Source organism: Cyclopterus lumpus, chromosome 16 (genome assembly GCF_009769545.1).
Source record: "Cyclopterus lumpus isolate fCycLum1 chromosome 16, fCycLum1.pri, whole genome shotgun sequence".
NCBI lineage: Eukaryota > Metazoa > Chordata > Actinopteri > Perciformes > Cyclopteridae > Cyclopterus > Cyclopterus lumpus.
Genome location: NC_046981.1, coordinates 10,707,897 through 10,779,985, shown reverse-complemented (window position 1 = coordinate 10,779,985; position 72,089 = coordinate 10,707,897). Strand labels below are relative to the sequence as shown.

Below are 72,089 nucleotides of genomic sequence, written 5' to 3'. Positions count from 1 at the left end.
TGGATGCTAATGAATATACTAAAACAGAATGAATAGATAGTAGCATGAAGGTGAATAATCACTGGCTTCATGCTCAAGTAACATGACTTATGTGCTTCTGCCATGCTGAATCGCACGTGTACGTGTACGTGTAAGTGTAAGTGTACGTGAGTTAGGTCATGGAAAGCTGCGCATTTGTAAGAACTATTAGCCGGGTGTGTGCGCACCTTGTTCAAGGACAGATAAGAAAGCCGAAAAGAAAGAGATATAAAACAAGAGAGCCTGTATGGTTGTACTCGTTATCATAACTCAATAAAACTTTTATCGGACAAGTGTACGTGCAAAGTTCACCCTGTTTCTCAAGAATAGACTTTGAAAGTTGGGTTGTTTTGGCCGAACAGACGATGTAAATTGTAAACTCAGCTCTGAAACCTTTCTTTCTGCGAGTCTGGCTGGAATCCATTTAACTCCCACAGAGACAGGCACAGCAATACTCACACAGGCACTATTGTCCCTTACTCAGACCGCCATTGTCTCTGTGTGAGCATGCATGTGCACAGTTATTGCCTTGTGCACCAGTGTGTGGAAGGTATCTGTTAGTGTATGTGGGTTTATGTATGCATGCCAGAATGTCTGAGGATAGGACGCTCATGGACTCATGGGTCGAGTAAGAGTGAAAGAGTTCAAAACAGATGCATTAATGTGAAAATGTGAGACAGAGAGAGTGTAAAGCCAAATAAATACAGAGAAGCAGAATGAAAACATTTCACGTTGACTTGATGTTGATATGGCCGACAAAGAAATGTCAAAATCCATGTAAAAACAGTACAATCAGAATGTAATCAGTTCAGTCCGGCTATACAGTATTCCCATAATACCAAAGGAAGAAAGTTGAGAAAGAAAAGAAAAAAAGGCCAAGCTAGCCAAGTATCCCTGTGGAGTCGTATCACTCATTAAACAAGGTGAGATCATGCGTGCTGGCGAGGCGGGTCACTGATACTACACTGTTTACATCATCCAGGAACACTACTCCTGTTTACCTCTCTCTGCTCTGTTTCCCTTCATCTGACTCAACCACCAACACGAGTGTCCACTCCTGTGTGATGCCATGCTGCTGTCAGCATTATTCCAGGCACTGAAACTTGAAACCTTCCACCCAGCGCTAAAATCTATGATATCAGTTTTGGTACTACGCTAGTATTCCTAGCATTATTGGAGGTTTGATTCGGTTTCAGGAGACAAGCCGACAGAGCTGAATAAACACAGGAATGCAATAAATCTGTGAAGCAATAGGTGCTAAGAATCTTACTGAGGAGTGAGAATTTCACTTGTATTGTACTAGATCTTCAGCCCTATTACCCAAGGCCAGAGTAAATGACTTAATGCATTTGTGGCATAGAAATACACTCAAGATCAAACCATTACTATTATGAATAACACAAAAAAAGGCTTTGCCTCTTGTGAAGCACTATACACACTGCCAATCCAGTGTTTGTTGTCTTTCTTGCCGAAAGTGAAATGTGAGGTGTGAAACCACGCTCATGTCTTGATATGAAGTTATCAGCATCCATAGCTTAGCTTTACTTGAACTGAAGAGAAACAGCTGGCCGGGCTCCAAAAGTCTTAAAATCTGGCAACCAGTAGCTCTAAGAAAGCTGATTAGCATATTTTGGAAAATGATGCCGTCGGACAACCAAGCTCAAAGTACAAACTTTTGGGGTAGTAATACGAGTTGTTCTAAATCTATGTACTATAAACCTAACACTACAGGAACCAGAGTGGCCCGCTGTTGATTCTAGGTCAGAGGAGATCAAAGGCTCTGGTCGTCATCCTCTTCTGCACAGAGCTCTCTGTGTCTGTCAAAACGCTGTTTGTTCCTGCTCAGTGACGGACATGAACTTAATTCTGTTTGTGTCCAAAGGGAAACAATTAGTTCAGTGTGTGTGTGTGTGTGTGTGTGTGTGTGCGTGTGTGTGTGTGTGCAAGCGTGTGCGTGTGCCAACGTGAGAAGAGGAGTTCAAGGCCGTCACTGAACAAACTCATTTACCGTTCATTGGTTAGAATTGAGACAGAACCAACAATGTAGCCAAAACGGAGAATAGAGAGAGATTTGAGAATAATGTGGGAGAAAGAAAACGAGACAGGAATTCAAACCCAAAAGAGGGTGAAAGTTTGTTTGGGTTTAATGATTACAGAACCACACACACACACACACACACACACACACACACACACAATCACACTTGAACACCCACACACACTTGAACACACACACACACACATGACAGAATATCGCCTATTATTGCAAAGGATATGCATGTGATGTTATAAGTGATGGAACTGATGATACTAATCAGATCCTTTCACACCATGTTGTTGTCAAATGAACTGTGACGACAGCCGGGCAGCTGGGCAGATGAAGGGTAGAGATCTTCTCCAGTCATTGAATAACATAGTCAAATTATTTATAAACACATTATATAAATTGCCAAAAACTATATGCTAGGTTTATCATTTTAAGCTCAGTATGATATAATATCTACAATATCTGCAAGTAATTTACAAAGAACTGAAAATACTGCACTTCAATTTCACGTTTAAATATTCACGTAGAAACAATTATAATTTTGCACTCCTGTGTTTACATATCCTTCATCTAATGCGTACCCAATTACCTCAGTAGTAATTAATCATATCATAACACGATAAGAGCTTTTATGGCTGCTCACCAGTGATGTTTCTGATATTCCTCTCGTCCGTACAGAGTCTCTCCACATAACGGGTCAGCCATTTGTCTTCCAGTCACAGAGAAGGGAGAATAATCACAACACACCCACAGCAGGTTAGCTCAGAGTGCAGTTAGCTATTAGCTGAGAGTCATGGGTCTTGGATTTTATGTTTCAGGGTTATGGTTATTGGAAGGTGGACGATCCTCGTTGCTAATCCTGCTAATGTCCCCGGGACCAATACAGGATTATTGTATCTTATTTTAAGACAGCTCACGCGGTTCATGTGTGTTATGGCTGTTTAATTGGGTGAACATTTGCCTTGATGACATTTTTTTTTGTTTTGAATGATGTGTCTAGTGTACAACATGTACTTATTGTGAACAATTGTGTTTTATAATTTAAATCTCTGTGTAAAGCAGACGGTGGGCCAATGGTTCATCACATAGCTGGTTGATTAAAGGCAACATGAGTTGGTGGTTTCAGTAATTGTGCCACAAGTTCCTGTTACTTGTAAATTGCAAAAAAACTGTAACGCTACCTTTACTTGTGTTTGTGACAATATCACAATGTACAGTACTGAAAGGAGGAGAACTAGAACCAGATACATGTGTTGGGTCATGAAATAAGACACCATCACTGTGCCTGCATATCCAGATGTTGCCCGATTGTTATTGTTCTCTCTCTCCCCTCCAGTATCATCATCCCTCATCCTTCGCCCTTCTGTCCTGCCCCACTGACTTACTGCTGTTGATTTGTGTAATCCCCCCCTTTTATCTCTTCTCTCTCGCTCCCCTCAGCCATGTCTTCATCATGTATTTGTCCGTCCATCACTCTAACCCTTTAATCTCATCTCCGATTCAAGTGGTATTTTTGGACTTGTCATATATAACTCATCTGTGAAGGGCGAAAGCGTATTTATAGCTTGTAAACTAGAATAATATAACCCCCCCCCCCCCCCCCCCCCCAATTGACACGTGTGTTAATATGGTGTTGATGCCAAAATTAATCGAGGACAGCCTGCAGGATGTGTGTTAATGATGCGTTTGAATTCCTTGTGTGTGTGTGTGTGTGTGTGAGTGTGTGGTTTTATCTGGGTCTTTCTATGGGGAGTATGTTACACAAACCATTATGTCTGTCCTTAGAGAAGACCTAAAGAAGAACATGTGATCAAATCTCCATTGTGCATTAAATCACATTAAGAAGTTATGTATAATTAATCCATTCTGCACAACACACAATAGATGTTTTCTAATCACTCTAATGTGTTGCCAGATGAAACTAAGTTTAAACATTTTGACAAACATTTTTATAAACCAATGGCCTGCAACCCAAGGAGAAGGCACACATTTTTTGTGCAATTTAATTAACAGACTTCTGGCACTGGTTTATTTGTAAAATAGGTTGGCGTGGAGGAAATCATTATTAGTCCATGTTGGATTGGATTTTACTATGTGGGTGTACCTAATAAATTAAGGACAAGTGTGCCGCATTCCAATTCATTTTTTTATATATATTGAGCTGCCTCATATACCTACAAATAGACCCTCTTGAATCCAGTAATCTGGTTTCTAGGATGCATGTTGTGTTTTTTGATTGTTTTAAAGCATCTACTGTGAAAATTAGGGAGGCCTGAAAAGGTGAACTGACCATTGAATTATCTGATGTTGCACGAGACTCACCCTTTTGTCTCACTTCCGTGAAACAAGTAATAGTAGAGGGCACTTTGTCTCACACTTTCTGGCTCTGCCTTTCACTTACTGTATTCTGACCTCAAATATTTAACTGGTACCCAAAGGCCTATAAAAGAACCATCCAATTGGAAACTGGACTCACATCGTTGACTGCTCACCAACCACTCTAATGATCTGACTGCACAACAGATTCATTTTGAAGGAATGGGAAATCTCCCTCTCACCTTCCTCTCAGAGACGGATGGCTGACATGATTTCAGTCATACAGGCGGAAATAATTATTTCTTGAGAACTCATTATAAAATTCTTAGCTCTCGGGGACCAACATTTTGATCTAGACAAAGCCGGAGGAGTGTGAGTAAACCACAGCTAATTTATCATGACCTTTACTTCTGGTGCACAGCAGTGCACTGAACTACTGGCCATTTACTATGTTTGTTTATTTTTCTTTTCATTTTTAACATGTCAGAGTTTATTTTACTGTTTTTGTTCATTCATCTCATTGTTTAAAGTGAATATACACAGATCCCAAAGCATAAATACATGTTCTCAGACTACATCCCAGGGGAGCAATTATACCCTTCTGTATGCTGAAATCACATTTCTGGAAACACAATGATGCATACCATTTGGTAACAAGATGTGCAACACCATAACATATGATTTCATTATTTCGCAGGCTGTCTGTACTGACTAACAAGGCTACACATGCTTAATGGCTTCTACATGTATGTGCACAATAACATGACAATACAAAAGGTAATGAGATCATTGTAAAGGGCAGGTTTGGCACCGGAAAACTTTAAAAAAGGATGTTGAAGATGATAAGCAGGAGTTACCAAAACATTTACTGAAAGAAAGGACATTTCAATAAAACACAATTTAACTGCAGGGGAACGAAACGCCCAACAAAAAGAAAGCTGCAGCCTCACTGAGAGCTTCCAACTCCTTGTCCCACTCCTCCAATAAATGGCATTTCACCTTTTCCAGCCATAACTCATCTGCTTGCCGCCTACCAGCACAATGTGAGAGAAACAGAGCCGGCATCCAAATCATACAAAATAAGGATATTACCATTGATACAAGATTTCCGAGTTTACTGCGTCACAATGGGCACTCATTACATACCAAAGAGCACAGCAACCGAATGTAATGTACTGCAGATCGTACTTCTCTTCCCACACCTTCACGGTGCCCGGCCCCTCGCTGCTAACAGGACACAACTGAGCAAACCTATTGAGCAGCTGATCTACCCCGACATGTTAGCCAGAGAAAGACAACATCAATATCATATAATAATCAGATAATAACAAACCAAGTAAACAAGCCTGTGGAATGTATACACCTTCATTGATGATGTATCAAATGAACTGAACGATTGGAGTGAAATGAACAATTAGGCAGAGAATTACACCTGATGTTGCTTTCAAAATGTACTTTTACAGTGATGCATCTGGAGAACATTTCACTTTGATTTAAAGAGCAACCATTAGTTTAGATTGTACAGCAGTTTGAGCATTGAGGGACTTGAGGCCTTGTGAAGGGGAAAACCATTACAAACCACATCCATAGATTAGATATTAAAGTTAATCACTAACACAATTTGGCAGAAAATGAAATGTCTCTAATAATGTCACATTGTGCACTGTGAGAATGAACTGACAAGATAAGGATGTGTGTGATCTATAAGAGTGCTGCGACCCGAATAGCCCTCTGTAGTGCATACATGTGTGCAGACACAGATATATCATAATAAGGATGATAAATGTGTTACACGATGGTTGTAATACCCCACTTCTCATTGTCATTATCAAAGCGGTTGATGTGTTTCTGACATTTGTTTCATGTGAGGTTCAAAGGTCAGGGCAGAACAGGGCAAAGCCTTCGCTATGAAACTACTTGAATGTGATGAGCCATACACTTCAGTGGAATCCCATTATAAAGAAGCAGCTCGCATTAAAACGGCAGAGGATTTATGCAGATCTTTTGGTGAATTTAAATGTCTGTAACTTGTGGAAATTACTCAATCCTAGAAAAACATGAAATCTCCATGTTGTAAATTGTAGCTTTCTAACATCTAGTATTATATCCTCACATTCCAAAAGGTTGACCCCGATTTTGATTCCAAATGTACAAAGGGACCAGATTATGTGTGATGCAGCTCAAGATAAACCACAAATCCTCAGGAGATTTTAAAATGTAGTACTTGAGGGTTGATTAAAGGTAACTTACCCCTGTCAAAAGAAAGGGCGGTCTGGAACACAAGAAAACATGGAGCTCCTGCAACATTAAGCCATTGCTGATTTGTAATTACACGAGATAAGAAGACGAGTCGGGGTTTAGTGCATGTCTTGACTAAATGAGAGAGCCTATTTGTGTTCCAGGGGCACCGGATGATACACTCATTGTAAAGGCTTAGGCCACCGCGCGGTCTGTTCAGAGCTTCGGGGACAAGGGAGAACGTTCCCCGTCGTCTCTGTGCTTCCATGGTGTCACAGATACACGCTAATTAAGCATCAAATCAAACACACACAGCATCACATTTGTAGTGCACGTGTAATGCCACGATGACAGAATGCTATTTTTTGTTCATCGGTTCCTTTTTGTCACCTAAATGCACAACAATCAGTGTGTGAGCGAGTGTCGCGGTGTGAGGCGGCAGTTCAGCCTCTACTGGGTCAACCAGAAGGCTTTGAGACCTGATTATCCAGCTGAGGCTTTTAGAACAAGACATCATGCAGTAAATGTATAGATTTGAAGAGACGCCGATGGACAAATAAAGAACCGCACACTGTCGTGGTCAGTAAGTGAGGACCCAAATGCAGACTCCTCGAGATGATGGAGGAGGAGCGGCGGTGCCCGGAGGGACCGGAGCAAGGCAGAGGGAAGGAGGGTTGTTGGTGGGCGGGCAGGTGTAGCAGGTGGATAGTTTGGGTCTGGGGGGGGGAACTGGCGGATGATCTGATGAGAATCAGGTGAGCAGACTGGAAGGTGGGATGAGCGGTACATTGCAGGTGTGTGGCATGGAGCAGGTGAAACAATCAGGGAGCCAAATGAATGGAGAAGCCCCGCCCACACCAGCGACAGAGAGACAAGCAAACAAACAAACAAACAAACCGGGGGTAAGTGGAAACACAACAGACACAAAGATGGAGGAGCACTGAAGGGAAATTGACGGGCATGCTGTGTGTGTTTGACTGAATTAGTCCTGAATGAGAGTGCGACAGGGAAACCACTTTAAAGGAAGCCGAGCTTATGCGCTCACATCACTCTTTGCTGCACAAACTGATATGGTATTTTAATTAACTCAAGAACTGGGGTTCATTTAAAAACATATTACACTTTGACAGCATAACATTATCTCAGGAAAATTAAAAATATGAAATGATTCTCCGTTTGTTCTCATATTTTGCACGAGTCTATTTAATCGACAGATCTGTAAAAATGAGTTTTTTCCTCAAAGAATAAAAAAAAGAAATGCATTTACCAATTAGACATACAGTAGGATGTAGTGTCACATCCACCAAGCGCCCAACCAGACTATGAATTCAAAGGTCAAAGTTCCAGGTAATCACCTATAAGACCAATGTGAAAAAAAGAGCAGAAGCTTCAAGACCTTGAACAGATGCTGAAATCAAAAACAATAATTAACAGTAATGAAACATCAGGTAAAAAGTAAAATGCAGGAGAAAATACTCTGGGGTCTTATGTATTATATTATGTCAGGCCACACGATACACATTGTCACAGTACTAGGACAGCCTGTTATTCTTTTCCTCATTAATTCCATTTTTTACAAGTACAACGCAGTATTTAGCGAGTTGCAACATGCTCACAGTTTCAGTCGTGCTCATCAGCTCGTGTCTCTGTGTGTGTGTGTGTGTGTGTGTGTGTGTGTGTGTGTGTGTGTGTGTGTGTGTGTGTGTGTGTGTGTTGGCCAGACGGCTCAGCTGTTTGTTTCAAAATTGTTTGGCATTTGAGGGACTTCGTTGGATGAAAGTGGAATTGGGACTAGAGAGAAAAAAAAAGATCTATAAAAAGGGCAGAAAAGTAGACGGAGTCAAAATGAGACACACGAGAGATTAAGAGGAAATCTAGGGACATAGCAGCAGCTAGACGACGCCATATGCCCCGTGGCCCATTATCCACCGCTTCAGTCGAGCTTGCACTTATGTGCACCCCGTGGGTTTTCAAAGCCCAACTTTGCCAAACAAGTAAAGTAGAGCATTAATCCTTTTATTTTGTTCCTCATTTGTAGATGAATTATTAGCACGTAAAGTAGTTCATTCATTCAGAAGCACACGTGGATTCACAGAAATTAGTCGAGGTAAAGAATTGACCTTTAACTGCCCTAAAGTGATAAAAACACAACGTTTGAGTATTATCACTGACCTCAAGGCGTGAAAGTTGGATGCTTTTAAAAAGGGTACAGTTGAACCATTTGGGAACTTATGCTATTAGCTTAGCTTAGCATAAAGACTGAAAGCAGGGGGAAATAGCTAAATAGCTCTCTCCAAAGTTAAACAATACACCTACCAGCTAAAAAAGAAAAAGTGTTTTGTTTGTTAAAGTTGTACACAAACTGATATGTAATCATGACACGTCTGGGATTAAACAAGACATAACATGTAAGTGAGTGAGAGGTACTGGTACCGGTATCTTGTGTATCTTTGGACTGCAAGGCGGTTTCCCATTGCTGCAGTTAGCTCCATCAATGCACAGACATTTATTGATTTTGGCATCCATCTCTCTGAAGTGAGTAAGCGTGACTGTTCTTTTAAGTTTATTCCATTTTTATAGCAGTATAAAGGATGAAAATGTCATTAGAACTTAACAAAGGCATCAATACATATCAGCATGTCATGCTGGAAACAATAGAAGCAACATACTTTGCCAAATGTTGACTATATAATGCAGCAGATCTGGTTATTGAAGAAGGGTTTAAAAAAATGTTGGATATCTTTTCCTACGTGATCACTTTTTAAATTGGAATCTGGGAACAGACTGCACACAAGTACATGAAAGATTTGTTAAAGCCTAATTTCAATTTTAAAAGGACGGAGTATTTGGGGTTTGAATCATTTTATCTGTTCATCTGTGACATTGCAGTGGAGCAGAAAGTATATGTGAGTTACATTTTAATTTAACGCAATCACAAAAAGTCTGATCTATACTGTATATATATTTATATATATATATATATATATATATATATATATATATATATATATATATATATATAAGCAGACATATTTCTTTTCACGTGTGGCACTAATATATGCATGAATGCAACAGCAGTCATAATGGGTGCCATGCATGGACACAACTAACACAATATGTTCAGCCTGATAGCAGCCCTGCGTGTCTATGCATCTGTGAATTTACACAGAGGTGTCTGAGGTGTAGATGAGCATGCGTGTCATGTTTTTGACGTAAGAGATGATTCAGACGACCTCGTCACATGTGTCCCACTCAGCACATGTGACCTCACAGTGTCATCTGTGGGTTATCGGCAGAACTTTTAAAGGTTCACTGTACACCTCAGGAATTGGTATTTCCTTTGGTGGCTGTGTATTGTTTAATTTGTAGTTTTGATACTTAATTGTAGGTATTTTGCATATATAATTGAAGATTTAAAATGTATATTTTGTTAGTAAACTGATCCTACTTAAAATGTAAGTTACTGTTGTGTTCACAAACAATACTGAGCAACCCAGCAGCAGAAAAAGTAGGCTTAAAGTTAACCCTGAACATGATCCACTGATGGAGACCATGTGATACATCTTCCGTCGCTAAAAACACATCGTTTTCGACTATACCTTGAATAGGGAAGGTAGCGCCGTAGTAGCACTTTAGCAGCACTTAAATGTCTCTTACTGATAGCACTTTGTAGTTTAATTTATTGAAGAAATTGTATTTTCTCGATTCTTGTTGTTCTGAGTTTGCACTCATGGCTTAATGCACTTATTGTAAGTCGCTTTGGATAAAAGCGTCAGCTAAATTACATGTAATCTAACGTAATGATAAGGCTGGAAGTTTTAGAAAGAGGAAAAAAAATATGGTAAGAGGACCTTGAGCTGGGATTTCTTTTTGGTTAAGAATACAAATTTTGATGGCTTCAGATTTCGTTTATCGTTGTCGTAAAAGTGGATTCCTTTTGGTCCTAGGTTCACTTTTGCTTGTGATCACTTGAATCACATAACTATGAAACAGATGAGTACTTGTTTTGTCTCAAGAAAAACATGCAAACAAGATACAAACGTCATACATTGGCAGAGAGGGCAGTATGATGTGGACTCCAAACGACATGTGTCACCGAAGAACAAGTCGTCGTCGTCGTCATCAGAAATACAAAGAATCCAGAACAAAGACCGTCACTCCGGAAATCTGAGGGCGGATAATCTGGTGATTAGAGGATAAGAAAAGAAGACATGACAGGTTAGAGGTAGAGTTAAACCACATAGCTCCACCGCTCTGATTAATCAATTAAATCTAAAGCCATTAAGTCTATCCGATACCTCGTCCGACCTTAAGACCAGTTTAAAGATATGATGATAGCGCTCACATAATGTTTAATAAGCATGTGGAAACACTGTCATATGGGTGATATATAAACTGGGTTTTTTCTAATGTCTTAACCTCACAAAGTACACAGGATGAGTTGAATGATCATGATTTACTCTCCAGTCAAAAGAGTTTTATTAATGAGTCCTTCATCCCCAGTGTGTATTTAAGTGCATGTGTATTGTATGGGTGTGTGTGTCAGACAGTAAATATAACCCTCCCATCTGTTTCGGCCTGTACAGATGCTGTCTCTGAAGTAGAGGATTAAGGCTAAACTTAGTGGCGAGGTGGAACATGTGATGAGAGGACGAGGGGAAAGCCAAGCAGTGACAAACACCAAGAGCATGAATCTGAGGGTGACTGACAGAGTCAGAGCAGCCGTTCAGAGGGAGGATGAGAAAAAGGAGAGACGGAGAAGCAGGCAGTGCCAGGATGTGATGGGGCCAAGCACGTTGCATCCATGTGAGGGATAAGGAGTCGGGGAGAAGGAAAATGTAGAAATAAGGAAGAGGGAGAAAAATGGACAGATGATTAAATAAAGACATTTGTAACATTCAATACTGTCATAATATCTCATCAAAGTCTTGGTTAAAGAGTTGGTTAAAAATGTCATCTGTGTAATAAAGTCAGGGTGATGTGGTTGCTGGTCTGTAGGGTGTAAATAGATTCACCTCTGTCTAAGTGCATTCAAACAAAATACTTTTACTTTACGAGTTTTCATCTACAGAGACACGATCGGTCATAACTTTTATGATTCAGACCAACAGCGGCCAATTTCAGAGAATAAAATCTATTTTGCGTTATGAGGAATAGTGTAATGTTAGCAAATATTTGAATCTACAAGACAATCATTATTACTAAATCTCCTCGGGCCTTCCAACTAAAAGATGTAGAGAACTGGGAGGCTTTGAGCTGCAGACAAAATATATCATCTGATTTGCACCTGTCAGACGGGGACCCGACATTTCATTGGTAGGAGTCTGATGGCATTTTAATGTCTGATGGCAATGGTCACGAACTGGGCTGCACATTCATTACAAAAGAGGCAGATACGCGACACCCCCCAGTATCAGTCAGAGTTGACAGCATCTATATCTCTCAAAATCCTAACGGGCACCTTAGTTTCACTATCGGCCTGTGATACAAACCCCTCCATGACAAAAGCTTCATTGCCACACTCACATATTTACAGGAAGCAGTCTGACTTCCAGTGGCCTGCCTCACGACAGTAATTGCACACACTCTCTTCTCTTTCAGGTGCTCCCCAGGACCCCTAACCTCAAGCAAACCGGCCATTTACCACCACCATCTTTGCAAACTCCATATGTGACTGGTTAAACAGTGTTCTTCATATCCTAAACCGCTGGCGAAAGGCCTCTTGGACCAACACATACGCCTTCAGGAGATCAGCCTTGACTGATTTATAAGTTATGTTATCATTAAATATTTACAGGCCTCCTGTGCTTTTCCCAAATTGGTCCAACCCTGAGCAGATTTCCCAGGCAAGACATTGGTGGACAAACAAAGAAAGAAACCCACACATTTAGGCAAGAGACATAAAGGAGATCCCGGCAGCAATAAACATTCTTCCCTTTGCAAAACCGAAAGCTTACCATCTCTAACTTACCCAACAGTCTGGTGCCGCACAATGTATTCCTTCTATCTCTAATGTCGCAACCGCTTAATTGCCTCTTGTTTAAAAAAGGAACAAAACACCAACGAGCCCAAATGGACCACATCGTTACACAGGGAAACTCCACGAAAGCCAGAACTCAACACAATGGACCACAGTGTCACTGCTAATGGCTCCCACCTGCCCATTCATGTCAAGGACCAACCTAACCTGACCGAAACATAACAAAACCAAATCAACTTTCCTATCCAAAATGCATCCCCCAAACAACAGGTGTTCATTACTATTACCAAACAATGGTCTCTAACAAATCAAATTGGGCCACTGAACCCTGCACCAACTCAAAACCCACCTGGACTCCAAACAACTATATGAACCATTTAAATCCTGATTCATTTAAATCCTGATTCACCAATGACCTCGTCCTCTCCTCTGATGACCACTCCCTTAACATCCTCATCCTACTTGACCTCAGCGCAGCCTTTGACACCATCAACCACTCCATCCTCCCTCCACATTACTGGCACAGTCCTCTCCTGGTTCAAGTCATACCTCTCCAACCGCCAACAGTTCATCGTCATGAATAAATCCAAGTCTGACACAACCCCAGACCCTCAAGGTGTCCCCCAAGATTCAGTACTCGGCCCCCTCTTCCTCATTCTCTACTTGCTCCCCCTTGGCAACATCATAAGCCACCACGGTCTTCACTTTCACTGCTACGCCGACGACACACAGCTTTACACCGCTGACGCTGCCACACCTTCCTATCTGCGTTCACCTCTGGCTCTGCCAGACCACCAGTGATATCTGAATGAAATCCATTCCTTCACCTACCTTACCGTCTCCGTGTCCTAAAACCAACCCTAACAATAACCTTCATAACAAAAGAGGGAGATGCACACAGCCACGCCAATTAAGACACTTTTTCTATTAATTTACACCAGGAGAGGAAAATTAACAGTGGCATGTGGAAGAAGTACAATCAACAGAGTAGGAGAACAAGGTTTTTGAATATGAATCCAAATAAAAACACAGAAAAGCTCTAACTCAACCTTCCTTTCGAAGGCTCCTTGAAAACTGTTGAAGCAATTCCTGATGTCCCCTAGTCTCTGAGGTAAGGTGACGCTCTTACTTGAGTTCACTCACCTGTCAGACTTGATGCTGAAGCCAGTAGGTCAGAGGGCGTTCCAATTTGGGCTACAGGGCCCACCATCTGACATCAGTGACTCAGCTTGCTTGCTCTGAAAAGATGCCAACCACCCACCCAACACACACACCCACACACACACATAAACACACACACACACACACACACACTAATACACTCGTGTTTCATGCACACTACATACATGTGCGCCAAATGAAGTGTGCATACACGTTGATGGAGTCACCCCTTCTGCCCAGTGCAATGCCTGGGACTGAATAGCATACTTTATTCAAGGCTTATTGATTGAATTAATTTGCAGGCTGAGAGGCGTGCTCACATGGCGAGGAGCAGGTTTTTGAAGCAGGAGCTATTTGTAGTTCAGGCTCTATTGGTGGTGATAACACATTACTGAAATTAATTGTTGAGGTCTTAGAATGTGGCAACACATGAAAACATGACCAATGTTTTCAGCCAAACTTTGTGGTTCAGCTTTGACAATATATAGTTTCCCTCATGAGGCCATTCCATTATCCAACCCGCTTATCCTGTTTTAGGGTCGCGGGGCGCTGGAGCCGATCCCTGCTGACATTGGGGCGAAGGCCGGGTTCACCCTGGACAGGTCGCCAGTCTATCGCAGGGCTCATGTAGAGACAACCATTCACACTCGTGCTTATTAGACATTATTAGCATTATTGTAGGTGTGCTCTCTTTGATTTTACATTTGAATAAAGTGCTAGCTAACCTGTCTGTGTGTTTACAGCCTGTTTGAACACACATTTTTTGCCCCACTAGACCTATTTTTGGGATCTGAGATTAAATACATTGTACAACATAATCAATAGGACAGATGGCCTGAGTTACACAAAGGAAACCCACGTTTTAATTAATCACAGTATTTCTTTTAATACAAAAGACCTTTGAGGAGGCCCACATTGGCCATAACCCTTTAACACAGAGCGAAATGAAGCTTAACATGTTCCTCACTTCTTTGGGACCTCCGGTTAGACATGCAGTGGAGACAGTTAATTGTAGAGATGTCAGAGTTCCTCACAAAAGAGTTACATTTGGTGCATGCATGTGTGTTTCAGATACTGCTAGAACAAGCCCAGTGCAAACAGCTACATATTTACATGCCTGCCCATGCATAACATTGGTTTCTCTGTTAAACAAACACAATCAGAGAAGGCAGAACATTTTCTCTTCAGCTTGACTCATTGTGATGAATGAATGCAGACGGAAACACTGCCTTGACATTCGTGACTGGAAGAATTTGCAGAAGCCTCGGATGCATAGCTATGCATACTTTTTTAATGGTTGGTATGCGACAGTTCACACCCTTGGACTCCACCGCCACCTTCCATTGGGGAGCCACAGAAAACCCTCTATGAATTCACTTGCCTTCAACATGATGCAAATACTCTGTTATATCATAACCCCAGTAAAATAGATATGCATGTTTAATCCTAATGCCACCAGTTATACAATGGCCATTGTGGCTTTAATGGATCTATGTATTCAGATAAAGGATTACAAGGCAGGGAGCAGCACCTCATGGCACCACAGCTGTGACTGAACAGCGGCTACCAGTGGTTAACTGCAGTTACTGCATGCATGTGTAAAATAGAGGTAAGAATCAACTGAATTCACAATTGTTCATGCTGCAAACTTTGTCTCTTTAATACACCCAATCAGTTCAGGTCAATTACCTTTGTGTGTGACTCCACATGCACAATACAGCACACAGCATGTACCACCTAAATGCAACATGGACATAATTAATGTTATTGATTGCACCCCTGTGTTTAACCTGCAATGACGTGGAAAGAAAGGGCTGCTGTGAAAATGGCCTATAGCAATCTTTGTGAAGAATAAAGGCCCGAGATTCATGAGAGAGGGAGTGCTTTGACTATTTTGACTAAAAAAAAATGTCTGGAAGCTCAAAGTAACCCAGAAGTGAGTCAGAGGGATTCTTGGAAAAGCAGACATATTGTTACCAGAATAGGATGTGTTGGTGAGTGCCAGTCCGACCACTCCTCCATCAAGTTCACTTCTCTATGATGTCTGACTCACTGGATCCTCTTCCGCTGGGGGGGATGACGTGTCCGTTTCCAAATGGAAAAGATAATGATGCGTTTTCCCATCAAATCAGCAAGACACCTCATCACCGTGTTAATAAAGCTAAACACTGGACCACGTACCTATACCTGATGAAGGGTACAACACAGTTGTTACCTGTGAAAGACAAATGTGCATGTGTTTTCCACACCAATTGGGAGTTAAGAAAGCAAACAACCGGAGCCCATTTTCTAACTTACTGGTATCAGTTGGAGCCAGAACTATAGGACTTTGGGATTATATTATTAAAGTGACACTCCAGCCAAAACACTACCTGTGGACCATTTGGTTTCTGAAATATGAACAAAAGAAAAAATACATTCTTTTTCTCAGTCACGATTTCCTAGATCTCAAGGTCAAATCTTAACTTTGCTTGTTTGGTTCGACCCACGGTCAAAAACTCAAGATACTGAGTTCACCATCACATAAGAATAAGAAAAGCAATACATTCTTACAAGTAAGACGCTTGAACCAGTGAATGTTTGTTCTGCTTCGATTGAAGGACAGATTTAATTCTTTATACATGATGTATTTTGCACTTCTGTCCATCCTTGGATCCTCTGTTTCTCTCCCTAGGTGTCTTACTCCTTTCTCCCCGTTGAAGTTTTTTTTTTTTGGGGGGGGGGGGGGGGGGGGGGGGGTCTTTCCTGCACCGATGTGATGTCCCGGGACAGAGGATGTCGTATGTGTACAGATTGTAAAGCACTCCGAGGCAAATTTGTAATTTTGGGCTATACTAAATAGATCGACTTGAATAGACTGGAACCATGCGGATGGCCAACACAGACGTGCTTATGTGGCAGGAATGGTTTGAGAAGTTTCTATGGTTATTTATTTTTCCCCCATTGTGAAAGCTAAGAACCTTTTCACCACCAGCATACACCAGCTCGGTTAGCATCACTGGGTTTCAGGTGTTATTTACTTACTTACCTTCCTAAACCCAAAGCTCAACTTACATGACCTTGCTGCCGGAGGATTGTCTCTGTGAACATGACCAAACCTTTGTCTTTTTCTTCTTACTACAACAGAGAACCAAGTGATGACCTCGGTCTGTCGGTCTTCCTCCTTGTGCTCCCGCAAGACAAGGACCTGTTGCATAAGATGGCAGACAGTGAGTCTGCTCCACCAGCAGCAGCTGTATCCCTCCATCAGCCATGTGCATACAGGTACCCACTGCGGCCCGGCCCATTGTCATTCAAATGTCGAGGTGGTGATTGAAGCGCTTATCTCTCCTAATCGGAGCGTGTCAAGGTATTACTGCCGAGGGAGAGCGTCGCCGCACCAACTTTGATATGGAAACTCACATCTGTGAGCTCCCGAACAACGTTATCTACACAGAACTGAATATACTAGGAACGACCTTTCCTGCAACCCCTCCATCTGTTGTCTTGGATTAGCTCCATGCTTGTTCCCTTTTCTCTGATCCTCAAAGACAGAGAGAGCAGGGAGGGGGAGAGATTAGAAAAGGGAGGAAAATAAAGAGCCGAACACACATCTGGTTAAAAGTAAGATTTGTAAGCTTATTATTTTGTTATCATGATCATTGTTATTACCTCTGTTATGGTTTGTTCAGTTTACAGTTTATTTTCAAGTTCATTTAAAGTCATTCCAGTCGAAGGTAAACATGATTGTAATTGTTGTTTCCAACATTATTAAATGCTTTTTTCTTTATTTTGCCAGACAAACATCGGTCACACTCTCTCACTCATACGCACATGGGAAGAGCAGAAAGACTGTCGCTCACTCATTCATCCACACACATCAAGACAGACTGCATCTCACTCTAAACACGCCTGCACACAGTTATGAAGTGATGAACAGAAATGAGCTTTTACTCTCCCTGACACACACACACACACACACACACACACATTCAGACGGGCACACAACAGCACACTTACTCTTGTGTCTAAGTTCTTAAGTGCAACTTCTTGAAGAGTGATGTACCCTCTGGTACAGCTCTTCAACCATCCCAGTCCACACCAGGACCCAAAACCTTTCCTACCTGGCCGTCCCACTAAGAGCCATATATACACCTGGGTTGGTTCACACTCTGCATCATAATGCCACGTTCTCAATGATGCTCCAAAACCACACGTCCCTGTTTGTTCTCACCTGTATAATCTCTTGTTTTGTTTGACAAAAGCTATCACTTTTATTACATGTTATATCTGACACCGTGTGCTTTTGTTGTTTACTCGAGAGCGGTTCCTTCAAGTTTTGTTGACTGACAGTCCTTTTGGGGAAAAAAAAAGCCACTTTACTCTCAAAACTACATCGTCATCGGCTGTAAGTGCTCAATGAGCTCAATCCGGAGCAGCGGCCATGTGCGAGCCATCGGGCTCACGTGCACTAAAAGCACGCCGACTCCAATCCAAACCAACCCAGGTGACATCATAAGGGTTATTCCCTCACATTTTTTAAAAGTTCCCTCCAGAGCCACAGGAGACATTTCACAACACGTGTATAATTTGGGGAAGTGTCCTTTAAATTGGTGACGAGCCAAAAGAATTGAGAGCCACAGCTACAACAATGAGACTCAGAGTGCAGCCCAAATTCACATATGGCTCAACACACCCAATTTTCCAACTTTTAAGCCCCCTCAAGATAACCAAACATACATCACAGTAAACTCAACAAAATGATAAAAACATTTTAAAAAAAACACAAGGAAAACTGAGTTTCGAGTTCGTAAAATGCTTACATCACATTTCACCTTGGCAAATTTCAATACATTGGTTATTCCATTCTTTGTTCGTTATGACATTTACACGAGTACTTGAACGCCTCACACGCCGGTGGGTGAGTCACTGCGCGACCTGGTCGGCCAGCTCGCAGTCCATCTTCATCATCATCGTCGTCATTATGATCATCTTCACCTCCATCATTGTTATCAGCTACTACGGTAAGCCATGCTCTACTAGAGTCCATCGTTTGGCAGGGTGGGGTAACCATGGTGAATAAGGTGCTAGTTGCTATGGAAACGTTATTCTGAAGCACCCAACTGGTACAGTTGTTTTAGTTTTGAATTGCCGTACCTCCCCACCAAAGCACTTGGTTTGTATGTATTACTTGTTGCTTTTACTTGTGTTTTGATTTTTTTTTTTGATTTTGCATTTTCATATTTATGAGATATACAGTCTGTGGATGTATTTGCAGGCTGTTAGTACCACTTACAATAGTCTCTCTCGCTCTCACACACACACACACACATGTGGCACACTGTCAATCACACACAAGCACTCGTTCAGTAACAGAAACCGTTTACATCTGACGGGTGGGTTTTCAGAGATGAGATCGGAGAGTGGAATGCTACACCAGCATCGATCCGTGGAGAGCGTCTTATTGTCCGTATGTCTTATTGGACCTGTTGTGTGAGGGACTGTTCTTCCTCCTCCATCCCGCCTCCCTGCTCCTCTTGCTCTCCTCCATCAGCCTGCAGTGGGTGGCGAGGAGGGCAGTATAGCTGAGTGTATCCATGGCTGCCCCGTAGCCACGGTGTGCTTCTTCAACCTCAGAGATGACAGAGGAGTCGCCGAGTACTTCAAAGGCAGGACAGAAAAGTAGCACAGCAACTTATAACAGCAACTAACACTGGCAGTTTCGGTGTCGACGGCACATCCACAGTAAAGCCACTTTCTTTAGTTTCAGGGGATGAGTCATGGGTTAAAGGCTCTGACCCCGTCCAGTCCAGCTGCCTTCACCAGAGACGGATGGTGAGCACAGGATGACGCCGCAGACTCCAACCCTGTCGGCATTTCAGGGTGTGTTCATGAACTATCAGCTACTTTGACTGGACCTGCGTAGGTCATTACCCCCCCCCCCCCCTTCGGTGGACTGGGACAAGTTCCCAACATCAAGATCAACAACAACAACAACAACAACAACAACAACACCAACAATAACAAGAAAAACAAAAGGCAATTTCAGTTCAGTTGTGATGAAATCTATCTGATTCAGTTCATTTGAGGTCAGTTTAATTCTTGTTGCAAGAAACTATGGCAACTACCGCTAAGGAAGTGTTTCAGCCAATCAGATCCAGGGGAAATTCTTCAAATGATTTTCAATTGGGTGGGTGGATGTGATGCTTTTTCTTCTTTTTACTAGGATTTCAGCCTCGCCTCTCCTGGTGTATAAATGCTTTGTGTGGTGTGCATGATTCAACAAACTCAAACTATGGCCTGTTCAGACACACACACACACACACACACACAGACACACACACACACACAGACACACACACACAGACACACACACACACACACACACACACACACACACACACACACACACACACTGTGATGCTTGAAAACTCTAATTTCTTGCTCTTCTTGCCTTCTGCTCTATTTGTGGTATCTTAATTCTCCTCTATCTCCTCCTGACTCCCCCCTCCTCAACTCTCCCATCCGCTGATACTGTACACCCTCCCAAGGCTAGTTGGCATGGTGACGCTGATGGGATGGCCGTTGCTAGGAGATGAAAAGACTGGCCAGAAAGAGCATCATCACGGTGAGGAGAAGGCGATCCCTGGATGGGCTGCTTCCGCTGACACTCTTCTCCAGCTTGGGAACAAAAGGGTTAAATTCATCTGGAAAAACAGAAGCAGAGAGAAAAAAAAAAGTAAAGTAGGAGTGGTTTTTTTTCCTGCAAAAATAGTTTATCTGTGCTTCTGATTGAGCTATAATCTGCTCAAACAGCACAGCTTTTACTAAACACTTTTTAAATGAAAGAGGCAGCTGGCTGCACAGTCACACTCCCTCTAAAGTCCGCTGGAGAGGCAACACAACAGACTGCTGCAGCTGTTATCAGAGAGATCTTATTGTTATAATAGAGTGACACATCCTTTGACACCCAGACACACTGTATATACAGTAACACCCCCCCCCCCCCCCCCCATGTACACCTGGTGATGTCCTAAAAATAATTCTTTTGTTGCGGGCTTCACGCCGAGCGTTGATGTCTAGTCGAAGTGCAAAAACACCAGACTGTTCGCTGCACGCCTACACATGTGAGACACGAGCGGCCCGACGCGCCCTCAGTAGTCACTTGATTAATGAGACCGGGGAACAGACAGTAGCGCCATTTACTGTCTGAACATGGCGACGGCTGATGCGGATTAGTGTTTGCGTGTTAACGGTCTGATGGCAATCGAAGAGACGTGGGGATATTCTCAGTGTTTCCATCTCTAGCCCCAGAACATTTCCAGCAGCTTTGTGGGTCAGACAGCAGAGTAATGACTGGCTGACACCTGGTTTTAGAGACGGCCTCTTCGGGGTATGCTCCGCTGGCCGATGTAATGAGGTCTATGCAGCAGTGGAGCTCAGGTTAAATGCTTTGACCGCTCTGTAACCGAGCATTCGGCCGAGGGGGTCAGGACATTGGTGCTTTGGAGCTGACCGACAGAGGAATGTGGTTTCGAAGAGCATCTCGCCAAACTGGTTCTAAAGCGTGGCTCTGCTAATCGCCACACACGCACACACACACACGGGTTCTCACTGACTGTCACAGATAAACACATAATCATTGGCGTGATGTCTGTGCAGAGGGAATGTGACGTACATCGTGACCTTCTGACACGTTCCAGAACCAAACATCAGCTCACACGAGGAAACTGCGTATATTACTGCGTGTGTGTGTGTGCGTGTGTGTGTGTGTGTGTGCCACATTTTGGAGAAGAAAAACAGGCAACATCCGCATGACACCGAAAGGCGTTTATGAATTTGAATGTCATGTTGACGAGAGCAAGAAGTAGATATCTTAGTCTCTGGTTGTGTTTATGAGTGTGTGTCTGTGTGTGATGTGTGCGCAGCATCAACTGTAGTGGTTTATGTATAATGATTGACCTGAAAAGTAGAATCCCTGGTAACTTGTTACGCAATTCATGAGTCTTGAGTGACAAATACAAATACATAATAATAATTTTTTATTGTAGTTGTCAGAGCTGACATTATTATTTGTGCTGTGCCAAGATAATGAATGTCAAAATTGATACAATAGCATACTTGATTGTACCCTCCCTGACTGGTTAATATGTCTCTGACCTCAAAACTTAACAAAGAAACAAAAGACAACACAACTATATTGTTCGATGCCGAGTCGTCTTCCTTGTAACTGATACATTTACTTGAACAGGCATCTGTCAGTTCACAGAGTTCACACATGTAATTTAACTGTACCCTCTGGTGTTTGACTGTATGGAAGCAGAAAGAATACGTAATATTTGGAAAGCATAACCGTTAAGTTTATTTCTTTGCCCCACGATGCCCTTTGCCACATTTTTATATTGTTAACTATTGTGCCGAAAGGCACCAGTAAGACAACAAAGAAATAAAAAGCATTTGCCACTTGAAGAGATAAATCATCTTTAAATAGCGGTTTAAATGCTAAAGTTCATTACATGTTGTTGAGAGCATCTTTTTTTTAAATATATATACTCAAAATGATATAAATGACAGCAAATATAAAACCCAGACCTTCATATGGGATATTCTGAACTAAAACTAAAACATTATAAAAAGCATTCAGTTTGAACGGTGTTCTGCCGACACTCAACAGGAAGTTGCTGGCAAAGTAACCCAAGCACACCGTCACTTAAAGGAGTGCTAATTGGTACAATAAACCCCGTTAAAGAAAGAGCTTCTGATTTCCTCCACTAATGGCTGGACCTGACCGTCAGATGCAGTAACCTGAGTCAGCAGGGTAGGTAAATGAGTATCCTCCCACTGAAAGCCATCGGTAATCACATGGCTGCACGGGGAGCTGCTAGCACCATTCCATCTGCGTTGTAAATGAGATCTAAATGAAATCTAATACCGGCGGTCCGATTCAGGAGGGAACCACTGTGGAGCTGTAGACACTGATTGAAAGGGGCAGCACCCAGGAAGTAAACTGTGAGCCGTGAAGGGGAGAGGGACGGGTGGTTTACAACATCAGCCTGCAGCATTCAGCTTACTTAAACATTTTCAGACACGGTCATCAGGCAGATCTCAACTGAGCCTCGTGTTTGTGTGAATGCGCCGATGTGAACTTTGAATAACTAGCGATTAAAACTACGATGTGATGAGTCTAATCGGACTGTGGACGAGGGAGAGGAATGGGAACCCGCACTGCCTCGTTGTTTTCAATTCATTCCCACATCTCCCTGCTGGTTTCCTCACTTCCTCTTGTACCACTTGAGTTATCCTATTAATTTAATTGGCAACAAAGCACTACAGGTGAAAATGACCCACCGGAGCTGGGGTAATTTGTGCTCTGCTATTGTGTCCTCCTTCTGCTTAATATTAACAGTATTTTCATCTAGGCTACACTCCTTATCTGTTCAAGTACATCCAATATAACTATTCTTCTGTGGCAATAACCTTTTGGGTTTCTGTATATTCTTTTGTAGATCTTGTAATTAAATATCTTGAATAAAACTTTATATGCATTACTGGAATGAGCATATTTTGCTCTGATTCTGAAAATATTGGCAGGAAAGGAAGGAAGGCACACAAGAAGTGAGGACATTTGATAAGAATGTAATATGTGTTGGACTAGCAAACAGAAGGATGGGTTAACTAACGGCAGTTTGCGCCAATCAGTTTAGCAAAAGCAGAAAAAAACACAAGAAATGGATAATAATTTGAGAAAAATGTTAATATGGCCTACTGCGATAGCATTAAATGCATACTATGACACTAAGATACATATCGTATTTACTGTCAAAAAAAGTTACAAGATGGAAAAACTCAATTTCACACATCAAAAGGTGAATAAACTGAGTTTTGGTGGCTTTCCTCTCGACTGCATTCCTACTTGTGCTCTGGGAGGAAAAACAGCGGATGGGAATTAAAGAGCAGGAGGACGAGGAGAGCATGGAGAAAGGAGATGGAGCGAGGGAGAAAAATTAGATGAAAGGATGATGGAGGGAGGAAAAGAAGCGAGGGGAGAAGAAGCTCGACAAACTCATACGACATGCAGTTATTTGCCGCAGTCGGTGATGAGTTTTCAGACTGATTTATTACGCAAAGGTACGCATGTGAGCACGCACACACACACACGCACACACGCACACACACACACACACGCACGCACACGCACACAGATTAGTGACAACTCAGCACCATATTTTACAGGTTACCTTGGAGAAAAGTGTGGAAGCCGGCCAGCATGATGATTGATACCCACATTTCTGTTTTGCCACTGTGCTGCTCATAACACTGAGAAGTAACCACATGATCATCTGAGAGATTAAAGTCGGTCACTTACTGACTTAAAGCTCAGCTTCTCCCTGAAACCACTGCCACATGCCCTACAGTTCCAGAGCTAACGAATTCATCATGAATCACATGACCAGTTGTGTAATCCTGACGAGAGCATTAATAATAATAATAATAATAATAATAATAATAAGGGCAAGGTGGGAGCAATTATCAGGATATAGAACTTCACTACAGGAAATCTGAATTGAGTTATTTTTCTGTCACTAACCATGAAACTCTGTGTTCTTTGCATATCCGGGTGAAAACGGCGAGTGTTAAAATGAATATGCATGTAGTTGATCAGCAGCTTGCCAAGCCAGCTGGTGCTGTGAAGTTAACTGTGCTCACGGTCCCTTTTGAAAACGCCACATTTCACTTTAGCTTCCGATGCTGCACGGTGAAGTAACTCCCGCATCAAATATAAACAATCGATACGTTGTCAGCATTTAAAGGATAAGGCTTGTGATATTGTACATCTGAGTTTGTGTCTACAAATGCCAAAAGATGACAAGTGTGGAACTTCCACTGGGGCTGCTGGGACATTTTCCTATTTTCCTATTTTCCTATTTTCCTATTTTGTCGACCCTATTTTCAAAGCTTCACAGATAGAGGGACTCACTGTCATCAGAGCCTCTTATTACCTGCAGCCTTCTGTGTCACAGATATTCATCATTGTCCAAAGATTAATAAAACATAAATGCTGATGACATGTTCCTGTCCGCATACACCATCCTGTGGCTGTCGTGAGTCACTAGCCCACCAAAAAGCCTCCAATAATTGGGCTTGTTTCTGAGTGCCACAGAGGCTTTGGACATCAGAAGGTTTTTTGAAAAAAGAGACACACTTGGTTGGTTTTAGTCCATTCATGGAATTTGTTGAAAATAAATAAAAAACAGAATAATTGTCTGTAATTTAATCTGGCAGCTTGAAAAGTGTGAATCATATGATGTCCATGATTTGGGGCTGCTGTGATGTGAATGACAAACACAAGTCTATGTCTGTTGTTGTGAATCTAGACGGATGAATGTGCTCCACACTCACTCAACTTCAGGTGTGTTTAAGTGAGCGTGTGCGTGACTCACCAATATCGTCCATTTTTAGGCCTGGTCTAAGCGTGTAGTCTGGCTCTGACGGCCCCGGCTCTTCATCCACGTCAGAGGCTGAAAGAGAAAGAGAGATGAAATGGAGTGAGACAGAAAAAGAGGAAGGGCGAGGGAGCGTGGGTTAAACCATTGTTCTAAATCAAAAGATTTTGATTATGCCTCATTTCCTCCGCATGGTTCGACGCCACTCATCTTTTGGTACCGGGGCTTTTTCTCTATTTCTTATTCCACTGCAGAGAGTACGCCCTCAGCGGAGGGCGGATCCGTAGCGGATCTCCATCGTGATGCCGCGTGAATATGCTGCACATCCTCTTCAACACAACACTCGGCGAATCCTTTTAAGCTAAACAAAGGAACGTACTGCACTTTGTCAGTTGTGCAGCGTACTTAGTGAGCAGCTTAAGTTTTACAAATTGACATTTCTAAAAACCTTGTTTGAGTAAATAAAAACGTTTTAGTCGCTATTCCCAGTAGCTTAGCTGTTTACAAATGTCGGGCTTGCAAGATGGCCCATGTTGTGCGAGTTCTATCCACAGCTTCGCTGTAGCGAGCCGAGCCGAACAGAAGCCGGCACACCGTGCAGTGGAAATGCAGCATTAGATATAACTTGACACCTTGGGAGAAGCATGCGAGAGAGCGGCAAGGCAAAGGAGGCAAGGGGGTAGGGGGTTAAAAATTCCCCTAGACAGGCTGACAAGCCCCAACACCACCAGCAGCCCAGAGAGAGAGAGAGAGAGAGCGAGAGAAGAGGGAAGGTGAGGGGAGGCAGATCAAACTGAAGAGAGGCAGTGTTTGAAAAGGGAAGGAGAGCGAGGAGGGGGGTGAGAGGGAGGAGAGGTTAATACTACAGGGCTGTGGAAGTTAAAAGGACCGGACAGGCCAGGGATCAAAGTCTGTGTGTGTGTGTGTGTGTGTGTGTGTGTGTGTGTGTGTGTGTGTGTGTGAGAGAGAGAGAGGGTTGAGAGATGGAATGAAGGCAGGAGAGTGAGCGAGAGAGGTTAACACTACATATACATAGCCACCCACTGACAGCACACAGCAATAAATGGATTCTGACAGGGACCGAGGGAGGAGGGGTGAAGGAGGAGGAAAGAGGGAGGAGAGGGGAGGGGAGGAGGGAGGGGGGTGAGGGCCTTCAAAGCTGAAACTGCTCCTCTCTGCTGCTGTGGAGGGAGAGCGTGAAGAGAAAGAAGAGAGACAAGAGGAGCAAGGGGGATCTGTGCTGTATGTGAAAATGCTGCAGGAGAGTATTAATAGCTTGCACTGTTTTAGACTGTATTTAGATTATGTTTGCATCTGTATGCAGCAGGTGTGTGTGTGTAAGTAATATGTGTGTGTGTGTGTCTAATACGTGTGTGTGTGTGTGTGTGTGTGTGTGTGGGATCATGGGCAGCCCGGTGCCTGCCAGAGGGGTAGAGTAGCCAGAGTGGGTGCAGGTCTACGATGCAAACAGGTCCCAGCATTGCATTACACACACGCACACACACACATCATGCACACACACACATCATGCACACACACACATAATGCACACAAACACATCATGCACACACTCACACACGGTAAAGGACTCACCTGTGGCGCAGCAGACGTACACTCGTAGTCTCAGACAGCTGCGGCCGTGATGATGAGTGGGTGTGGCTGTAAAAACATACGTTTAATGTTTTCAATTCTGTGGTATTCCTAAATTAAATGTAGGAGTAGTTATTTATTTACTATCCCAGGCTACGATGGAGCACACAATCACACAGTGATTACAACTGTATTTAATAAATACAATAAATATAGGCTACATTTTACTGCAGAGGGAAATAAACGAGTGCTCTTTATATGAAAGGCATTCGGCTCTAGTGGCACTCGGCTCCCACAAAAACAGTTACTGCGGAAGGCTCACAAAGGGTTTTTTATTGCAGGTTACTAAATGTGGGGGGTATAAAAAAATACAGAATGTGGATAGCAAGACAGATTTGAAAATGTTTGGTTGACAAGTCACTGTTATGTCCTCCTTTGTGTCCAACCGGTCCCTCTGCAGATAAAACGCACGGCTGTATATTCATTGTTTGAGCGCTGTGGCAACAACTGGTTGCTGCACACACAGCAATGGATTAAAAAACCTTTTAAAGGCCTTTTAAAGGCCTGTTAAAAAAAAGGATACATTAAAATTGTCAAACTTTCTCTTTAATTTCAATAATATAATACCACAATCGTACATTTTTTTAAATAGATATATCCATTTGAATATTTGCACTAGCAACCCTAGATAGTTTCCATTTATAGTAGTCTCTGTTTATATTCTGCACTATTTAATGTTAATTTCATCTGTATTTGTATTTTATAATCCGTATCGTTATACTCTCTGTTGCACTTCTGGTTAGATGCCAAACTGCATTTCGTTGCTCTGTACTAGTACATGTGCAATGACAATAAAGTTGACTCTAATCTAATCTAATCTAATCTAATCTAATCTAATCCATTTGAACAACATTTTTGAGGTTTTGCAAACACCAGCCTGCAGAAAAAAGCAAAAATAAAACAATGAGGCATCTCTTGTTCCAGCTTTCTGATTATGACGACGTCTCCCATCAAGTAAAGTAGGTTAAATGAGTGCTGCATTCTTCAGATAGACATTTAATGCATGAGGCATTCATCCCTGGACTGAAATATCTTTAGATTTTTTTTTTATAACATTTTATGCAGTGTTGATTTATTGCAAAGTGTTGTGAGTTAATTTGATTAGCGATCAACAACATGGATGAGCCTGGTTGACTGCAGGGTGATATGATAAGATGTGTTATCCTAACTGAATTAATCATCAAATCCATTTTACAATAAAAATAATGACCAAAAACATTGATATTTGGAGTGAGAAGCGTCAACGTGATATTGCCCACTCACAGATGTAGTAGTACTCCTGTCCGACGTGGAACTCGTAGCCCAGCGAGAAGGCGCTGTAGCGCTGGAACTTCTCGGAGAACTTGATGGGCGCGTGGGGGGCGTGGGGCCGGTTGCACTCCCACCTCTTGAAGCCCAGCTGCGGGTCGCAGTTCCTGTACCCGCGGTGGCTGACCATGTAGAGGACGTACTGCTCGCCGGTGCCCACCATGCGCTGGCTGTCGTTGTAGTGAGGGCAGTAGATGTCCAGGTAGTCGTTGACGTTCACCTGCATTGTGTAGCCCTCCCGTCGCAGACTGGACACGCAGAGAAAGAGAGCGCAAACCGTCAGAATGATCACATGCAGAATACACACATCGTATCACGTCATTATTGATGTACTAATTGAGCTGTTAAAATAAGCATACTAACAAAACTGCAGAATACACAAATCATTTTCATTATCCATCCATCCATTTTCAATACCGCTTATCCTCATTAGGGTCGCGGGGGCGCTGGAGCCTATCCCAGCTGACATAGGGCGAAGGCAGGGGACACCCTGGACAGGCCGCCAGTCCATCGAGGGCACATGTAGGGACATACAACCATTCACTCTCACATTCACACCTATGGGCAATTTAGAGATCAATTAACCTGCAGCATGTCTTTGGACTGTGGGAGGAAGCCGGAGAGCCTGGAGAGAACCCACGCTGCCACGGGGAGAACATGCAAACTCCACACAGAAGGACCGCTCCGACCGGGAATTGAACCCGCGGCCCTCTTGCTGTGAGGCGACAGTGCTAGCCACTACACCACCGTGCAGATCATTTTCATTATAATTATACAAATTAAAGGTGTTTAATTTCGACGGCAGACAACTTAAAGAGACTAGAGTCTCTGGCAGAATTTGACGGGATGTCATAACGAATGAAACTTTATCAACGTTGTGCTTCAACAATAAATGATATTTATATAGAGGATTCATGCATTGAATGCAAACATACAACATGAATGAAGTAAGTAACATACTACACACATACACATTATGTTACACCTAATAATAGCACTAATATGTGAATCTCCAATGGCACACACAAACACACACACACATACACACACACACACACACAAACGTAAGTTCCACATTTAACAGGAATGTTTTCAACTGGCTCTAATTTCCAATTATGTGTGTAACATTTGTAGACATGTCTGTGGGCCTTCACACAATACACACATACATCATTGTGAAGACAACGTAACACCTCACATTGTAAGGTATGCTGCATTTCACCCAGGGTCAAACACATCTTTGTTTGAGTGTTACTGAGTTATTAATAACACAAAGCAGGTGTGTGTGTGTGTGCGTGCGTGTGGGTGTGTGTGTGTGTATTGTCGCTGAAAGGCTGCTGCATGCAGAGAATGCGGAGCTGGCTCTTAAGTATGGGCTGAAGGCCCCGGGGCCCCAGCTCCTTCTCCTGGTGTCAGCGGAGCGTTGTCCCCTAACCCCAGCGCTCGTACATCAACAACGGCTGATGTGAACGCAACGTTGCGTTCACATCAGCCGTCAACCCCCCCCCGAAAAGCTCATATATCAGCGTCAACCCCAAAAAAGACTTGGCTCGACAGGAAGATAAGGTCTGAATCTGTGTCTGGGTGTGTGTGTGTGTGTTATCTACACACACACACACACACTCACTCCTAGACACAGATGTGTGACAAAGTGAAATAGATTCTTTCCTCATGTCCAAAAGCCTCCTTTTTCTCCCCATCACAGACACAGGCTCATGTCTGAGTGACAGAGACAGGTTGCAGTTGTAAATCATACACACGCCGATGAGCAATGGCACGCACACGCACACGCACACGCACGCACACACACACACACACACACGCACACACACACAGTTAGACGTTATAGTGGTGATGTAGTAAAATCACAAGGGGGCAGCAGTGTGTCATCCTCAGCATGATGCTGCCTCTCCCCCTCTCTGCCAGTTCTAGGTCACGTCTCAAGGGGGATTATTATTCAATTATTAAATGAAGATCGAAACTCTGTTCCCAATGTCTCCCTCTCTCCATCACTTATTACGGCTCCACTCAGATTCTTCCTGAATTTGTCTTTCTCCCCTTGCTCTCCGTTCCTCTCATCCCTTTCTTTCAGACTGACATGAAGGGAAGATTAATTGTTCAACATTCATCCTTTGCTCTCTTCCTCCTCTGCTCTCCTCTGCTCTCTGCTCACCACTGTTTCTCATTACATCATTTACTAGCCTACAGAGGGTATTAGTGGTAGGAAAAAAAAGAAGTGTAAAATGCTTCAAGGGAACTATATTTATAGTGAATGCAAAAAAAAGAGAGCGAGAGAGAAAGAACACAAGTGAGGGATGAGTTTAGTTCCAGCAGGGAGGAGTGAATGCAAATTTAGTAAAAGAGCAGAAAAAGCCGGAAAAATGGAACGGACAGAAACAAAAAAGGAGGTTTTACGCTACCAAAGAAAAGCAAGTTCTCCGAGATGAAGGGATAATGGCAGAAAGAAAGAGAAAAATGAAGGGGAGGGCAACTCGAAAACATCTTGAGTAATCTGAAAGTAAATCACTTCTCTAAGATAAAAGCTGGCTTTAGGATTCCCACTGAGTATACGTGTATGTGTGTGTGTGTGTGTGTGTGTGTGTGTGTGTGTGCGCGTGTGTGTTTGTGTGTGTGCGTCTGCTTTGGTTTTGTGTTCATCTCTCTATGTGACACCAACGCATCTCACCTGTCGACCTTGTACATTAGATGTAGTGACATCTTTGTGTTTCTGACATACATTACACACACACACACACACACACACACACACACACACACACACACACACACATACACACAGACACAAAAAGATGATTTAACTGAAATGTGTCTTAACAGCTACTCCAATATCATGTAAAAGGAGGATGAGAATCCTTGAAGGGCACAATAATCTGTCTCCCACATCCACATCGGGCTTTAGTTTCACAGCGTGGATAACCAGAAGATGATTGAAGAGTGAGTTTGTGTTAAGAGGATGTTCTAGAGGATTAAAGGTATTAAAACATGATTTTAATCATAACTCTGCTGTCTCGTTTCTATGCGGTGAATACTTTATATCCACATTGAGGGACCAGGGAAACCCTGTACAACATAATGCAATTCAATACAACGGACTTCCTTACATTCTTTAGTCCATCAAGTCTCGATCACTTGTGACTAATCCACATTTAACACCATGGAGGAATGAGGTGTGAGAAATGTTGGTGTATGGATTGTTTGTCCATATACATACATATACACACATATATATATATATATATATATATATATATATATATATATATATACATATAGCCCCTTCTGAGATGATTAAACTTTCACATTTAATTATAGATAGATAGGGGGCAGTTGCTCAGTCCTGGGGGATTTGGCTTTAGCACCGGAGGGTTGTCGGTTCAAGTCCCCAAGTGGACCGAGTATGGAATAGAAGCTAACTGTCCGTTTACCTCATTGGGCAGTGAGACACCGAACTGCTCCTGGGTTAAATACAGCGACTACACTTCACTGTGTTCATTGTGCATTGTACAATTGTGTGACAATAAAAATATATTTACATTTATAATGTTCCCACAGTGAGATATGCCAATATTAAACCCTGGTATTGAATTGGAACTTGGTATTGGCTAGTAACCTAAATCTCAGGGTGTTTTTATAATGTACATTTTGAATGTCAATGTGTTTTGGAGGTTGTTGACTGACCGAGCCGTGATTAAGGTTATGCGCTTCATTTAAGTGAAGCAGTTGGCTGTAAACGGTATATTTAGCAATGTGCCCTTTCTCCTGAGCAAAGAGTGTGTGACAGCCTCATAGCAGTCACAATCATATATTCATGATATATTCTTCTTTCAGGCGGCTTCAAGACAGAAGAGAATGCAATAAATAATTTAAAGAAAACGGGTTTCCTCAGAATCGAGAGAGAAAATCCACTCTGGAAATCATGATTCTCATTCTCTCCCAAACTGTGCAGCTGCATTTTGTTGGATTTATATTCCCTTTTATTCTATTGGAGTAATTTGGATAGTAATGCTCTCTGAAAATTCCAGGTAAAGACAAATGGAGAGACACAGCGATACAGAAAGTAAGAGGTGGAGTAGCTTATACAATGTCTTGATATGTCACTTTCTTCTGCTCCCTCGGCATGCCTCCCTTTCATTTCTTTCATTTCGTGTTGGATCACCACTCATTTCCTCCCTCGTACGTGACACCTGGTTCCTCGAAGCTGGGTAGGTGGTAGCGGGACGTTTCATCGGCAACACACAGCACAGGCTTCCACGAGCAAAATTACACTTCAATATATCTACAGATCCACCAGAGGGATGGAGCGACGGGAGGACGGAGAGAAAGATGGGAAGGTTTATGGGATGAGACGAGGGGTAGTCGGGGTTAAAAGCTGCAGAGTCTGGCCACCAGGGAGTGTGGGAGGGGGGGGGGAGCAACGGCTAAGAGCAAGATCAAAGTGGGCCCGGATCAATGTCACTATTGTAAAATCACATCACAGAATGTGAGAGAGAGAGGGAGAGAGTATGTTGCTTGTATAAATCAGTCTTGGGCAATATAATGCCACAGAAATACCCCCTGCCTGGCTATTATCTGGTCAGCCTGTACAGCGTACATCAATAAAACACTTTGACAGTAAGAGCAATCATTCCTTTTTGTAACAAGGGCTTGGAGGACCGGCTTACTCCGCTGTTCTCTGTTGGTAAGATGGCAGCCTCTGTAGGGGAGGGGGGGGGGGGGGGGCAGACTTGAAGCTCAAAGATGTAGTTTTCCCCTTCAACCATGACAGAGTCATAATCTGGTTTTACACTGAATACTAACGTACCGAGTTTTTGATTAATAAACCACATCAGCAAAGAGGACCCTCATCCACTTACATGATGGGGATCAATCTGTGATTCCATGTAAACAATGTCCACAGCTAAGTGAATGGTCCTAACCAACCAGAAATGCCAAGGATAGAAGCTCACCGGAGCTCTAGCTAAGTGAGAATAATACTTCTTAAGGCACATTTTGCACACGGCTTGTCAAACACTTTTGTGATGGCGGGTCAGCGCATGTGGTTGAGATGCTTGAGCTTCTCCGTTACTTTCTCACGATGCTCGGTGCCAACTATCACAGGAAGCTAACAAGTTAGCTCGGACCATGTGAGGACTTCCTCTACGGGGCACATGGAGACATGTTTTTTTATTCTTTCCAACTGCTCAACGATAGCAGGAAACCTCAGGTGGCGGATTTGGTTGCGGTGTTGGATGTAAGTGTGTGTAACACTAAAAAATACATGTATGCCAAGGTAAATCAAGGTGAGAGAAATCAAAGCAGACTGATGGGTACAAGGTTGGTCTGGATTAAAACGTGTCTGGCAGTGTTACAAATGATTGCCAATCAGGACTTAAAATGTCATTCTGCCTCTGAGGCCAGAATTCTTAATCCCATCTCAGTCCGGTACAGAGATGCTAACATTGTTGCGGAGGACTCCAATCAGCTAGCGGAGCGATAGGTATAATTGAATGGCTCCCCCAGTGAAAGGAGACTCCAAGGGATCTGTAGCATCAATGAGGCCCTCATCAAACCCCGGCAGGAGTTCTTCCCACTGTATCCTCCTCCTGCTCCCTCTGCACTGTCTCTCTTTGCCTCCTTCCCTCCAATTGTTCTGTCTTTCTATATTTCTGTCTCACTTTGACTTTTGCCTGGGAGGAAGCATGCAGACAAGTGTGTTTATTAAAAAAGAAAAGACCTTGTGTGTGTGTACATGAATCTCACTGATGCCATCTACTTCAATATGTGTTGACATTGAAGATATTGACATGTTTGACCGCTGGCGAATCAGAATACCATCACTCTCTTTTATCATCTTGTGTTTTTTTTATTATTTTCCTCTCCATCCCTCGATCTTATCTCCCTAAACCACGAGAGGAACATGCCTTAGGTGTCTCTGTGTGTGTGTGTGTGTGCTTCTGAGTGTGTGTGTGTGTGTGTGTTTGTGTGTATGTGTGTGGCTGATAGGGTGTAGTGCTTGAGTAGGTTCTAAATTCTCCCCATAGAAATCAATACCTGTCTCGTGTGTCCAACAGGAATATGCTGCCTTCTCTCAAGGCTGCCACACACACACACACACATACACACACACACACGGTCCTGCAGAGCAATGGTTCATCATTGGCAATTGATCAAAGTATTACAGCTAACAGGGTTTCTTTCCTCACACGCAGCACTGGCATGATCCCGTAACACGAGCAGCATTCTCAGAATCACTTTCTCTTTATTTCCACCCCTTTTCTTACATCTTCTGCCCCGTTTGTTCCATTTCTCTGTACTTGTCTCACTTCTCTCGAGCTCTTAAGCACTCTTTCTCTTCCCTCTCCATCCTCATCATCGTCATCCATCATCCTCTCCCTCTCTCGTCCTCCCTTCCTCTCTCTGTCCGTGGATATAGACTATGTGGTGAGAGAGCGAGTGCTCCGGCAGCACAAAACCTAATGGCAGGCGTTATTAGCCGTTTGAACTGAGCTGTCTCGCTTCCACACAGAACCTCGTTCCAGAGACACGCTCTCCTAACCCATGATGTGTTCGACGAGCATGTTCTCCTGCACATGCATGCATTTTGCAATCAATCGTGCATGTTTTATTTTGCAGGGGTGTAGTCCGAACACGCATCACACAGATGGATGGAATAAAAAATGAACAACGGCATGAAACAACAGATGGCTGAAGCCGAGGCCCGACACGTGCAGAATATGGAGACGCAGACAAGAAACAAGAGGAGATTAGAGACGTGGATGAACGACGAGAACGGGAAGGAGGAAAGACAGTGTACTCCTTTGATTACGAAGAATGTTGTTTAACCTGTGAATGAGACCGAGACTTGTGGTCTTTACCTTAACGTGCGTGTGCATTGATTTTGCTTTCAACTTTAATTCATCTTCAATTTCACAACCACCCCACACAGCCTATTTTACGCTCCAACGGATTTCTTCACTTTAAGGCTTCTTCTACCTCTCAAATGTCATTCAACACGTATCTGCCAATACTAACCAATCGCTCCCTCTTATTCTATCACTTCCCATCAATCCCGGGACGCTCCATCTCTCCGTTACCCTACATCTCCCGTTGTCTCTGTTCCCAAAGCCCTTACATGAGCAATAGTGATCCCATCACACTGGGCCAGCAGAGGCAAAGAGACACACAGAGAAGAGAAAGAGAGTGTATGTTCCCTAAGCTCTCCCATGATTGATAGTGATCCTGTCTGATGGCTGTGTATAGACTCAGCACTCAGTGAGACATTACCCTCTGACCCAGCTATTGATTCTCTGCATTCGCCGGCCCAAACACACAACACTAGTCCTGACCCTGCCCGTGCTAAAACCACACACACACACACACACAGACACACACACACACACACACCTGTGTACAGTCCTACAGATTGGTAACGTGGCGGTGTCCTGTGAAACCTGATCAATGTGCTGCATAACAATCATTCTCCCTGGCTGCCTCAGCCCACTTCCTGGCTGAGTCACATGGCCCCCGTGTCCCGCTGACTGATGTGTTTGGGTCAGGGTGTGGAGGCTTGAATATCAGGGCTGCGGGGAAAAGAGCTCCAGCGCTGGGATAAACCGCTCTCAACAACAACAACAACATTACTCAGATCCCTCTCCTGAGCCACATTAAATAAGAGATCCGGGGCAGGAAACAGTGCCTGCCAGACAGAGGGACAATGTGGAATGAGAAGTAGTGCCATCCATCAAGCACACCTGGGTCAGATACTATTTGCTAATTATTTTTGCACTTGTTTTAACCTACTTGATTTACAAGTAGAAGCAACGGGGTCGACCATATAAAAAGATATCAGCTACAAAGGAAACTACTTGAAAATCCCTTTGCTTTTTGTCTGTCTGTGCTTGGCCAACTTGTATAAGAAGAACCCAAACCTCCATCCAGCCCTTCAAACATGGTACCGATGACCCATGTCCGCTATCACAGACAAAGTTAAACACGAAGAGGATATTTTCGCCATTGTGACTCCAAGGAGGCGAAGCCAGAAAGAAAAGCAAGACAAGGAGGAGTGCCAAGCAAGCTCCAGCCTAATGGGCTTCCAAGACAAAACCACAGCTGGCTTTCAACATTAGTCTCCATGACGACAGAAGAAGCCCTAGCTGTGGAGCTATTGTGGCAACAAAAGAAAGGGGGCTACAGGGGTTCATTGCTTTGTGTGAAAACCCATCTATCCTCTCTTTATCCACCATCTCCCCTCTGTCTCTCTAATGGCTAATTAAATGCCACTTATTACTATTCAACATTATCACAAATCATCAGCTATTACTGTGGCAAATTATGTTTCACACCGTTTTCAGTAGGAGATTTATTTTTCGTGCATCTCAGTTTGGCTGCAAAAAGAACAAAGAATTAAGGCTAAAAGCAGACGGGGGAGCAGTGATCGGTAACTAGGGGCTACAGGCAAAATGTGGATTGGTACTGTACAACCAGCTAGCCTGACTTCATGTGGATATTATGGAGAGGAAACGTCCAAAGGTGAAACAAGGACTGAAATGAACATTGTATTCAAGTGTACACCCACTGTTACATCAGTTTGCTAAAACGAGTATTATCTTGAAATTCTTCTACCAACTAACTAAATGACATGTTGAACAATTCATCTGTCAGACCTTTTAATTTGCTCAGAAATGGATAATACACACTGCAACGGGGGCAGAAACAGCGCACGCACAAGGGTTTTAAGGGCAAACAGAAGCTCTGGTACTCTCAGGGTAGGACAGATGGATAAACACACACAAACAGACACAAAAGGCACTGCGAGATAAATAGTCGACTTGGTAGGACACGCAGGCTCCGGCAGGAAGACCGTAAGTGTTTAAATGCATCTGGGTATTCTTGTCAGATGGAAGATGACATTGAGCTTGAACATTTCCAGCATTATGGATGTTCCATTAATGTAATGCGACATGGAGAATTAATTGAATGTATTCACATCAATACGAGGTCACAAAGGCCTGAGACTAAAGCATGCAGATTGAGCTACAATGCTAATCTAAGCAAAATGTGCTCAATTACCCATTTAGGAAAAAGTAATTCTGCTGTATGGAATCAATGGAGCAAAACAATGAAAGCAGAAAAAGCCCTCACTCCAAAAACAACAATGTTCAGCCTCACTTCTGCTCTATTTTTATTCTTCATCAAAGAAAGAACATAAAAGACTGCCACAGCTCGGATGTATCAGTGCTAAGACCTTCCACAGAGCACAGGCCAAAGTGATAACGGGAAACAAAAAAGATTTTGTCGGGTGATGAATGAGCCAAAAATCTATCAATGCCAGATTTGAACTCTGCACACAATAGGCTTACAAGTGATGCACTGGAAACTGAAACTTTCAGTTTGTGCAGTGTATTGCTAACTAGCTGTGTGTTTGTGTATATATATATATATATATATATATATATATATATATATATATATATATATATATATATATGTGTGTGTGTGTGTGTGTGTGCTTTTACAGATGCCGCTGTATAACGCGATGCCCTTATTCGATAATCTTCCCTTATTCCTCCTAACCCGGCCTAAGAAATGGTAGTCAGCCAACACTGGGATCCGAGTCTGGCCCGTTGCAGGGTTTCTCTCTTAAATTACCTTTCAGAAACGTACAACTGCAATACTTGTTAAAGTGGATACAAACAATAAAACATGAAAACGGAGCAGGATAATGATGATGTTGGAATAATTTGAGCTCGAGGCTCGGCGACGACATCGTGGCATAACCAGACAGATGCCAGCAACAGGAGCCGTAAAGGGAACCCTGTTCACGCACATTAGGCTTTAAATCAAGGTGAGCCTTCACGCTTGTGTCTCTGTATGTTTGTGGGTGTCAGTATTTCACGATGTTGCTGACGCTCTCCACTGAACATGAGCAGACTCTGTCAGACTCGACAGTCTATCAGTGCAACATCCCGTCTCTCTCGCTTTCTCCCCCACGAGCTGCACCGCTCTCCTCCTCTGTCTCTCCATCCTTATCAGTGTCCTTCCATCTGGCTCGCGTTCAATTTTTCATTTCGGGTTCAATCTTTTTGACGTCGTCTCACTCCTCCTCCGACGACACGTCTCCCTCCCTTTCTGTCTTCCTCTACTGGCCTGTCAATCTGTCGTCCCCGCCCTCTCTCTCTCTCATGAAGTCAATAAGCCTCTCCATGTGGTGGCAACTTGTCAGTCATCATAAGACAGTCAGCAGAATGCGCATCCATGTGGACCTTGTGTATGTGTGTTTGTGTGGGGATAAGGAAAGGAGACCTTCCTGCCTTTGTGATGCCCACGTTTCAGACATAATGCATCTAATATTTCATGTTTAAAAGTTGCACACAAGCCACTCACAACTACATGCACACATCCTAAGTGGTTCCATGAATGTGTGCATGTGAAATGAGTCAGAGGGTGGTGACGAATCACCTCTAAAAAAAAGTGCATTATGGACTTGACAAAGCAAGTCCCCCATGCTAAAAATATATTTATTTTTTCCCATCTGTGCTTGTGTGTGGAGGTCCTGCAGCTTCACTGTGACTTACTGCTTTCATTTAAGAGGTGCTCCACACACATTTATTATTTGGGCAACATTGTCCACGCGGACTGATCAATAAACATTATCCCTTTACCAGAAATATTGCAGCAAAATACTGCGGTGGCTTTTTTTCATGGCACTTTTTGATGAGGTTTGACTTTCTGTATGTTTCACTCTTTTATTTCATTCCAACTATTGAGCTCCCTCATCGGTTCGTTATTAAAAAAAAACTGCCGCTGCTTCCGAAAGCATAAAAGACATCATTTTCTAGTCGTATTTCTCTAGAAAAAACAGGAAATGAAAAACCTATCGGATGAGTCCCTATTGTGTTTTATAGATGGGGATGGAAAGTAAAGTTAATATGTATTCATATAAAGATACCGCAGGTTATTACTTTAACTGTCCTTTGCACAGAGTGACATGCAGACATGCACCAGTGACAACAGCAGTGAATCAGACAGCGCGTGGCCACATGGGTCCATTTAAAATCAGATATTCCACGTGTGACATTAAGGTTTATCGGCTTCTTTCTGGAAGTGTTTTGAAGTGTGTTGTATTTATTCGTACTTGAGCATTTATTCAAAGGGGACAAAGCAGTGGGATGTGTATATGAGCTCTCATAAAGTCAGCCCACGTCCCAGTGCAACATCTCGGCCATATAAGCAATGCCTGCTCTGCTCCGCTTTGCTGCTGGAATATGAAATATGCATGGACCATAAAGAGCATATGGACCATCCATCTCAATATCCGCTACACTAGACCATCAAAAAAGATCATTAAACCTAACACACACAGGCTGGCCGGCACACACACGGACACACAAAATGGCACATAAACATGCACTCCCACGTTGTGCATAATGGTTTATCAGTTTCAGTGCCAACTTTCTGCTGACGGAGCACGCGCAATAACAGGCAAAGGCATGCGCGCACTCAAACGGACATGCACGCATATGCACATTTAGCAAGGAGGATATATAACATTCGTGTTCATTTGCCCACTTCACATTTCTTGTCTAAATCGAAATACTTTACAAACAGATGTCACATAATAACATATATTAAATAGTTTCAGCATAGAAAACATGAACATATGTCTTTGTTCAATACACACACACACACACACACACACACACACACCAAGCTGTCACTCAGTCTATATTTTCTTTACCGTGCTGTCACTTTCAGACTCTGGTCCCACACACTGCAGGGAATTAAAATGTAATATGAGACTCACAAGGGTGGGGGGGGGGGGAGAAAAAGAGAGAAATGCACTTATCCAGAGCAAAGTTAGGGAAACTATTAACAGAGTGGCAGAACAAAGGAGGAAGGGATGAAGGTATGGACATAGAGTGAAGGTGGGAGATGAAAAAGAAGTGGGTGGTGATGAGGAAGAAAAACAGATTGACTTTGGAAGAGAGTCAATTCTCATTCGCTCACATTTAACAGAAGAAAAGCACATAAACAAAGACTTCCGCTGGATGAGGCATCTGTCCTCTTTCATCTCTTCTCTACATCCCTCACCCTCTCTTCCTCCCCCCTCCCATCCCTTATCTCACATCTCTCTAATCTCTTTCTAACTACAGTATGTGTCAGCATGGAGTCTGACACTAAGTCAGCGTCATATTCTATCATCCATGGAGACGGAGACGGGAGCACACGCAAACAGGACAGCTACAAGACGGCCTTCGTCTTCTTCATCTAATCCCTTTCCTCCTTCAGCCCTTCCTTCCTCATCGCGCCATCCCACTTCCCCTAAAACCTGTCTGCCCAGGTGCAGCCAACATCAATTTGCTAATGGGCACTGCTCTCTTGTTGGTTCACACTGTGGCCTAAAAGGCCATTCTGGTTGGTGAAAAGCTCTCATTATATTTGTAAGAATGAGGGCTGGGCAGAATGTGCAGTGTGTGTGCTTCCCAAGATTTTACAACTTCCACCTTGTTTTCACCTTCGCAGTAGAGGGCAGAAGTTGAAGAAATTCAATCTTTGTTGCCAAGCTCATGCCTGCAGGTGTAATAATGTACTTGCAGAGGTGCAAAGTTGGATGAACTGTTGGAAGGGGAAGTATTTCTCTCCACTGCCAATTCCCATTTCCTATCCACAGACTGCCCTGGATAATTTAACAATCGTATATGTTTATGTCATCATGACCAACCGCTAAGATATTGTGTTACTTGTATCAACAATTTGGTACGGCAACAGTCCCCACAAAGCCTCAACTGCTGTTGCTATGGAGAAGAAGCCAGTCAGAGGCATGCAGTCTGAATGTACACATAAAGGTGTTTAGAGAGAGGGAATTTCCATCTCGGGTAATTCACATGTATTTGACCGTCAGACCATTTGTGTTAATTCACCCCAAAACAGACAAATAACCTAAAAACATGCACGATGCATTTCTATCTGAACACGGTAATAATTAACCAATTTAAAACTTGCACAGATACATTTTAAGGTGGATGACTGATTTTGAAAACAATGTATGTACAAAGGCTTTTACATTTGACCACACATTTCTTAGTTGCTCATCTTTGAGCTGATGATTCACCCAGGATAGTTTCAAGCCCACCCAACATTTCTTATGCACAAAATGAAAAGGACTTTTTTCCCCCCTGGATGCCCAAAATAGCTCCTCCTACCACACAACTATTTTACCATCATCCTCCTCTGGGACACGATACACCTCCGGTTTGCTCCAGTATATGCTCCAATGTACTGGATGCTGCCCACAAAGTGAATGCAGGAATATTCAGGGACTGTTGTGGGTACAGTATATCTCTGCCTTCGGGTTTGAGATTTAAAAATATCATTTTTTTTTTTAAAGCAGATGTGCCACTTGCTCACCTCAGCATCTGTGGAGCTCCTTTGACAGACCGACTCCCTGCCTTGTTAACAGCACTTTGATTCAGCCAAATTCAGGAGCATGAAAAGATGCTGTCGTGTATCGAGAGGCAGTTGCTGTGCCTTTATGAATGACGGCGTGTGTGTGTGTGTGGGTGTGTGTGTGTGTGTGTGTTTCCAGATGTGTGTGTGAGTGTGGAGAGAACACAAGCGGGCACAGCTATTACAAAAGAAAAAGCACGAGAGAAATGAATCAACAGCGTTTGCTTTTTGACGTTTTTCTTCACCTCCGGCAAGGACTTTCTCCCTCGCTCACCGTCCTTACTCCCCTTCAAACACTTTATTTTTCACCTGTTCTTACCGACTCCTGCACCTCTCTCTCCGTCTACCACTGCCAATCTATCCACCGTGGTGTAAAGTCGTAATCCCTTTCCCTCTTTCTCTCCTGTCGTTTACTTGCCTCTCTATCTTAGTAATTATCTCTCCGCCCTGTCCCCTCGACGCACCCCCTGTCATCCATCTATCTGCCTCTATGTAAAATATCTCCATCTGCGTTCACTTTCAGACTCCATTTTCCATTCCCTGCCCTTCCTTATCTCACTGGGCTGACCCCTTAATCTCTCTCCTCTTTCCCTCCATCCTTCTATCTCCCCTCCTCTCATCAGCACCCCCCTTCTGCCTGCCTGTCTGCATCCATCTTTCCGTGCCTCCTCCCCATCACAGGCTGATTGAAATTCAAACCTGGGCTTTATTGTCGGCCCATGCGGTCGGCGATTTACTTAGCGCACGTTCTAGTCCGAGGCCGTGGAGGTTGTGAGCAATCTGGTGTTCAGAGAGAAGATAACGCAACACCAGAGCCAGCGGCCGCCGGCTCACCCATCCATTAGTTTGCAGTTATGTTTGTCATTGCCACCGAGCCAACAGCAGCGGCAGCTTGGAACTTAGTTCGTCTCTCCGAGGCAGAGTTAAATCACTATAAATGCTTCAACAGAGCTGCATTTAGCTTCCCTCTGCCACCTCTTCTCCTCTATTTCTCCTTGTCAAACAGTATGTCTGTTTCTGCTCGGTTGTGTTCGTGCCACCGTGGTAAAGTGATGGGTTGAGGTTATCTTTCACTATTCTCTTAAGGGCTTCAATGATTGCTTTTCCATCAATTTGATAATTGATGAAACACCTTACAAGTACATTTTCAGACAAACTGTGAATCGAATATTTGGGGATTTTGAACTGTCGATGGGACAAAACACGACATTTGATTGTTGCTCTGAACGCCCTATTGGAGCAAATGAAGTGAAAGCTTTAGTACCCACAACATTAGCTGTTAACGAGGAGTTGACAAACAGATGGTGTGTGTGTGTGTGTGTGTGTGTGTTTGTGTGTGTGTATGTAGCAGACAGGTTACATACACATTTGCAGGTGTCACAGCTGCTCCTGCAGTCTGACTCGTCCTCACATGTGTATGCCTACAAAGTCTGTTTGTGTGTGTGTGTGTGTGTGTGTGTGTGTATGTGTGTGTGTGTATGCGTGTTTGTGTCACATAGTGTAACCAAGCGGTTTTGTCTGGCACGTGTGTGTGTGTGTGTGTTATCTGTGTGCGTGTGAGACTGCCATGCGCAAGACAGCTGCTTCAAAGATGGCAGTGTGAGCTTTTGTTCTGTCTCTTCAATCAAAGTGCTTCCCTACAGCTCGGCCTGCCAGACAAAACCAAAGTCAGCCAACACCGTCTCTGAGCTCGGCTCAGTTGGACTGAGAGACAAACAGTGAGCGTGAGAGAGAGAGACAGAGAGAGAGAGAGAGGCCTGTGGGTGAAAGGCCATGAGGTCCGTTTCTGTCTCTGGTGCAATGTGATGAAACCGGCAGGCAGCCAATCAGACATGAGGATGAGCCAACCAGGGAATAACCTGCAGGTTAGCTCTCACACTCACACACACACACACACACACACACACACACACACACACACACACACACACACACACACACACATGCTTGTTTGAATTGCAGCATTGTTCAGCGAGGTCCAAGCAGACCTTTTGATATCAAGTGTTGCATGTAGAAAGTAATTGCATTGGGTGTAATTGGTTGTGGTCGACTGGTTTGAATAGCAATGCTGGCTTTGCATAAACACACAAATTAAATCTGTGTTTACGTTGTGTGTCTGCGTGTGCACATGCAAATGCGTTGCTGTTGTTGTATCTCTTTGTGTGCCGATTGCAAAAACAGACCCTGAGCTAAATGATCCTGCGGAGAAAGAGGAAAAAAAAGATGCTGGTGTTGAAATTGGAGGGGGAAAAAAAGGAGGAAGAGGGAGTGTCACGTGAAACAAAGGAGCAGGAGATGGTGGGAAGGAGTGAGGGTGGTCAGGGAGGGAGCAAGAGACGAGAGGCCAGAGAGGTCAGGGAGAAAATGAAGAGGAGGGGGGGGGGGGGGGGACTGTCCTTGTGTTTCCAGCGGCGTGTGTGTGTGTGTGTGTGTGTGTGTGTGTGTAGGAGTCAGAAATAGATTGCAGTTCATTTATATGTAGCAAGATGTGTGTGTGCTGTACCACTTTTGTGACTCTAAAGGTCTTACATGCCAGTTGATGGAGCAGCAGACGCATCTCTCTCACTCACACACTCACACACTCACACACACACACACACACACACACACACACACACGTCAGTGTTATGTTGTAAGAGACTAAATGAGACTTCGGAGGTGTAAGAAACACACACCTCTTTGGACCTCCCACTGAGTATGAATGTGCAGTGTCAGCCTTCATGGCTCTGCCTTGCCTTTATTACCCCCTTGTCTCTCGCCTCTCTCTTTCTCAACTAGTTTATTTTCCTCTCTCACTACCTGACTCTCTCCTCTCTTTACCCTCCACTCGCTCCATGCCTCCCTCCCTGTGCGGTCTTTATGGCGGAGAGGGAGCCGTGATGTCATGTCATGTCATCATGTCTTCACTGCGCCCCTCGCTGCCCGTTACAGAAGGCGTAATGCACCATTTAACAATGGCGTGACAATGCTACCATATATATGGTATGTTAAGTGTGTGTGCGCGTGTGTGTGTAAGCGCTAGCAATGACAACACACTAGTCCTGTCTCTACATATACACTGTGCAGAGGGAACTTAAACGGCTGTAACACATTAAGAGTGTTTGGGTCGTGAGTTTTGCATACCCTTATGTTGTTAAGGGTCACATGTTTTAGGGGAATGATATGTTGAAGAAATGGAGAGAGTCAGGCAGGCAGTCTGGACAGCAGGACAAGATGGAGGAAGGAGGGATTTGTTTTTCACAACTCCGGCATTCAGCTAGTGTGCTGAAAAAATCAATCAAGACCCACATCAAGGACATTTCAACTGGTTCTTGGAAGGTGACGCTTTCCAGAGAAGCCCAACGAGAGAGACATAGAACTGCATCCCGTCTTTAATTAGAATGGAGTAAAATGACGCTTGGCTGATCAGCGACATCCCACTTAACAAATGTGTGTTGCACTGAGCCTTACACCTCTTCCTGGACTTGTAAGTGGGAGGAACTAAGGAAAAGGGGAACGGTTGCAAGCAAGGAGGCATAAACTAGAATACAAAAAGTAGGCAATGAAAGACAAGCAGTGTATTTTCAGTAATGGTGGAAGGTAAATACACCTTTCATTGGCGCATGTGCAATTTCACATTTTGCGTCAAACTTTCTGTGCACTGATGTTGAGAGTAAAAGTGTCTGATTCTCAACATGTTCTCCAGTGAGACTCTCCTGCTGGTAACCGAGCAGCTCTATGGGATCTGCACACGTTTAAAGGAACATTCAGAACATTTTCTGCAGTCTCTTACAATACTTTTGATCGCTTTCCAGTGCTTTTGAAATGTAGGTGGTTGTAGCTCAGGTGGTAAGTTGATCTCAGGCATCTCCCGTCTACCATGTAAAGGTTTTGAATGTTGGGTGTACTGTAACATATGTTCTCTCCTCACGATTGGAATAGCTTCAATACTCTGAAACAAAACAGCACAGAGAACCTGTTGTGTCAAATCTAGATCTAACCGACGGAAGCATTTTGTGTGGTTTGTCTATAGCTTTAAAGTTACTCCAAGGTTACTCTTTCATGTTGTGTTAATTCTGGCTGCTACCTGTGGGCCAAAGTAGTCGCGTTTCCCTTTTAGAAAAGCTCTGCTGTTACTGCAGCAAGGTCAGACACTCGGCCTTGCTCAGTCCTGGTTCTGGTTCTTCTGGACCTCCCTTCCCTCCAGCGTGGGCAGTGGGCAGTGAGGCGAAGCTCCAGAGGAGGAGTCACATCTAGGTGTGTCTGCGATCCCTGGCCCTGCTGAAGTCTGAGCTGAAGGACTTTCAGGTGAAACAGCAAGATTTCACTGAATTGTGCATGGAATCCGAACCAGTGGCAGCAATGACGAGCATTAAGAATAACGACATTAGAATAGACGATGTTCTCACTGATAGTCACGTTTACTTATGTAGGTCATATAGAGGCGTCAGTATTAAACTGGGACTTTTTCATAACAGGCTAAAACTTTTTTTCTGTCTATTAGGTCATGCTTTTCCAGAAGGCAGACACTAACACATCTATAGAGACCAAGATTATGCCGTTTTTTCTTAATTCACAATTTATGCATCCTTGCCTTCCTACAGCCTGTGACCCAGAAATCAATTGAGGTCTGCAATCTTTTTATAAAGAGGAAAGAGACAAAATCGGACTAACAATGAAACACAAACTTCAGGTGTCGTTTACAGTGTTTTTTGCAGTGTTGCGTTTATTCACGGTTCTCCAACATGTGTATGTTTTTATGAAGAGGCCTGGACGCAACACTTTAAAAAAACTATTATTGGCTTCTCATTCACACTGACTGATTACCTTCACTGAATTAGGTGTCTCTGGGGATTACTGTGCCGTTTGTAATTGAATGGGAATTAATGAGCCTGAGAGGTATGGCTAGAAGTACTTAAAATGTCTTTAACTATGCGTATTAAAACAGAATCAACAATGGAGGGATGAAAAATTAAATATGTGTAAAGAATGTAAACACTTTAAGTGCCTTGTTGAGAGCTATAAAAACAGTGTTTGCTATGTGAGAGAAGAGCACGAGGTGGAAAAAAACCTAATTTATTTCATAATGCAGGGCTGCAGAAGGCTCTGCCCAAACAACACAGGCATCTGGCCAACAGCTGAACTTCACTCAACATTTTAATGCGTGGATGTATTTATTAAAACCGGCCTTTGAAGTATATTCTATTGGTTCAGCTGAACCTGATGCAAAGAGCCCCCATCAAAACAGCTTCTTGAGTTTTAAATAAAAGAAATAGTTCAATATTTTTGGGAAATGTGCTAACTATGAAGCTAGTTTTGCTTAGCCTAGCACAATCACTGTAAACAGGGGCGAACATGTCCGAAAATGAAAGAAATGAGTTCTAACGTGTTCTTTAAAGAGCTTTAGAGATGCTGCTCGGTGTTCAGACACAGGGCGGCTAGCCTCCCTCAGCTTCCTGTCTTTATGCTAAGCTAACACCTGCTAGCTAATATTTAAGGGACAGGTATGAGAGTCGTGGCAATCTCCTGGTCTAAATTCCCAACCTTCAAATGGTTAAATTATTTCTATAATGTGGTGGGGTTTTCGCCCGTTGGTTACTCAACCACTATCTCCTTCTCCATATTCCTCCTTCACCAGTCTAGAAGTCTAGAGACTCAAACCAGCAACCTCCCAGCATTAAACCCGTCTTCTCTCTGGGACCAGGCTACTACCTAAGTCATTTAAAAAGCCGGCAGCAGGTCGCTCTGTTCTCCTCCATATTTAAAGACTTTATCTGGATCATTATTCAGGAAGTAAAAGTTAAAAACTGATGAATAAGGATTACGCTCTCTGCCACTCTGTGACAGGGAGTGGCAGTCATTAGCAGCAGATATTAATAGACAGGCTATTAGCTCAGGTCGGAGCTCTGTGTCAGACCCCGTTACAGCTGCACTGACGTTCTGCCTGCCTCCTTTTCTCTCCCTTCATTGCCTCGCCCCTTCCCAAGTACATCTCCATCACCCTCCTCCCTCGCCCAGCTCCAGCTTTACCACTTTGATTTCCAACTCTCTCTCTCTCTCTCTCTCTCTCTCTCTCTCTCTGTCTCTTTCCCCGTTTCCCTCTTTCCCTCTTTCCCTCTCTCCACTGACCCTCTCTCACTCCCTCTCCCTCTCTCCACTGGCCCTCTCCCTCTCTCCCTCTACACTGGCCCTCTCTCTCTCCCTCTCTCCCTCTCTCCCTCTCTACACTGGCCCTCTCCCTCTCTCCCTCTACACTGGCCCTCTCTCTCTCTCTCTCTCCCTCTCTCCCTCTCTACACTGGCCCTCTCTCACTCCCTCTCTCCCTCTCTACACTGGCCCTCCCTCTCTCTCTCCCTCTCTCCCTCTCTACACTGGCCCTCTCTCTCTCCCTCTCTACACTGGCCCTCCCTCTCTCTCTCCCTCTCTCCCTCTCTACACTGGCCCTCCCTCTCTCTCTCCCTCTCTCCCTCTCTCCCTCTCTACACTGGCCCTCCCTCTCTCTCCCTCTCTCCCTCTCTACACTGGCCCTCCCTCTCTCTCTCCCTCTCTCCCTCTCTACACTGGCCCTCTCTCTCTCCCTCTCTACACTGGCCCTCCCTCTCTCTCTCCCTCTATCCCTCTCTCCCTCTCTACACTGGCCCTCTCTCACTCCACTCAGTTCTCTTCGCTACAGTTCTCAACCATTTCCCCACGGTGTTGTCTATCTAATCCTGTTTTCCATCATTCCGTGCTCTCCCTTCTTTTCTCCCACTCACATCACGCTATTTCTCACCAGAAATCCTCAACCCTCCCCCCACCACCACCTTCGGTCGCCATGCATCATTTAATAACACACTCTCACCCCCCTCCAACCCATCGCCTCCCATCTTTTCCTCTCTCATTCACTTAAGCCATGACAACACGTATGCAGATATATTTCATACTCACAGTTCTTGTGACAATTTGATTACAAAATAAAAAATAAAATAAAAAAACAGCTAAATCTCTTCTTCATCCTTCTCTTTCAGTTGTCAAACACTAAATTGTTGCTCCGCTCTATCGTCTGGTTTTCAAGGAAATATTAAGCAGGTGTGAAAGGGGATTCCTTTGTGCATCATCTGACAACGTGTCAATAACACACACGATTTGCATCCTCAGCTTGCTTGCAAAATCAGACACTAAGAAGAAACAGACAGTTGGCTGCTTCACGATGCTGCCTGGCTCATGTAGGCTTGGATGATATGAATCAAATTATATTGCGATGAATAAAACACCATTAACTTGAGTTAATGGAGTTGTGAGTCCACGTAGGGTGATTTACTTAAACTACATCTTGGTTTGTGTCTGAAATAACTATCCTGTTTATTCATAAATTACTCTCTATAAACATCCGTCAATGGGTTGTGTGATAGTGAGCCTTGATATTACATTTGGGCTAATCATAATTTTGTATCATCACCGACGGGTGTTGTGACGCAGTTTTTTTTTTCCATCCATAAAATGTGACGCATTGCATTGTGGAATTGATGGCGCATGGACGCTACATTTTATTATATTTTGTGAATATTTTTGGACGCTATTTAGTGCATATATTTCACACTCGCCGACAGTCGAGATACTGCACTGTATATTAAATAGGTCGTGATTTTGGACCCCGCTGTAACATTTTCAATAAATATGTCACACTGAGAAAACGTAATAAAACATGACCGTGCCGAAATTAGAAACGGCAATATCTCAAAAATGTAAATTTTGTAACATGAACAATTTTATTGAGTTTGAAATGTGGCACTTAAACGAGTTCAAGGCAAAATGTGCTGTTTTTAAATGCATCCATTATCTAAAAGCTTCTGGTTTTAGGATGGAAATCATTCACACGGCGTGGAGCCCCAAAAACAAATACAAACGCCTTCATGTGGCTCTTCATCCGTCATCAAATGTGTGTTCACCTCAACACTCGGCCTCCTCTTTATCCCTCACTCTGTCCAACCCTATCTTTAACAAATTCCCTTATTTCGTCCAAATCATCTTATCTCTCATCTCATCGCTGCTCCATTGTGGAGTTGTGACCCCTCCGAAAGAGAGAGAGAGAGAGGTTGAGGGAGGTACAGTTTGAGAGTAGGGGGGGAAAAAAGAGTGAGAAAGGGTGAGAGCAATAGAGGGTAAGGTTTCGATTTCACAGCAGACAAATAGTCTGACTTTACGTAGTAACCTCTGTAAATGGGTTTTCGATCTCTAATTCTCAACAGATCCCAATGGACGATTACATAAAGACAGTATGGGATAGGACAAAGGAAGAAGACGACGGAGGAAACAAGAAGTAGAAGAAAGAGGAAGAAAATAAAGAAGGGAGACTCTTAGACAAAAAACCCTACGGAGAATTTAATGGCCTCAGAATTTCCTGTTGGTGTCTCAGTCTGGTCGGTGAGTCAGAGTATTTACAGTCACGCCGACTCCTACACTTACCGACACACATAAACAAACCAGCGTTAAGCACAGATACACACATATGGCCGTCGCCCACACTGAATACGGTTGGAGGTCTGACCTTAATTGGTCTCCTTCTGTTTGTTAGTTTGTCCGATGTCGCTTTGGGAACACGTCTCACCGCTTCTTTAAAATTAACTCCAGACCTCACTGATGTGATTTAAATTAACCTTGGAAATAATGCGGCTCATTAGGGTGCTAGAGCATTTTCTAAATCACATAGACATGCACAAAAGGGAAACAGTTTGGTACGACTGGCTGTGAGAGAGGCGCTGTGCTAACTGCTGCCCTGTTGGTAACTTGTACATCAGCCTAAAGACCAGTGCGCCATGTGATACACGCAGAAAAACTTGATTTCAAACCAACTCAGCTATTCACCCAAATTAGTAACCATTTGTATTGCAAAGTTTCTCATTCTCCAAAGTAAAACTCATTAAAAATAGATTGTAACCCATCAAGTAGATAGAAATACAGTAAAGTAATAATGATTATTATTGTTACCACATGCAGAAGGGAGCAAAACTACCACTCAAAGCAAATTACAGTACGTTATGAATTTGTCTGGTTTGAAGTTCAGATGGAAACCAGAGACCCCGAAGAAGACCCAGGCCGACCTGGGGGAGCTGGTCAGCACACTGAAAGACAGCATTTGTAAATAAGTAATGAATTGGCTTAATAGCCCTGTAATGATTGGTCAATTGATCAATTAGTCAACTGACGAGAAACTGAGAGAAAACCGTCTACATGTACATATCAATTCATCATTTATGAAACAAAAATGCCATACATTTACAGCCTCAAGCTAAAGATGAGCTTTCCACTACTTCATATCACTGTGAATCGAATATCATTAGGTGTCGGACTTTACATTAAACACAAAGAAAAATATCTATTTGAAGATGCCATTTTGGGCTCTGAGAAATGGTCATGGCCACTTTCCCACAATTTTCCCAATTCTTATAGACTAAACAACTAATCTAAGAAAATAATCGACGGACTGATTGTAAATGGTTAAATCCCGCAATTTATAATCTGCAATGTGTTCTCGAGCAACGCATTACCTCCCATTACAACACACTCACGTACAGATGCATATAATCACTTAGAAATCATCTCGCTCCAATTCCAAGGAGAATTTCTCTTTGGTTCGTCAGTCGGTGAATCAGCAGATATGAAGTCATACCGACGAAGATTTGGAAGCAAATGAAGAGAGCGTGAGAGAGAGAGGTAGAGCTTAATAAGCCTGATCTGTTCTTTCTGTTTATTCCGTCTCAGTCCAAAATTGCTTCTAGGTGCAGCTTGTTCAAAAAGTAATTCTCCTCCACCATATTTAATTGTTTTATTGTGTCATTACTTCATGTTGCCGGAGCATTAACGCGCTGTGCATTCCACTACGCCTATTAAACTGTAATGGCTCTACAAAGCAATATACTCTGATCTGATGTGCACGCACACAAACACTATCAAACACACACACACTATTAAGCAGCAATGGTGCCAGAGAGTGATATGAGGCAATATTGCGGGCAAGCAATCTGATGAAGTGTACAGAAACAGTCATTAGCCGAGTCCTCGTCCCACGTTCCCCGTACTACACACTTAGCATTTTAACGAAGGAGCCGCATTGCTTTCACACTGCATTGGCTTATAATCACTGGCAGAAACACGATCAGGATTATGACACACGCACCCGCACACACGCACCCGCACACACACACACACACACACACACACACACACGTTCATAAAAACGAAAACCTGTCTGTGAAACGACAGGTTTTCTCGTTTCTCTCGGCTTATGGGACAATCTGTGGAGAGAGCCGGAGGATGTGTGGATACTTGCGGCGCGTGTAAGCGCGAGCTAGCAGGAGAAAGTCTCAAATGTTTCTGTGAAAGTGAGAGGAAGTAATAAGATGAGTGGAGTGTGTTCGTCTGCTCAGCGAGGGTTGATGGATTGTTGAGGTGAGGCAGGTGAAGCTGAATATCTCCCTACAGCACCGGTCGTAAAGGAAGAGAGCAACCTCCTCTCCAACAACACAATGAGATCAAATAACCTCCAATGCCTCTAAGCGCGCGCACACACACTCACACACACACACACACACACACACACACACACACACACACACACTCGGGGTGAGAGCAACATTAGTGGCTGGCACTGATATTCAGGCTCCGCTCTGTTTTGAAACATCCATCATATTGTTGAGCAGAAAGAGAGGCAATGAAAGTATAAAGATGAGCACTATGTGACACTGCCACCCCCCCCACCCCTTCTTCCCCCTCCCAATCTCTCCCAAAAACACATACGCTTACACACTCGCACACACATAAATATACAGCAGTGCGTGAAGTATGCAGGGTGAGAGGAGGTGAAGTAAGATGAACAGGCAGGAGAAGAGGTTGAAGGAGAAGAACAAATCCGAGGAGGAAGGGGAGGGAGAGACACAACCAAAGTGCTCAAGTGGAAGGAGGGCCACTGATGGGAGGGACTCTCCAGGGCTGACAGAGGGATTAGGACCCAGGGAGTGTGCGTGTGTATGTGTGTGTGTGTGTGTGTGTGTGTGTGTGTGTGTGTGTGTGTGTGTGTGTGTGTGTGTGTGTGTGTGAATGTGCATGTGAGAGAAAGAAAGAAGGAAAGAAGGAATGGCATCAATCCTGTCGATTCTGACCGCTTCTTTTTTTTCATAACAATAAACCTGTGAGCAAGGCATTTTACAACCAGCATCTGTCACAAAAGCCTTGACACCGCCACAGTCCCACTCCCTTTCTGTCCCCGACAGTCATTAACAGCACTCTCTGACTTCTCGCCCCGGTGTGTTATTGTGTGCGTGCGCTTGTTTGTGTGTGCCTGTCCACATGTGAGACTCCCCATTGCTCTACAATGTGTGGGGAATTTCATGCTGTAATCGGCTGGGGACCGGAACACACGACAAACAAAGAAAACCGCACAACAGCCATCGCTTCACACACACACACATATAGGCACACATGCATCATGCTGCGCACACACACACACACACATGCATACACAGGCATGCACCCAGACACACACACACACACAGGCGCACACAGGCATGCACGCACACACATACACCCTGAACAGGCTTGTGAGGTGTAGTCCTCTTTTAGTTTCTGCAGATGGCCAATTACATCGTCAGATGGGCTCCGTTACACTGCGGCCACACACGAAACGCTGCATGTTCAAGCTCCCACCAAGGTTTTATTAACACACACACACATAATCCTACGATGGCAGATCATAAAAACATCCACTAGCATGGTCCTAGGGGGTAATTTAGGATTAGTTTAAAAAACCTAAAACATTCTCACATTGATATGGAAATTAGATCTACCACTAGTGCAAATGGCTAAAAACTGTTACTTAAAAGGCAAAAAAAAAAGTGTACATGCACGCGCACACACACACACACACACACACACAGAGATATGCATATGAATGGCATGCGAGGGATCTGTCCCAGAGCTTGGTTGTGCCTATCAAAGGCTCGTCGCTCCCAGAGAGACCAGTCGAGGCCCAGTCTTACACACTTAGCATTAGAATACATCAATGGCACAGGAATGGAGGCACGCAGGCTTTCATACTCGGAAAACCCACCTTCAGCCTCTATCTTCCCCTTTTCACTCCCTCTTTGGTCCATCCCAACCCTCCACCCCCACTGTTAGGCCTCTCCTATTATCTCCTGCTCCTCTTATTCCCCCCCCCCACCCCACCTCCTTCTCCGTCTTAAGACTCTACTCCCCCCCCCTCCTCTCCAGAAGGAAGCCTTTTTAACCGTGACCACAACTCAGAGCCGCATGGACCGTGACCACATAGCCATACAACACCAGATAGTGTGCGTGTACGTGTGTGTGTATGTGTGTGTGTCTGACATAAAATAATCATAGTCACCCTCGGTGTTGTGAGTGTCTGAACAGGCTGCTTCAGATCCCGTTTAGCTCTGTGGGATTCGCTGTCTGGCCATCAGCATTCAGCCCAACACTTCACCGACTAACTGACAAACTCCACTTAATGGAATCAAACTTGGCCCATCAAATGTGTGTCAGTGCGTGTTTGTGTGTGTGCGTGTGTGTTTGTGATTGTGTGTGTGTCCCGTCACTTGTCTGTCGATACCCAGAGACAGCCTTCAGCCAGAGAATAGGAGAGCAGCTCTCCTGTACCCTCTAATTACAAATGACAAACTTGCTTCCAAGAGTCGGTCTGGCACCTGACGACGCATGATAACCTCTCAGCTCTCTGCCGATACTCAGTGGCCGACTGGAGGCGATCTGCAAGTATGTGTGTGTGTGTGTGTGTGTGTGTGTGTGTGTGTGTGTGTGTGTGCTGACTGACAGATTAAAACAAAATCAAACAGCATCCTGCCCTACGGCTCTGATTTCCAATGACAAAGCAAGAAGTCTACAGGCCAATATCTCACCTGTCTTCCTCTCTTCATTGCCCTTTTAGTGTCTCATCCTTTTAGACATCGATTTTATCCTTCCTTCCTTCCACTCTCTCTTCATCTCATACCTTCTGCATCATTTAAAAACCAGCCGTCCTCCATTTCCTCCACATCGTGCAATAATGAAGTTAACAATACATTGTGGCTTGTACTCTTAGTGAATAATATCTATAATTGAATCGTAATGATATCAAAGGCTATCTACTGTGAGTGTCATGGGCTATAATATAGGGAGAGGTTGTAACCTGTTCTCACCCCGTACTCTGCTGTTTAGGTACTGTGGAGACTCTAAAGGAGATGTGATACCCGAGTACTGATGATAAAAAAAAGCTCCATGTAGCTGTTTGGTAGCTTTCATAAATATCATCCTGATCAGCAGGAAGCAGCTACTCTAAGATCAAAGTCACATCACTTTAATAAAAACAGGATTCTAGTTCCTCCATGGAGATTATTTGTTAATAAAGATTGACATAATATGTCTGCCAGGTTTCACTGTGAAATGACAGGCTGACAAGGTGAACAGTAGCTTGAAAATAGTATGACTCCTTTAGATAAAAGGTAACATATCTGACATGACATTTGATTTCAATGCAGTTAAATATGGATGTAAACTGGGGAAGATTTTAAATGATAAGAAATAAAAAAAGATAGTTAACTAGTTAATCGGATTCATCCCACTCATTCTAAACTGTGCTAACTCTGAACCGCATATATTTCAACATGTAGGCATATAAAAAAAAGAAAGTCAGTTAAGTAATTTAGTGTTTGGCTTCCTTAAACAGTTATTTCTGTAAGTTCTGCGACGCTACCGTGACTTTCTGTCTCCTAGAACTTGACTTACTTGAGTCTTTAACGGCTTCACTGACATCACTTACGTTTCACAACCCAATGTAATAGATCACTTTTGAAACCAGCGAGTAGTAACTACGAACTTCTGAAGCACTTAACACACAAACTTAGTAAATGATTCACAAAGTGCTGGAGAGAGAGAATCTCAATTTAATAGCTGTTGAGGAGCTTCCAAGCAAATGACTTGATTTGTATCAGTAAATGTTTGTCCAATTGGGTCATCAGGTGATTGAGGATTGGTTTTTAATCTAATTTAAAAAAGCCAATTGCCTCAAACAAACTAAAATGTTAAATGTTTTCAAGCAACTGGAGATAAACTTGCCATAACAACGAAGGCTAAAATTGGCAAAATGATTATTCAAAAGGGAGGAGGCCCCGGGAACCTTTGGTATTTGTAAAGTGTTGGATACTCTGTGCTACTGACACCGTTGTATGCACACCGAAAGCATACAGAGGTACAGATGTACACGGGAAGACGTTAAATGTGAAAAAATAAAGTGGGGCAGAGCGATAAAGAAGGAAAGAGACACAGAGAGACTCAAATACACACAAACGCCGGTCTGAATGGACCGCCAGCCATGGGTTCACGCTACAGGAGTGAGCTTACACTTCGTCCCATTCACACCGAGCACTGAGTTAGCATTGACTCCCCGCTGAATAGCCTCGTGAAGACACAGGGCGATGCTAACCGGGAGGCACTATCGCTAGCCGCCCTGCTCCTTGGCGGAATAGCCGGGGCGGCATTGATATGGTAATGTCGGGCACGGTTCGGGGCCAAAGCTTGGGACCGTGGGCGCTCTGTGATCCTCCAAGCCCAAAAAGGACAGATCTCCAGGGCATTGTGATTTCCCCAGTCAAGGCCCTGAGTGATCAGGATAAGCCCGTCCATGCTGCTTTAGTGCTGTCACTCAGTCCTCATTGTGGTCATGTGAACGGCCATTTTCATCACAATTGACCTCGGTCTTGGCAGTGCTGTTCAGCAGGGCCCTCCTTTCTCTATTCTTCAGTGCCCTTCCCTCCTTCCCCTTCGCCCTCCATCAATGATTTATTTTTTTTCCTCTGTCTGGTCTTTCTTGTGCTCTCTCTTGTCTTTTTTTCTTCTTCTCTCCAGCAACAACAGAGGCCCTCAGATATGGCTGGTGCAGAGTTGAACTGGCCTCCCTGTCTATCCGCTGCCATCTCTGCAGCGCTGTCCGCTCTACGAGGAGAGTGTCATGGAGCCTTTGATTATCTGAACTGATACTGTAAGAAAATTGCAACCCGTGATGCAATACATATGCTCGGATTTACTATTCACCTCAAGGGGGTAAAACACTGTGTGGCGTGAGCGACAATTTACAACACACACACACACACACACACACAGCGAGAGGGCGGATGGGTGTCATCATTCTGCGTTTTATTCAATCACGCTTTAGCAGACATAGGAGGGTACGGTGTGTGTTATTCTATATATGGAGTGTGTGTGCATTCTCTCTTTATGTACTCAATGTAACAATGTACTCCCTTGAGGAAGCTGTGGGAGGTAATGACAGAGATTGTCCCTGTGAAACGAGTTTTTCCCTGCACACATGTCTGTGTGTGTGTGTGTGTGTGTATGGACGGGGAAAAACTGATGGAAAAATGTAAAGATAGGTAGAGAGTGAAGAGTATGCATATGTATTGGACTAATACATGTGGGTAATGTGTGTGGGTGGTATGCTTGTAGGCTGTGGGGCATTCACATGCCTTTTATATCGCTTTCTTTCTGCAACAACCCCCTCTCCCACACACACACACACACACACACACATATATATATATATATATATGCATGTACTAGAATGGGAGGAGAGTTTGCCTGGCTGTGAAGAACTCTGCTCCATCAACACAACACATCTCCTCCCACATCTCCCTCTCCCCCTCCACCACCTTTTTTTTCTCTCTCTCCCGGGAAGTGACACAGAATTCTTTTTAACTGCAGTACATTCATTACAACAACCCTGCAACTCCCACATCCTTCATAGTCCTCCTTTCTCCATCCCTATAACACAGGTGAAATAAAGACAGTGTGCGTATTCACCTCCAGCAGCCGCCCTGGACTTTGCGCTTTCATGAGAAACACGATGGTCCAGCCGGAGAGAGAGAAGGTGGCTGAGAGAGAGGTGGTAAACACTCATTCATATGCGGCCCTTACTACAGCAGTGCCGGCACATTCCCGCGCCTCCAAGCGTAGGAAGGGAAAGCAGAGCCTACAGACAGCGTGGGTGTTAAGCACTGAGGACGGCCAGCATCTCTAGCTCTCAGCCGTCCTCTTTCCATCTCCCTCCATTGACAACCGTTGACTCTGTTCAGTGTGCGCACATGGACACACACAGCTGTGTAAATGAAACACAAGGGTATATGGAATCATGCACGCACAACACACACACACATAAACAGAGGAGCTCACTTACACACTAGACTTTAGTGAATGTTGGATGAATATATGCGAGTCAATAGGAACATGTCAATTGCCATTGCAGGCAACGCTGCAAATCAATGACTAGAAGTGCTTGATGGAAGTATTGGATTGTATGCAGAACACTGATAAAGTATCTGGATTTGTAAAGTATTTAATTCAGACAAAAATAGACTTCTTCGTTTGGTTAATTCATCTCCTGATGATTTCTCAATAGAATTTTCAGCAGGTAGTAATTACTACAACTGTTATTACAAACAAACACACCCAATCCCTTTAACTCCCTTCATTAACCATGTTTAGACTTGAATAGTACCTGATGACTGGAACATGGTTCGGTTCTTTCAACTACATTTTTCCCCATGATGATATCGATATTGAGATTTAAAATGACATTTTAGGGCTGCAAAAATTATTTTCATTCTCAATAATTCACGTGTGCCCATCTTAGCTTGCTGGAGCAGGGTGATCGCTTAAAACATTTCCTTTGTCAAAAAAATCCAAAATCCAAGGATATTTCATTCTGTAGGATATAAAAAACACATTTTAACAAATTGGAGAAGCCTCTGTTTGGAATTGTACATGTTTTCAAACTAGTTGCTGTTGTCAGTTGATGAATATTACATTCTTCCACTAAAACATATTTTCTTTATCTATTAATCTCTTTCAAAATCAGTTGGTTGATTAATTGTTTGGTGAAAAAGATCTTCCCATGATGATGTCCTCAAAAAATCTTGTTTAGTCTGAATCTCAACTTGTTTGACATACAATAACACAGAGCTGCAGCGAGTCGTCAAGTAAGAGAAGCTTGGACTAATACATAATATGTGTTCATGATGAATTGATTTTTGATTAAAAATCTGTGTCGATTAATTATCTTTACACTGATTTGTATATGTATCAACTATTTGTTTCAGACACTGCTCCCACACACAGATTCCTTAAAAAAATTAAATAAATAGAAAACCATTCTATTGGCATTGAGCACACCAACACAAACTGGCCAAGATCTGAAGCCAAGAACAGGAATCCCATAGCAGCAAGAATTTCTCAGTACACACACACACACGCACACACACGCACACACACACACACACACGCACACACACACACATACATTTGTCTGATCTGAAGTGAGGCTCGAGTGTAGTAAGCACGGTGATGCAGAGGAGGACAATGAGTAGGAGAGGAAGAAGCGATGTCGAGAAGTCGAGCCAACGGGATAGACGGTGAGGCAGAGCGGCAGATACTCGGCGAGAGAGAGAGAGAGAGAGAGATAGAGAGAGAGAGAGGAACAGGCTGAAACATCCAGGAGAGGAGTGCAGTGTCTGGAGGACACCATCGATCCAACACTGACAGAATCAGACAGCCAGACCAGAACCCAGAGGCAGACGGAGACACCCCAACACGCTGCGCTGCTGACCGTCAACAGCTCTTCATGCAGGAACCATCCACACACTAACACATCAACCTTGAAGGTGGAAAAGTGTTGCAACATAATTAAGAGGAACATGTTTTCACGGCATGTGTTCATGATGAATTGATTTTTGATTAAAAATCTGTGTCGATTAATTATCTTTACACTGATTTGTATATGTATCAACTATTTGTTTCAGACACTGCTCCCACACACAGATTCCTGCACGGGCTTCAACATTCTGGCCGTACCACCTGCAATCGGTCCATGAGCTGCATTTCCACGTAACAATCGGGCTGCATATTTTTGACTTAGCTCCTCTTCACTGTGCTCCTTCCAAGATGAATCAGTTTCGATGGTGAAGGCTTGACCTGCGTGTGTGTGTGTGCTTGAAAAACGCACAAGCAGAAAGCAAAACAAAAAGGTAACTTCTCCTCTCTTATGCCGAACCCAATGATTTGCGAGCCCTGTCCTCATCAGGCTGTCAACAGCAAACAAGACCTCACATGAGGAATCGTACATTGGACCGCAGGCTGCTAAGTTTTATCACTGCTTTTCTCTTTTTTACATCATTGTGAAGTATTTCTCCTTGAGTTCTGGTAGATTCATTAATAATGTAAATAAATGCAGCCCTAATCATATTTGTGTTACAATACAATTACACTAAAAGTAAATATAATATATGATGATTTTGAGGTATTGCTCAGACCCACACACAACCCCGAATAAAGACACAACACAAGTCCAAAACAATAACTAGAGGATTTCAACTTCTATTTCGTGATCGTACATAAATATTTCTGCTGATGGTTTTCGAATATGCCTGTTGCTGTTTGAGTAACTGGTTGTCTGGCTGGTTTCCACTGACACATCAGACCTGGTTGACAGTTTTACTGACTGGTTGCCGTTGCCATCAGGATGCAAAGTGCTTGTGCAGTGAACATTTCTGCCTCCCTCACCGGCCTGTCTGGGACTGATTAAAGCCTTCTGCTGAAACAAGGTCATAATTCACTTAACCACTGCCCAATTTCCGCATAATTACCCTCCTGCTTCACGAAACACCAGCCCGCACGGGACGCACGCGCACACATTCGCACCGACGCTCAGACACAAACACATTTCCTCTGATTTGTGTCATTACTGCGAGGAGAGTGGTTAAAAGGTTTCAGAGTTGGCCTCTTAGTGACAGCTTAAATGGATAAAACCTCAATTAAAGCGTCTCGCCCTCTCTGCCGCGCTCTCTGTGGATGGAATAAGCATAATTCTGTGTCCTCTGCAGTTCGCTGGAAGTGAGGAACGTGCCTGGCCTTTTTTTTCTCTCCTCCCTCTGGCTGCGAAATCAAACCTTCTCAAAAGGGACTTTCTCATATCTCGCAGTAATTGTTTCCCGTGAAAACCTCTGAAAAACAAGCTACAATCCAGGTTACGCCGCCGAAGTTGTTTTACGGTTGATGAACCGGGAACAACATTTGCAATCAAAGCTCAACAATAAGCATCCTTTCTGCCCAGCGAGCGGCGACAACAGACTCTCCTCCATGCTGCTCCTCTATCCTGTCTTGCGACAGTTAATTCCCCGGTGCTGCATTTTCCCATGCGGCGGTATCGTCTTTACGTGGAGGATTCCTAATTGTCATGTCGCTCGAGTTTATTAACGCTAGACCACTCTGCTCTGTTGTGATTAGGCTCAGCATATGGCCTCAGACTGCCACTACGCTGCTGCCATTAGCCACATCACAAACCCACCATGTGAGCATCTGGTGTGCGCGCGTGTGTGCGTGTTTGTGTGTGTGTGTGTGTGTGTGTGTGTGTGTGCAGGAGCTGACAGTCTACATTATTAGTACCCCCCCCCCCCCCCCCCCAAAGCACCAAGAGTGCTGGCGAGGAATAGAGTAGACATCAGATAAAGTATGTACACACACACACACACACACACACACACACACACACACAGACACACATACACGCACACACAGATACGAGAAGTGCTTTAAAACAGCTTGTAAACATCACAGCCTTGTTATTAGCACCTGATTACACTGCTGCAGCTTAGGCGTCGGCTCAGAGAATATAATGCTAATATCAACAACAACATCGAGGGTTGTGCGTCTGAGTGTGTGTACGAGTGATTTTTCGTGCATTGCCTCCAGCCTATCGCTGTGGGATTTGTTCTCTGTGGACAATTTGTTCAAATTTAACACATGGATGGGAAAGATACATTCTTGTCTCGCCCCACGTTTCGCCCAGAATCTACAAATAACGAGGGAAGACGCTGATTCAATAACCGGTCCGTCAGAGAAGAGAAAGCAACGCGTCCAGCATTAAACGGCAGCGTTTTAAATTAAATCAACTCCTCTTGTTATTGCAATGTGATTTTTGAGAATTCCCTGTTCAAATAATTGTCCTGAGTTTAATCACCTTGCGGTCATCCAATGTAATTTGTGAGCGCTACATTTCCTTTCTATTACTTTACACTAAACACAGACTCCGTCCCAGGTCATGCAGAACTGTGAACGCAGACCATCAGACATCTGGAAATCATCAGTGGAGGAGGAGCCAATATTGTGTTGCGACTGATTCCTGTTCTTTAGCCACTTGCCAGTCGTTCCAATGTTAATCCCAATTTCGGTTACAATCCTCTTTTTCAGCCCCTCTGCTGTTGCCAACATGGAGGCGAGTAAGCCGCGGCTGCAGAATCTGGGCCACAATGAAGCTCACCCCATTTTTAGACTGGCCCAACAGCACTTCTGAGAGAGCAGTGACCTTAACAGCCATTAAGGACAGCCATCACTCACAGTCTCAGACGCACCTTTGGGTAATTTAGACTGTCCAATCTAACTGATGGCGTGTTGTTGAAAGCAGGTGAACACTGAAGCTGCGATAAGGAAACCAACACACAAAGGGAACTCCACACAAGAACCAAACGTGGAAGCATATCCATCAACCATTTCTGATTAGGAGGCCGGTCCTAACTGGCACAAAGGTCTGAGAAAGAAAAGAGTGACGCATATGTGGCCGTTGTTTTAGGCATTGTGAGAAAGCCATTTTATCCGCTGTTCTGAACTGAGAAAAGTCCTCCTGTCTGCTCCAGGATTTAGTTGAGCTGCAGAGCTGCTGTTTGGGGTTCCCAGCAGTTGGCAAATGATATGATAAGCATGCCCATTTCTGCAAATGTGGAAATATAAAATACAGAAAATTTAATTTTAAGCAACAAACATCATTCTCAATGCTAAAAGATACTGGCTCTATTCAATCATTTAGCTTGTGTCCGTAAAAGCGATGCTCCATCCAAACATGCCATTCATGCTTTATGGAAAACAAAGACATTCTGCAATTAGATGGGACATTACAACGGTCAATGCACTGTTGAACCTCAAAGCTCCAATCTCCTCACAATTGCATACATATGTGGCTTTTTATGATTTGTCAGTGTTATGATGAGTCACATAAATCACTGGTCCAAGCATTGATAAGGACACATCCCAAGTAATCCATATCACGTTATCGACATATATTGGTTCTGCATGCATTATTCTTGATGTATTAGTCAAATGACAGACAGACCATAAAAACATGCCAGCCGGCAGCAGCAGCGTGAGACATCATATTATTTTAACCAATGTAAATTCACATTTAAAAAAGGAGTTCTGACAAACAGAAAAAAAGTCATGCTTTGGTAAATTGTGTATTATAATTTGTCTGTCATTAGTCCAGAAAAAAAAAGACTGAGCAAGGACTGAGATCTCTGCCAGAACACAGCATTCATGTGCAGTTCTTAGCTCGTGAATTCACCACAGCCCACCACGCTACACCTCCACCTGCCTCGAGGTTGACTACCAAAAATAAAAGTTCTCAACTCACTGGAAACACAAGCAGTTCTGCTATTTCCTGCATTCTATGTTATTTCCCTGCATTCCCTTACTTTACCCACACTCCTCTGACTGATTGCTGTGAATGTGTTACATCACAAATCATCCATTACTTCACCTTTAAGATTCCGGTGGAATTGATGACATCCTTTCCTTGTGTTCGTGTTGGAAATGACATGAACAAAAAACCCTTAACTATACACTGAAGGCAGAAGGGTTTTAGTTCAGTGTGTTTCTAGCAATGACTCTGAAAGTCTTCAGAAATGCAGCCTGCAAAAGCATCTGTGCAAACCACTGCGCCACCAGCATGGAATCAGCAGTCACTTAAATCAAGACAAATCCTGGGCCAGGCATTCCCCTTGGCGTGCTCCACTTCGTATAAGGTTAGTCTGAGCAGAATTATGTCCCTAAAACCGTCTTCCTTTGAATCCAAACCATTACAGTGACCAGTTTGTGTTTGATCCAAGATGGAGCAAGTGGCAACGCCGGACATCAATACTCAATGTTCACGGCAATGCTTCCGATTAGTCGATCATGTAAGCGGGACAGCGTTTGAGGAAATGAAAGAGCCTATCAAGAGATGTGGAAAAACGGACTGGGCTTGATATTTCAGGCTTGTCTTTTTCTCAAGATCAATGTGAGTGTTTTATGTGTGTGGGAATGTAAAGGATCTGCAAGGAGGTGGGTTTGAAGTGGCTTTGGACCAAATCTCAAAGTGTGTGAGAGGAGAGGAGGAAATGGCAAGAAGGAAATACAATGTGGGTGAGGCAAGGTGAAGGGAAACCAGGCAACAAAGAAAGGCAGCAGATGTTGGAGCATTGGAAAGATGTAGTCCAAGTTAATTTGAAAGAGAAAGAGTCTCACAGGATTCACATTAAATCACATAGCTCCCAAAATACCATCACCCCAAGAGTGCTTTCCAATCAGGCAATTGGAGGAAGAGAGAAGAACACAGGTGGGGGCCAATACCTGAAATCTAGCTCATCCCAAAAGAGGAAATAAAAGATGGACAGAAAACAATGGATTTATCTTCCTCCTCTCTTGTTCATGTCCCTTAATGCTCGGCTCACCTACCAGACAATACCTGTCCAATCAGAAAAATGTATTTACTCCTACGGGGGGGCTGGATCTTATTATGCCAACAATAGTCATCCATCACACAGGTGTTCCCTATTGCTTTTAATGAATGACGTCTCTATGCGAGCGTCTGCACGCCACACACACACACACACATTCACACACACACACACACACACGTCACGACGCAAACCCGAATGCATTCACCTGTACACTATGTGGCCTTATTATTTGTTGCTAATGAACAGCTGATCACTGTGGCTACATAACGGTTACCATGATCACTGAGCCTGTGTGGCAAGTTTTATTTTTGTGTGTGCAGGTGAACAAACACATAACACAGTGGTAGCTGACGTGCGTAGAGACGGTGCAAACGCCTATGATGGATGTTTTGTACACACACACACACGCAAGGAGTGCATCTTGTAATAGTGAGCGAGTAACACTGATTTGTGAATATATTCATAAATGTAAATGTTGTTGTCCTAAATGGAGCTAGGAAACAGTTTTGTGTTGCTATCGAGGGTTTTTTCTCTCTCTCTCCCCCCCCCCCCCCCCCCCCCCCCCCCATGTGGATCCCCTGCACTATCATACTTTTCTATTTTGCTGTCTGTCCCTTCTCATATTCTTGCATTATTTATCTCCTTCTCTGCATGACGTGTCTCTGGATGGATGTAAAATAAGTTCCAACCTGTCGTAGACACGCACACATGCACGTACACGTATACGAGGTGATTGTTCTGCTTACGATAGGGTCATGCATTGAGGTGACAGTGTCATTGATACACACACGCACGCCACTGTCTAAAAGTGCTTATGCGTTTGTTTATTCGCAAACCCTAATCGCTTTCAAAAATATACAACTGATAAATTAAGAGATATCACCAGATATCCATTATGCAAATCAGTTAACTGCTGCGTTATTAGATTAAACACATACACATGAATACGCTAGCACACACACTCGTGTGCACACGCACACAGTGGTGGTTAATTGCCAGGTGGTGGAAGATAATGTGTGATTTAACGGACTGATGGATTTGTTTTTGTTTCGGTCACCCATCAATGAACAGAGACATCTGTAACAGCGCCAACACACACGTGCTTAAGTTCTCTCTCACACAGACACACACACACACACACACACACACACAAACCCTTATACACGCGTTGAAGCCCAGGGATATCAGTGACAAGTGACTGATAGCAGTGGCAACAGCCATTGTGCAAGATGTGAATGCAGGAAATGATCCATCTTCGCAAAGTTAAAAAAGTACACAGCTGTGTGTAATTGTTCAGGTATAAGCGTGCATGCTCCTGTGTGTGTGTGTGTGTGTGTGTGTGTGTGTGTGTGTGTGTGTAAACGGTTAATCCTTGGTAACAGTCTCAGCCTGTCTCTTGTGGTTGATGAGTGGCTCGGGGTCAGAAGCTGCTTAGAAACTGCAAGGTCCTGAGGCTTTACAATGTGTTTACCATTCAAACTGACAGCTATACTACAGCTTATTATTGGCCTTCTAAACCTCCACATCGCACTGTGAGTTAGAGAAACTCCAGAGAGGCCCCATTGCCAGCGGCGAGAGACACGCCAGCCAACCCAACAAATGTGAGATGTTGTGCTGTTCAGTGCAGAGATTAAAATAAACGGGTCTGTGCCATGGACAAAATAGCTGGGAAGTATGTAAAAGAATGGATTAGACAGGTTATCCTGCAGTTGATCTGCCCTTCACGTGTCACTGTCCATGGTCCCTTTGTCTCCTAATTCAATAAGTAGCCTGAATTAAAAAAGTTATCCCCACTCACTGCTCATACATTGTCATTGTGTTTGTGTGCACCGAGGAAGAGAGAGAGAGAGAGAGATGGGGAGATCAAGGATGAGCCAGGTCCACTGAGATGCAGTGTTCTTTAATTAACCACAGTCTTTTATAAAAGACACACACACTAGGACTCACACTGCAGGGGCTTTAGAGTATTCTGCCGCCTGGATGAGAAGCGTACAGGCAGTGAGCATGTGGAGAGGCTGCGGGGCTCTGCAGTACTCAGGTCCTGGACCGTCAGGTTAAAGGTGAGGATTCTCTAGACCGCTTTAGTTCTCCCGCTGAAGAATCCACTGCAACCTTTTTTTTTTTTTACTCATTGATTCTGAGTGTACAGCAGAAAGCAGCTGACAAATTAATTAATTAGTATACATTCTACCAAGGTCAGTGCTGCTCATGTTACGTCGAGCTGATTGTAGCGAGGTCCCGGGTTCACCTCTTCCCTTTATGACTTTGAGCGTTTCTTTTCCACGTTTGATCTAAATCAACTTGTCTCCAATATGAAAACCGAAGGTGGAATTTCATTAGCATGTATTATAAAATTGTAACTGAGAAAGTATAGACATTGCAAATGAGCACTCTCCACATTGAGAAATAAATATCAATGAGAATGCATTCGCGCCATATTAGTTTATCTAAAATGTACAGGAAAATAATGTTCTCACATTCAGGAAAACTAATAATGTTTACAGTATTCCACCGCAACCAATAACCTTGTGTTTTCCGCTCTTATTGCTCTACACAGTATTTCATGTATAGTAATTATGTTGTGATGCATAAATTCACGTTTTATTTCACGCTGTAAAGTAAAATCATTGGCTTAGTTATTATCAGCGGACATAATCATTGATCCTACTGCAAAAACACCAGTGAGTTTTCATTTTGTTTACGACTTTAATAAATCTAGTCGTAAAATGTAAATCAGTATATATGTGACTGCTCATTTAGGGGCCTAGTAAATTGAAGAGGTAAATACCACAAACTGTTTTAATGGCCGCCTAATAGCCAAACTATATCCTACAGACAGGATTCACTGCAAAATGGGATAGCCAAAGGAAGGTGTGTGTTAGTTTGTGACATGCACTCTTGTGCACCTAAAATCTAGGTTAATTGTTGCATTATTTTTGTTAGATAAAAAAAAAAATCATAATACATTAGCTCACACAGTTTGCTAAATTGCTAATTAAAAGGATATGTTGAAAATTGACTAATATGTCACGTCAAATCCGGCATTCAGTTGCAAATTAACAACATTTGATGTGCTCATTTTGGGACAGAAGAGAAGAAACATGGATGTACAGATTGGTACATGTGGAAACGCAGCTAATCCAACATAAACGCACAAGATTTAACTAAATTGTGGGAAGAGAGATAAGCCTACAGTGTGTTGCAGCAGACTGACGCTACATTATTAAGGATCCAGCAGCAGAGCCATGGACTCATGAGGACAGTATTAAAAAGGCAGTCTTCTTTAAAAAAAAAAATAAAAAATGTTAAAGGAGCATTTTCACTTGAATCGAGATAGGGCCGAGGAGCGAGGGATTAGGAGGATAAAAAAAAAGGCCAGCGGACTGAGTGTAAACAAGAAGGGGGTTAGAGAGGGATAGAAGGAGAGAGCAAGTTGGAGAGTGAGCGAGAAGGAGAGATTGAATAGTGACACTGCTACAACACAATGGGGTCAGGATGAAGAAGTGCTCCTAATTGAACCAGATAGAGGAGAAGACAGAGAATCATTCGTTGTCCCTTTTTTTCTACGTCCCGGACAGGCATAGCTGAAGGTAGAGGAGAGGAGAAGGAAAAAAAAGGGACTTGTACTTGAGTACTTGAAGAAATAACAATATGCACAGATTGATGCTGGACAGGATATGTCCAACTATAGTTGTGCAAATAAAGGGGTTGAAAATATGGTTTGGAGCCACCTTGACTTCACAGCAGGGGTCTGACTGGGCAGTTTGAGGCTCAACAATAGCTTCACCTGACAGAGAAACGTGAGAAGCCTATTTAAATAGCTTTATTTGTGGACCTATATCATTTCTTCCTCTTAAAAAAAAAAGATAAATACAGATGAGGAAACCAGCAGTTAAACATCCTTTATAAACGCGTTAGAAGGACTCAATCAAGCAAAAAGCCTAAAACAGCAGCAAACCACTGATGACTGAATGTGTGATGTCGTGGACCTGACAGCCCGGAGAGAGCACATCAGGACATGGTCCTTCCTTTTAAGAATAAAGAGATCAAAATAACACACACACACACACACACAGAGAGAGAGGAATTAGGGGTCTTACTGTATGTTGGAGCTGTTCCAGTAAACGGAGTGCCTGTTGGCTGACACCTGGACCACGTCCGCCGAGGTGAGACTCGTTAGCACCCAGAGAGACAGCACTACCAGGGCCATGCTCCCGGCTCCTCTCTCGGCCTCCGTCCCCTCGGTCTCTCCGGCCACTCTCTCGGTCCCTTCACCCCACCAAACAACGCGACTCAAACATCCCAGCAAAAGCCTAACAGACGGGAGAGGGAGGGGGGAAACAAAAGCTTCATGCATGCAGACAAACGGATACAAAGACTATCTTTGGCTATCAGACTCGCTCTGGTTAATAAGTGTTGTAAAAGTCTATTGTGGTGAGATGTGACTAAAGCCCCCCCCCCCCCCCCACACACACAAATAATCCCCCCACACCCCTCCCTCTCTCTCCAACAAATCCTGGGGCTTCAAACAAGGGGGTTTGTGGAAGTCCTTTTGAGCGGGTCCCCGTAATGACGGACTGGCTCCTGGTCCTCTCTGCTCACCGGGAACTGCTACTTCTGAGCCAGCCAGAGGAGTGTGTGGGGCCAGCACTGGATCCAAGCGGGAGGTCGCTCTTCCTCCGGGCATGAAACGGTCCCCGTCCGCAGGGAAAGAGTTGCTGCTGACGTGAAAAAGGCTGACTGGAGGAAAAACTGAGAGTGGGAGAAAAAAAAAAAACGAAGAAGTCCTCTTCTTTAAAAAAAAAACTGTTCTTTATCTGCGTGCTGCTGCAGTTTTTCCTTCCTGGGATCCGAGAGATGCAGAGCACAACTGAGCTCTATAACCGCTGCAAACAATTCAAGCAGCCAGTTTCATTAGCTCTTCAAGACTCTATCCGACAACCATCGTTTACAGCGAGCAGCCTGCCCACCCGTCTCTCTCTCTCCCTCTGTCTCTCTCTCTCTCCCTCTCTCCTCCTTCCCCTCTCTGTGCTTGGTAGGCAGCTCTCGTTCACTTTCTAACTCCACCCCCCTGCGAGCCACAAAAGCGCATTCCTTCAATATTGTGGCCGAGTCGCAGCACATCAGGCATCACTGCGACTGGAAGTTTTCTTTTTTTCCCTCAACTATTCGACCTCCACTCCCGGTGTAAAAGTAGTCAGCTTTGAATCCGCCCCCCTGCCAGATGCGTCTGCAGCCACCATCTGCAGCCTATATTTCAACCAAACACCCCTTCCTCCTCCCCAGCCACACGCACACACACACACGCGCGCACACGCACACTTTTATGACAAAGGCTGAAAAACATAAACTCTTGCACGCACATATATTCTCCACCACCCCTCCTCGTTTTGGATCCCCCAGACACTGTAAGTCAGTCTCATAAGCGCTATCATCATGTCAAATGCTCTTCCAGCTGCAGCGCGTTAACACGCGTGCTCACGCGCGCGCACACGCGCATGCCCTCTCACGCCATCCACCATGAGGAGAATACACAAGCTATAGCTGCGTGTCACACTTTTGGGTTCACAGGGGATGTTATCGTGACTTTTATCCAAGTGTTGAAGAAGTGACTTGCTGTTTTATTTCGCAAATTATCCCACAAATTAAATTCCATGTCAATAATTTATTGAAGCAATTAAGTTGTAATATAATTTGAGTTATTTTCGTGCAAGTGTGATGCGGCTCGTGTTATATATTCCTGTAGCTCTGTCATGCAGAGACATGGCGAAATGTTCCGTAATTTGCCCCCCTCGGTCACCTCCACTGCCATAAACTGTGTATCTAAAGTGTGTGTGTGTGTGTGTGTGTGTGTGTGTGTGTGTGTGTGTGTGTGTGTGTGAGAGAGAGAGAGAGAGAGAGAGAGAGAGCGAGAGAGAGAAAAACAGGCCATACAGGCAAAAGACAGGAGGAGGGAGGGAGGAAAAGAGAGAGGTTGCAGATAGGAGAAAGATTGTTACAGTTTTCTTGCCGCCTGCTGGGAATGAGTTGGTTAAGGGGAAGTCAGAATGATTTATTGGAAGAAAAAAGGAGGGAAATACAGAGAAGGAGAGCAAGAAAGAGAGTGAGATGAGATGCCATCGGGGAATCCCTCTGTCTTCTCCAGTCCTTCCACCTCTCTCATGAGCTGTCCATTTAATCCCCCCTGTGTTCTTCCTCTTCTCCTCACTTTATTCCTCCATTTCCACTGCAAACTTTCTCCGCTCTGCGATCTCTGCTACCTGGCTCTTCGTTTTCGCCTCTGTCTTTCGTTAGCGCCGTCTCTGGTGGTTGACCCGTCTCCTCTGGCTCTCCCTCCATCTCTCTCCGTTACAGCAGGCATGCAACTTTTTAATGAGCACTCCTCCTTTGCCTCCTCCTCTCCTCGCTCCTCTGTCATTTCTCCTTAGTCTCTCGGTGTTGTTGTTCATCGCTACGCTGCATTGTGCGGTGTAACGGCAGCACAGTTACACCTGGCACAATTAAATATACATGCCCAGAAACATATGCACATATAAACATAGAGACATACACATTTTACGAGTTGGCCCTAGTGGAATAGTTTTGAATTATTAAAAGAGGAATTCAAATTGAAGAGGAATAATTTTAATTCTGGTGACTGCTTTTATTTGCTTTCTTGCTGAGAGTTCCAGAAAGACTGATACGACTCTCATGTCTGACAATGAAGCTAGTATAGCTTAGCATAAAGAATGGAAACAGCTAGCCTGGCTCTTTGCTGTCAAATTATTCCTTTAAGAGAAACATCACTTCCCAGAAGTGATGTTCCCAGAGAGTCTTTCTGAGCTTTCCTGACCTTTGATAACATTTTATAAACTCAAAGTTCACTTACTAGCTTTTCCTAAGGCCTTTGATCAAAGCCCACTGTGTTCTTTGGCGAATGGAACTTCATGTGAAAGTGAGATCACTGGCTGTAGACCATTAGCTGTAGACCACTAGCTGTAGACCATTAGCTGTAGACTATAGCTGTAGACCACTAGCTGTAGACCATTAGCTGTAGACCATTAGCTGTAGACCATAGCTGTAGACCATTAGCTGTAGACCATAGCTGTAGACTACTAGCTGTAGACCATTAGCTGTAGACCATAGCTGTAGACCATTAGCTGTAGACCATAGCTGTAGACCATTAGCTGTAGACTATAGCTGTAGACCACTAGCTGTAGACCATTAGCTGTAGACCATAGCTGTAGACCATTAGCTGTAGACCATAGCTGTAGACTACTAGCTGTAGACCATTAGCTGTAGACCATAGCTGTAGACCATTAGCTGTAGACCATAGCTGTAGACCATTAGCTGTAGACCATTAGCTGTAGACCATTCGTCTGTGAGGACACATGAAGTTCCATCCACTGAAGAAGACTCTGGAATATGGCCAACAGGGATCTGGTTTCTGGAAAGATGTTGCATTTGTAATTTAAAAATATCTTCTAATGAATTGATAAATATTCTCATTATTCCTTTAAGCATTACAGACAAAATCACATTCACTTCCACATATTTGCCTGTATGGCATTGGGAAGGCAGCAGAAGTCTCACCCATTTAGGTGAAGTGACCCTTCCAATGCCAGCCCATAAAGCCTGGATGATGGACGGTATGGTGCCTACGGGGGGGCTGGTTGTAAACCGTATGAAAGGAAAACTGTAAATCAGGTGCGAGAAGACAACGTTGGAAATCGAACACCAATGGAATCAGAGATCTGGGACTTCTGTGTCGCTTCTCCGTTCGGTTCCTGTGAAACAGACGGTTCTGTTTCAGCAAACGCTCCTGTCAATTCTAATCACCCAGGTTGGATTTTCCAGGCGTGGGTTGCAGTGCTATTGGATTACTTTTGTATTGGGGTTATTATGAGAAACAACCTCGGAGATGACTGCATGTGGTGACACCGAGGCTCTTATGACATTTACAA

At 43.6% G+C, this 72,089-nt stretch overlaps 1 protein-coding gene across 2 annotated transcripts; it reads right to left on the bottom strand.

Moving 5' to 3' along the window:
* Positions 1-17,357: 17,357 nt before the first annotated feature.
* efna3b (ephrin-A3b) lies at positions 17,358-69,379 on the bottom strand. Of its 2 annotated transcripts, XM_034554221.1 has the most exons (6): positions 68,749-69,379; positions 68,247-68,459; positions 28,097-28,389; positions 26,777-26,842; positions 25,181-25,258; positions 17,358-20,446 (listed from the first exon to the last, which is right to left on the bottom strand). In XM_034554221.1, exons 2-6 carry the CDS (start codon positions 68,354-68,356, stop codon positions 20,328-20,330), a joined length of 666 nt encoding a protein of 221 aa, XP_034410112.1. In that variant the 5' UTR covers positions 68,357-68,459; positions 68,749-69,379; the 3' UTR covers positions 17,358-20,327. The 2 variants fall into 2 exon arrangements, with proteins under 2 accessions (XP_034410112.1, XP_034410111.1); XM_034554220.1 differs by lacking the exon at positions 68,749-69,379 and having other exon boundaries at positions 68,247-68,575.
* Positions 69,380-72,089: the final 2,710 nt, after the last annotated feature.

What these genes read in the sequence shown, in the direction of transcription:
- efna3b (XM_034554220.1), bottom strand. Translation starts at nt 68,503, where the DNA reads ATGCATGAAGCTTTTGTTTCCCCCCTCCCTCTCCCGTCTGTTAGGCTT. An exon ending in ACAGGAGTACTACTACATCT is followed by an intron (nt 26,843 to 28,096) that starts GTGAGTGGGCAA and finishes ATGTTTTTACAG; the next exon opens with CCACACCCACTCATCATCAC. An exon ending in CCTAAAAATGGACGATATTG is followed by an intron (nt 20,447 to 25,180) that starts GTGAGTCACGCA and finishes CTGTTTTTCCAG; the next exon opens with ATGAATTTAACCCTTTTGTT.